Source organism: Ixodes scapularis, unplaced genomic scaffold (assembly GCF_016920785.2).
Source record: "Ixodes scapularis isolate PalLabHiFi unplaced genomic scaffold, ASM1692078v2 PGA_scaffold7__128_contigs__length_106722199, whole genome shotgun sequence".
Lineage (NCBI taxonomy): Eukaryota > Metazoa > Arthropoda > Arachnida > Ixodida > Ixodidae > Ixodes > Ixodes scapularis.
Genome location: NW_024609882.1, coordinates 9400960 through 9473048, shown reverse-complemented (window position 1 = coordinate 9473048; position 72089 = coordinate 9400960). Strand labels below are relative to the sequence as shown.

The 72089-nt window shown below is 45.1% G+C and overlaps 1 protein-coding gene across 1 annotated transcript; it reads left to right on the top strand.

Moving 5' to 3' along the window:
• The first annotated feature begins 33523 nt into the window (after positions 1–33523).
• LOC8040195 (ubiquitin-conjugating enzyme E2-17 kDa-like) lies at positions 33524–49416 on the top strand. Its single transcript, XM_029984863.2, has 2 exons — positions 33524–33689; positions 49112–49416. Exons 1-2 carry the CDS (start codon positions 33524–33526, stop codon positions 49414–49416), a joined length of 471 nt encoding a protein of 156 aa, XP_029840723.1.
• The last annotated feature ends 22673 nt before the right edge of the window (positions 49417–72089 follow it).

Sequence of the window (72089 nt, the reverse complement as noted above, 5' to 3'; positions counted from 1 at the left end):
GTTCAAGCAACTGGCAAGCAAACCACAGGGTGATGCATATCGCTCGGGGCGAAATCTCCAATGAACTCGGCGTTATGAAACAACTCCAGCCATCCGTGTTGTGCGGACACCTGGGACCCGACTGTGACCGCCGGGCAGCCTTCAGGTTTCTACAGGAGTCGGCCAGCATCTTGTGGTCAGATTCCTGGGACCATTATTTTCGTCACCTGAGGAACGGTGGAGACGTGTCAACCAAAGCCCCCGTCAACTTGTCAGGGGTAACGCTGTCTCCGCCCACGGAAAGCCTGTTCGCCCATTGACCTAAATTTGCCCCGCCCGTGAACAGCTCCAGAGTCGACGAACTGGCGTTGGTGTCCGAAATTGCCGCCAAGATCCCGGAGGATAGCCGTCAGGACTTCGTCGGTGCTGGAACAAGGGCTGTGTGCTTCTACGGAGGAGCAGGAGAACCAAAAACGCCCCTACACCAGCCATCAAAAAACTTCAGGCCGGTGAGCTGAGTTTACTTCAAGCTGACAAAACGGGTCAGTTCGTCATCCTCAACAAAGAACAAATGCAAGACAAATCCGACGAGGCCCTAAAAAAGAACTTTATCGGCCTCGAAACGCGGCCATCCGGATCCCTTAGGTCCAGGGTGAAGGCACTCTGCGGCTCATCTAACTTCCCTTCTTTAAAAAGTGCCGTTCTCGCCCCAGCGAAGCAATACCTCTCTATTTTCTTTTCCACTAAAACGCACAAACCAGGCGTGCGTTTCCGCAGCATTGTATCCGAGACGGGTGTTGGCAGAGGCCTTTGGCGAAGTTTCTGCAGAAACGTATCGGCACGTTAGAGCTCCCCAACCTCTCAGACTAAGAAATTCGGAAGATCTCCTTCCCGTGTTGGACGGGTTGCACGCCGGCACTGAAGCTGTAAGAGCGTTCTCGCTCGATGTTGTTGATCTCTACTATAGCCTAAACGTGAAGACCCTCCTGGGCTTCATTTCTGACGCCATCCACGAGACAGGTGCCATAGACTTTCAAAATTCATGTGGCGTCTCGCCGTCCTCATTTCTCGAATTGACTCAACTGTATCTCCAACCAACGCTAGTTGAATATGAGGGTAAAGTGTACTTACAAAAAGCCGGCGTTTGTATCACGTCTTGCTTGGCTCCCGCCCTCACAGAAATTTACCTGTTCTATGTTGACGCCAAAGTTCAGTCGGACCTTTAACGAGATTTTCCTGATCCGAAGGTTTTTCGTTATGTTGACGATTATCTCATTCTACAATCCACCATCTCCGAACCTGCAGCCATAGAGAGTGTGTTCCAGAGGAAATCACATGGGCTCACGTTCACCAAAGAGACCCCCTCCCCTGAGGGCTTGCAGTTCCTGGATCTCAGGTTCATCCCGACTAGCAAAGGTATCTGCTGGGCTCACCAGCAAAGGTCCTCTAAGCCCGTTCTTCCTTTCAACAGCTCACACTCGAGGAATGTAAAAAATGGGATTGCTGGAAACCTAATTTTTTCGGCAAAGGTTAAATCCTCTCAGCACATTTCCGCCCCCAGCCTATCCAAGCAGATTAGTAGCCTCATAAAGGCAGGATATCCGAGAGACCTGATTGAAACAACAATCAAAAGACTTGTCGCGGGGTAGAAGTCCAAACCCCTCCCTCCTAAATCACGCCTAGCATGCATCCCCTACATACATAACACCTCACATCACCTGAAATCTATTGCGCTCGGCTTCAACACCAACGTTGTATTTTCCTGCAAGTTCAAATTAGTTTCTATTTGTAGAAAGGTCAACAACTCCGGTCCGCCGCCCCCGTGCCAGAAAAAGCACCAGACCAATTATGTAACCTACTGCAAAGAGTGCGTGTATTCGATTCCCACGTCCTGCGGTGCTAAATACATCGGGCAGACGGGCCGATGCCTAAACGATCGGGTGAGGGAACATGCAAACGAGATCAAGAAAGCAGCGTCCGATACTACGGAGATAAGTTACCACCCGATCGCCAAACACACCTCTGAGTGCAGCGAACCCTGTTCGGCCGACCTTCCCTCGACCACCAGGATTGGAGGTCACGCCTAGCGATACGGACGAGAGATCATGGAGGCCTTCGCCATGCACCACAGTCGCAACAACGTCGGGTCCCCGTCCATAGGCTTTCCAGGAGGGAGATAAACTCCCTGGGGCCAGAGCTGACGTCCCTCGTTTCCGCGGCTCCAAGAGATTAGATGTCAACCCCACGGGATCGTCCTTCCCTCTCTTGCCTCTACACCCTCTCTCATCGCTTTCTCCCTTTCCAGTTTGCCGTCGTTCATCCTCCCCTCCTTCACCTATATATGCAAACTTCGGGTCGATAAATGTTGTTGTTAGTTGGAAGTCTTCGTTGTCAGTCCCCCCTTCCTATGTATCTTCCTCAAGTTTAATTAAGGAAGTAACAACTCCAGCTTGGCTCTCGGAAGCGTTTGGGCCGCAAAAAGTCGCCCTCTTCGACACCCGATGTTTATTTACAAAAAAGCTGGTGCCCTGTCAATATTGATATTGCCACGGGCGCAGCTGGCCAATTAGGCAGCGCGCCCGTGGCCTGGTGGTTATCGTGCTGGGCTTCCACGCGAAGAGCCGAGGTTTGATTCCTGGCTGCGGATGCACCTATTTGTTGTGTCGGCAAATGTCGCGTTCTGCCAAATTCGAGATCCCTGTTGCTTATTCGAGGTTAGGATGTTCTGCGCGCCGAACCTTCTACGGCGATTGTTCCAGAAGCCCACACGTGGATACACCCGCGAGCGATTTGTAGGTGAACAGCCCTCTTCTTGTTTTTGAGGCTCCTGCAAGTTTTGGAACAAGCTCTGTTCAGAAGAGGGCTAGAACGCAAAGTTCAGACCCTTGGCCACGTACCATTCGAGACATTGAGAGTTAATATAGACTTAGGGAGCCGTAAAATAGGCAAGAAACCAGGTGAGGTGTTCACCTTCATATTGCCGGCGGGAGTTCATAAGGGGCTCCGCGTGGCGAGCCGAAAACAGCCTCGCCTCTGCGCTCGATCCTGCTGTTTCGCCGACATCAACGGCTGCGCCGCTAACCTACTTCGATTTTGTTCTGGCCAAAATTTAGTCCCATTAAACGTTTAGTTTTTTTCAGTTATTCGCGCCTCATCATTTATCATTCGTTACATCGTAATCATTTGTGACCTGAAAAAAAAAAAAGATTTATTAATGTAAATAAAAACGATTGGTTAATGCATAAATACTGCAATTTTCTGGTTTTCTTTTTTCATAAGTTTTTCGTATTTGCGAGTTTGACGGTTTGAATCCTGTCTGTGCGTGATGTATACAGTTGCCCCATAGGAGTCACGCGGCCACATCTTTTACGCATCGTAAATGTCAGGAACTAAAAAGGACAGTCGGGAACCACTTTTTCGTTCTGAATATTCTCTCAGGCTCTGACCCATTGCACTGAATTCGTTTTCTTCAACTCCTTTCTTTAGGTGTATATTTACATTTCTTTTTTAGCTTGGAGCTTTGCGTAGAAAGCAAGAGGGGGAAATGCACCTACGTTTTTCTATTAATATCCGCTCCTCTTGACACTTTGGCGGTTTCGGATGTAACTCATATAGCGCTACCAGCTTAAATAGTTATAAAATAGAACAACAATGGAGCTAAATATAAAGTTCGAATACAACTTAGTAACATTTTTTGAACTTAAAATAACATTTTTTTTTTCTGTGTGTGTGTGTGAAAAGAAATGACGCTTCGCATATCAAGTGCTTAGAAACGGGTAATTTTTAAGATGCCCTCGCATCTCGTTTTAGATCAGCCGCCGCCATGTGAATTCTACACCATATAATCCGATGAAACCATCAGTGAACCGCAAAATAGCTATTTCGCAAATGACAGTAAGTTGTAATCATATTTAGATTTTTTGCTCCAGCTCCCCTTTATCTGAAAAGCAAGCCTTAAAAAATATTAACGTCCCTTTAATCAAAACACAAGGTCCAGAAAGTGGAATCCTCAAATGTATCCCATATAAAATACAAGCGTCTCAAAATTTAAGTTAGTATGACCCCTGAGAAGGAAAAAAAAGTAGTACACGGAACAATCTAGGGAGCGCCGAAAATAATATTGAGGTTATTAATTAGTGCAAAGCAAAACACAAAGCGAAGAAATTAATTGCTACCTTTAGCGCTTTCCCTAAATATCCCGACGAAACTTGCTCCAATTTTTCATACCCTCAAAAACAATAAAAAATTACACGAAGATATAGAGTTACGAGATTTAGGAAAATATGATTTAGGACGAGGAAGGTTTAAGGAGGATATAATGCGCTCGCGTTTTGTGGTCTTATGAGACCAACGATTATGTCACTTAACCCCTGCTTTCGCTGTGTCACTAATTCTCCGCTTGCTTTCAAAAACATGTTGGTGCATGAGTAAGAACGACGAAGTGCGGTCGCCATGGTGAATCAAAACGTACGTTGAGACGAGAGCATGGAACCTATTAATATCGCACAAAGCACACAAACACGCCTAATTGTCCAACAGACGTCGCGCTGATGATATATGGAGATGGATCTCTCCATTCCGCGGTGCCCTCAAACCGAGTACTTTTTTCGTTTAATATACAAATATTCCTCTCTTTTTCTTTCTCTCTCTCTCTCTCTTTTATATATATATATATATATATATATATATATATATATATATATATATATATATATATATATATATATATATATATATTACGAAGTGAAGATTTTGTGGTAGATCGATTTGCTTGCTTTGTGCGAACGGAGTTCTAACCGAGGAGTTTCTTTTGTGTTCCAAGACTCATTGCGGTTTCTGCTTCGCCGCAGCGTGCAACGTAATGAGATCCCCGCAAAAAACGGAACTTGCAGTCTTGTCTTTTCATCTGATGAGTCTCAAATTTTCTTCGCTTTTGTTAAAAAAATGAAGGGAAGAAAATTATTACAAGTTCAGAACGAGATGAGCCTCATCAAATCGCAATAAAAATCTTCTTGTTTTGAAAAGAAACAAAGATAACTTGATATAAAATGAGCTTTCAACACCCCCCCCCCCCCCCATTTTTTTTTCTTTCCCGCAAATAAAAAAAATACAACTCGATAAGATAAGTCACCAACTCAGGCTGTGTATTCGGAAACGCATCAGGGGATGACATACGGGATGTTTCTAGATCTGTAATAAACGCAAATGTTAGCCCCCCCCCCCCTTTTTTTTTTTTATGCAGCGTCTTTATAATCAAATTTATGTGTCCACAGAGGCTTCGATTTTGTTGTTACTAGAAAGCAACGTTTTGAATAAACTTCGGCCGAAACCGCATTTGAGCAGTATTCATAAACTCATAAGCTACAAAACAAAAAGTGAAAACGAATCAATAGTAATAAAAGCGAAGTATTAAAATGGGGCTTCTCTCATTTTCTGCACTGGGGTGTTTTGTACCAGCGGACAAATGGGTTACATTAGACAAATCACATTTCTGACAAAAAAGTGCAGTTCTTATCATTGCTGCCCGTTACAAACGAGTGAGATTGTTTCATGCTTGGCTGATTTTTAAAACTTTTTGACGCTAAATGTACTACGAAATTATGCTTAGACTCGCTTGCAGCAATTGCATCTCTCAAAGTCATATGCATTAATGGGTACATACGATTAACTCTGAAATAACACACAAGTCGTGACCTCCGAGTTTTGAGTTTTTAATCATATATACTGACAATCAAAATTGTTGTTTTGTGAATCGTAAAAAAAATTTCTTTGAGATTAACAATAATGAACACTCAAATAAACAATTGATAGAACACAATACACGCCATTAGCGTTTTTTTAATTCCCTGTTGGTCTGTTTTTGTTTTTTTGTTTTTTATGCAGCAGGTCTTTATTTTGACAAAACGTTAAAGAATTGGGTCTTAACCGCTCTCTAACGACACATTTCTTTATTAACTTAGAATCTCTCTGTTAACCTCTCATCGCTCAAGCTTGCGGACCGCCGGTCCATATAAAGAAGCAAGCATTTTCTAAGAATATGACTCAATCAATACCGTTACAGCGGCATTCATAACAAAGAGAAGTTCTTGTGATTTCTTCTCGAAGCTCGCATCACGAGACGAAAACGTCAGGCATTTGTACGGAAGAAAACGTTAGTCTTTTGCTATGCGACTCTGTGACGTCGACTCCATAACGGAGGAAGAAAGGAATGCTCGGGCGGCAAAAACACTACCGTTTCGATGGTGAATCACTTTGTTTCTAAAAGAATTTTGCTCTTAAACGCTTTGGTGCCAAGTGTAGAGAGTGCTAAATTTGTCCGCGGTTGTGTCAAGAATGAAGACCGCTAAACTCGACTTCACGCATACCCCTCTTCGAATATGTTTCCCCTGGGAATATCGCTTTAGGTGCTTTTCACTATCCATTTTTGTAGTCGTCGCATAAATGACCAGTAGCGGTTAACGGCCGACCGATTTGAACATTTGGTGGTACCTTGTGATTCCATTCAAGGCGTTAAAACTGAAGTAGCATGAGTACCATATATTGTGAGTTTCTTTGTCTAACTGACTAGAAGAGACAAGTGATAATGGAGCCACTTTTTTAACATTAGTTAATTCTAGATGCCACATGCTTGTCTTGGTTCGGATACGCTTGTGAAATCCGCAAACAAGCCATGCCGTATCAGTGGCAGCAGCGATATATAAAACTCAAGAAGGCGAAGACAGCGATGTCCTTCGTCACCGTGCAGGTAGGAAGCAAACGTCACACTGCGCATGCCCACCTAAAAATTACAATAGGCGAGCTCAAAATATGTGGCAGGTTTCACTGCCGCTCTGCGCTTGCTTTCCATCATTAGGGAGTTCTAGTGCGTCGTTGCGATAACTTTGATAACAATACACAATGACGAAGCGATGTACGTGCAAAGGCGTCAGCGGAGTATCAGGTATTGTTTTCGGAGTTAGTGGAACCTTCTACTTAAGCTCCCTGTTTATGGCTGTGGTACAACCCGTAAGCATATCAGAATAATGCATTTAGCAGTATGGCGTGTCTCAATGTTGCGTTTTCAAAATCTTTATTTAAACAATTTCGGGGATCTTGCCACAGAGGGCAATATTAAAAAAAAGAAAAAGTTATTATAATTTAAGTGCAGAAATAGTTTTGTTATTCATCTTTAGTGACAACTTAGATCGTTAGTAAAATACAAGTGAGGTCTCTTTTTTCAAGCTGTAGTTAGTTAAAGCTTAGAAAAGCAGGGCGTGATTTTCGTGTGTATTTCGGGTGTGCCTCAGGGCTCGAAGCTTGATCCTTTGTTGTTTATGATTTTTGTTAACGATTTGATATCCTCCATGAAACAATCCCACATGGGTGTATTTGTAAACGATGTAAACCTATTTGGGCAGGTGAACTTTATCCCAGAAGGTACTTTGCTGCAAGACGATATAAGTGCGGTACAAGTACTGTGCTTAAGAAACAGTGCACTTTCGAATCCCCGCGAAACCCAAGTGACATCTTGTAAAAAAATAAATCGTAGCACGCTATCTTACTGATATTGTCTGGAAAATGAAACTATAAGTCGGACCATGCTAGAACAAGATCCAGAGATTTTCGTGGATGATCACATGTTCTTTCATTTTCACACAAATGGCATTGTTTGCAGGTTCCGGAACACGTTGGGAATAATGTCTCGTTTAGCTAAAACCATTTACCACTTATCAGTGCCTGCTGAGAATCTTCATTACTTATCTTCCTTCTAAATTCAAATTCGCATTTTTCGTTAGGAGCTCTATCTCTGGTACTGCAAGTGCAAGATTTGCACAGATAGAGAAAGCAATTTGTACGAATAATCTCCGACATATATTTGGGTCACAAACAATAATTTGTTTATAATTCGATATTATCTAGACTAAGATTGAGCACCACCAGTAACAGGACGTCGATCCGGGATGTTACGTTTACATAATTTAGTTCATAGATCAAAAAATAGTCCTACTCTTCTCGCTTCTATAGACTTTGGTAAGCTCTACAAATCGTGGAGTATTTTAACCGAATCTTCATTGTATTTTGCTACCGGTATCACAAATTCAACACGTTTTAAACATAAATTTTTGCAGCATTACTTTTTTTTTAGAAATATATTAATTTAAGCATGTGTATGAATGATAAACACGTGTATGGTTTTACACTTGCGTATAACTTTTAAGCGTGTATTTCTGTGGGGAATAAGTATCATGTTTTGTGTTTCACTGCAATGGCCTTCGGACCATTGGCAGACACGTTAAAAATGAACACCGTGTCAAATGTTTACGTCGATACTTGTTGCTTGGTTACTTGGGAGGCGTTCTTGTCGGCTGATGAAACAAACTCATTGACCGGGGGAGCGGTAATCGTGTGCCGAAGCCTCACCACACCCCACGTGTCTTGAGCCGTCGGCGATCTATTAGCCCTCGTATAGTCCGCAGTTACCGGAGCAAACTCCAGCGAGAGCACGAGAATCTCACCTTCGACAGTGCCGCCGTGCAGCGTGAGTCCGTCATCGGTCTCCCAGTACACGATGTGGATGAAGTCCCGCACAGACGCCGGCACCTCGCACCGCAGGGCCGCCGTGTTGCCTCGAATGACGAACACGTCGGAGGTGGTCACTTCGTACGGCGAACGGATGACTGCAAGAAAGAAAAGAAAACATCGAGAAGAGGCATTTAGACCCTGAAGTGTCGTATAAAAAACATCCGATAAATAAAAGAAAAGTTAATATCTTTTTTTTTTTTTTTTTCACCTAAAGTCCGAGGTCAGCCGAAGCTAAGATTCAATGTCGACAATCAAGCATACCCGAAAGTGCATCGTCACGTAGCTCGTCGTCGTTGAGCGCTTAGTTGCATCGGCAAAAAATAATCACACGCAGAGCAGATAAAAGAATCACGGGGCATACACTGCGCGTGACTTGTTCAGCCGGATAAAAGCTGGGAAACGCGAGCGCGGGGACGGTGGGATTTTGCCCCTGGTTGACTGACTCTATCGAATTGTGGCCTCGGCTGGGGACAAACGCTAAAACAAAGTTGGAGTGAACTTTTTTTTTTTTTTTTTTTTTGCAGTGATTAAAATAACTAAAATCGGCGAGATATAAATATTTTAGCATAATACAAACAAAATAATATAAATATACCGTCCGCAAACAACACAAAATTCGTTGACAGGTTAAGAACTGAATAGATGCACCGCCGGCATCGTGAGCTATCTGTCATTTATAATTAACCTTTAGGCGGACGCGCAGCCAGTAAAAACTGCGAGTTCCTTACTGGGTTCTTATCCTACCACCAACTTGAATTCTTTATAAAATGTAAAGTGAAAACTTCCTGAATATTTTTGTCGTGATAAATGAAATGAGAGTATATAAATAGTACTTCTTTAATTAAAATTCGCGCTATAACTCTCACGCCACAACATTCCGCAGAATGTTACGATCTTTTATTTAGTTAAAAATAAATTTAAGGAAAAACAAATGGTCCATAAGAACCAGAAAAAAATTCGTAGAAATAAAATGCGTATATTTTTTTAGATTCAACTTGAAGTTATTTATTATTGTTATATCGCCGTCGATAATAATTGCGGGGAGTATACGAATGCATGTAGGTGCTCGGCTGAAGTAAATTTGTTGAACGTTTTACTCAGGCTTTAGAAAATTGACAAGGGGCATTTCATGCGGTTTTGAGGCCAGCGCTTTGGTATACTTTGAACGCTCAAAGGGCCTCTCCAGCTTAGAAATAGCGATCGTGGGTCCTTATGCCTCGCGCAATTTTAGGCACCTTCAATTACGCTGCTAAATTATAAAACAAAACTAACATTTTATAAATAAATTAATTTACGAAGCAGAGATTATGATACACGCATTTTCGTTTCGTCACACTACGAAACCTGTGACGTACAAAGATTCTACAGCTACTAAACGTGACGTCACGGCTTTTTCGGGTTGAGCCGCTCTCCCGAGGCACCCGAGCTGTATGTCGGACAAACTGGCAGATTTTTGAACGATCGAATGCAAGAAAACCATAACCACACGAACAAGACTGACTCATGCCATCTAGGGATTCCCTGCCGAGACTGTGATCGTGATCCGGAGTTCACAAAGAGCACTTTATTTGCGCGAAGTGGCGGCCTTTTAATTACAGAAGTTATTCAACCAGAGAAGATCTCGCGACTCTACGACAAGTGTATCAGCGCCCCTTTCGTTTATTTATTCACCAAACAAATATACCATTTTTTAAAAGTAGTTAGTGTAATGTGCAGAAATTTCCAAACTGTTTTTTTGGGTGTTTTTCTTTGTCCTTGGTTTTTTTAACAATGGTCCTGTTTTTTACAAAGAAGTAGAAGAAACGTCTGTTGTAAGTCAGCGCTGTGTTTGTCCTTCTATGTGACCTCTCCTTTTGCCGTTGTTTGCAAAGGGGTATTCACACGGTGGATGCATTTCGGGGAGGCATCTGCATGACGTCAGTGATCGGCGGAAGCAGCGGGACTCCCTCCCCGACTCCAGAATTCACACGAAGGACGGGTAGCCGAGAGGGATGTCAGTGTTATAAGATGCCTTTAACGGTCGCAGTCTCGACAACAGAGCTTGGTGCGTCGTGAGGAGGGCAGAAAAATGAAGGCGTACATGAAGCGGCGACACGCGATTATGGCAGAAGCGCTGTTACATACAATAGACGATGAACTGCTTTCTGCTAAAAGAAAGATGCTCCTTGGATGGATGCATGGGTGCAGGACAAAGGACGGGGAATTCAAAACCGGTTCTATGAGGAGCGTCTTGAGGACGGCAGTGATGAATATTGAATACTCCTTCGGGCGCCTCGGACTACACGCGCAAAAAACGTGGAGGAGGGATAAGGAGGGGCGACATACCGGCTCGCACCAGTCAAACGACAAAATCCCAGGTGAAGCGTAAAGTCGAGGTCCCGGTCGGTGTGAATGCCCCTAAGGGGGGTCCAGGTCGTCCAATAGCGTTTAAAACTGCCCAAGTTCGTCCTATAAGCGTATTTTGGTTCTGTTCGTTTTTGTTGGTCGCTGGGGGTGTGTGACTCCAAGCCAGAAGTCTTCCCCGGCTTCCCATGCGGTGGTTTGATGTCGCCTCCAGAAGCTTTCTATCCCCATGGCAACAGTGCAACCCACAAGTTAGGCGATCCCCGTCCCACCGGGGCTGACACCTCGCCGAAAAAAATTTGTAAAGTTGCCAGACACGGGAACAAAATGTCGCCGATTGCAAAGAGGTCCCATGTCAAGGCAAGGAGCGCTTGTGCAGCCCGAGCGATAGCTGCCCCATTCCCCTATAGTTGTCTACGTCTGCGAGGCTTCGCGCAAAAGCTTGACGTTGTTACCACGTGATGCGCATCCCGGGAGGCAAAGGGAGGGATACTTCCCCCGTGCGAAAACCCGTTTACGCGCTGTTGCTGCTAATATGAAAAAAGAAGATGCGTGGAGCGACGCGACGCGACCGACGCGATGACAACAGGCGGGACGGCTAAGGAGGACGCAATGTATAAGAGGCCGAAGAGGGTGAAAAAAAGAGCGCCCTAAGGAAAAGGCTTTTTGATCCTCTTGCGTCGCAGCTCGTTTACCGAGTGATTTGCAATACGGGAATTCGAAGATGCGTTTTATATGTGTTATGCCTCGAATCGCGAGCTGTCATGGTACCTGCAACAAAATTTTATATGAAGTTCACGACCCCTACTATAGGCTGGAGAAGCCCTCTAAGAAATAATTAAACAGTAAAGGACAGATCACAGACCTTACATCGAAATATTTGCTGTCATTATTCTATCCTCCTATATCCAATTCCTTTTTAGGTAATTTTAATTCCTTCGACTTTCTGAAGAGCTCGTATACTTGATTGTTAAAATAAATAGAGAGAGTAAATATCTTTACGCACAGTACGCGGGTGTGTATACGTTTTCTGCACTCTTCTGACACAAGTCAATAAAGAGGATTGCCTAGAATTTGTTGTCACTCCCCCTCCCCCTTTCCCCCAAAACAAAAAAAGGATGCATTCATGAGTAGACGCATGAGTGAGTGCTGAGCGCTACCCCTCTAAAAAAAAGTTTTATTAAAGTTAAATAGTACAGCCTTGATAAAACATTTTTATGATCGCTTGTTAAACTCACCACAGAAGCATTAAACAAAAGTACCAGTGTAATTTTGTTCTGCTTTTATTGGGATCTTATAGATATACTCCGCTATTTTCATACATTTCAGACTGCAATATCTTATATTTTGCACATATTCAATACGCTTAAACTAGGGGAAACTACTCAAAGGCAATAACTGAGTTCAGGCTTAAAGTTCTAGGTAAAGATACTGAATGGCTCGAGAAGGTTGTTCCAATAGGTTGTATTCACTGGCGGCCATAGCTGTGTGCGCGACTGCTGAGCGCGTGCTGACGGCAATCTTCTACTACGCTTCCAACACGTGCATTCCGCGCCATCAACATTGAAAGTCCTAGCAGCTTATTAATGTAAGTTCGTACTGAGCGTGCGTTCTAAGCATCGCCCTCTAATATGGCGTCCAGTGAATACCTTTTATACAAACGCATGCCCTATTGCAACATACACGCACCACCCATGCGCGTTTTCTTTTTCTTTTTTTCTTAACGCTTGCGCGGCGCCACCGCCATAATCAATAAAGAGCTTTACTCATAGAGAAAAGTTTGTTCATCCATCACTTTCGACAAGCCACTGACCTCTTTTTGAGGCAGGATTGCTAGGGAACAAACAGAAAAGAATACATGCACTGAACACGCAGACACAAAAATTCAATATTGTTGCTACGATATATTAAGGAATACAGTTGTGCGCTGGAGAGGTAATTACAACTCGATTGGGAAAAATCTTCGACCGCAGCTTCGAGTCCGATCTGTATTACAGGCCATCTTTCTGAGATAATGCAGTCAGTGATATTCTTTTTATTTGTCTTGCGGATATTTTTCTGCATGGGGGGTGGGGGTGGGGGGGGGGGGGGGGGCAGAGATAAAGGCACAATTGCCTGACGGAGCCTCTACCCCCAAAAAGTTCAGCCGTGGCAGAAAAGATAAGGGTGTCATATGCAACAACAATGCAACAAAGCAGAAAATACATACTCTGGAAGTCGCAATCACGGGATCGCAGAAGCCAGGTAAAGCGCACCATTTATTACAACAATGACAAATGAGCGTCCATGCAAACATGGATACTAAGCGATGATGAAAAAAAATGTGCACGTGTCCTTTACATTTTTTTTTTACAGTGACACGCTGTAATGGGCTCCTCTCGCGACTGGAATTGAGGTACGTGGTTTATGTTGTAGTTGCTGATTATGTAGTTGTTGTTTATGCTCTAGTTGCTGATTATGTAGTTGTTGTTGATGTTGTAGTAGATCCGGTGAAAATGGTCCCGGTCAAAATGGTTTCGGTCAAAATGGTCCCGGACAAAATGGTTCCGGACAAAATGGTCCCGGACAAAATGGTCCCGGACAAAATGGTCCCGGACAAAATGGTCCCAACTGCCAAACTGGACAAAATGGTCCCAGCGTGGCATTATTTATTTTCTGTTTGCCGGTTTTTATATTTTCTACTCTTGATGGATATTAAAGACTTAGAAAATAGTTTGGGAAATAATCGTGAAATACAACGCTAACCCTTTTTTATTTTAACTAAAATGCAGTCAAGTGGTTGGGCCAATGTGCAATAAATCAATACTTATATCCAACAAAAAACGGCACGAAAAAGACGTGGAACAAGCACGAGGGATACAGAGACACATCGTTGGCATAGTCGAATAATAAACAGGGCTCTGTATCCCCCCTTTTAGACCCTTATTTTTCGCGTTTCTTTTTTTCCCTATACGAGGAACTACTGAACGCCGTGGTTGCAGCTGCGGAAGCCACCACCGGAACATAACTAAATCCAGGTCTTGTCATCACCGATTTCGAGACTCCGGCCATGAACTCTGCACGTGATGTGTTCGGAGAAGACGTCACCACAAGAGGATGCTGTTTTCATTTTCGCCAAAGCACATGGCGAAAAATTTAGGAGCTGTCTCTAGTGTCCCTTTATAAGAAGACCGACGCCTTTCGCCTGTTTGCTGGCATGAGGAATGGACCGGCATTCCTCTCTTTGGACAACATCGCACGTGGCATTGAGGTTATGCGGAATACAGCTGCTCCAGAAGCGGGATATTTGCTTGATACGAACTTCGAGAGTACCTATGACACCGGTACGTTTCGCACAGTTCTCACAAGGAATGGAACAGTGAAACTTTAAATATGTGCACCTAAAGTTTCTCCGAGGATTTGGAACATGCACCTTGCAACGATGACCGGCGGCCACAGGACTAACAACCTCGCGGAAGCCTGGAGCAAGAACGTTTCAAGCATGGTTGGGCACTGACGTCCCACCATTTGGAGGGTGATCGACGCTCTTCAGTCTCAACGATCCTCTGTCACTACGGTTATAATGTAGGAAATGGTCAGACATCCACAAAAAAAAAAAAGAAAACAAAAAGAATCTACAAAGAGATCCAGCGGCGGCTTGTAACTCTTTGCACACAGTACGTGCAAGGGCTCCGTCCCTTGAACTACTTCTTGAGGGGTGTGGGTAATATCAATTCATTTTTGTATTAGGCCTCCGCTTCAGCAGCGTCGACTTCTTGTTTCTTAAGTGGTTCATGTAATAAACAAGCTCATACCTGCGAAATCAATTTTTGATTTATTTAATATGCATTGTTCAGACAGAGCGATGTTTTTTCTGAAAAAAGAAACACGGTGGTACGACAGGTTCATTACAGAAAACCACGTCAAGAAGCTGTAGTACGTGTATGATAATAATTTTTATTCCGGATATCGTTTTGAAGCTCGATGGCGATAATTTGAAAACAGGTTCTGGCGATAGAAATATATTTATTACACACATGGAAGGTATCGGTAGAAATCAAGAACCTTTGAGAAATGGGGCTACATGGTATAGATAGAAGGGATTAAAATTTGTTTCAAATTATTGTAATGAAAACTTTAATATTATCCTTGAACGTCTGTCGAAATAAATTTCAAAGTACCTAACCATCTTGTCCTTTTAAGAGCTCTCAAAGTGATGACAAATTCCCCTGGGACCATTTTGTCCGGGTTGGCACTTGGGACCATTTTGTCCGGGACCATTTTGTCCGCGACCTTTTTGTCCGCGACCTTTTTGTCCGGGGCCATTTTGACTGGGACCTTTTTGTCCGGGGCCATTTTGACCGGGACCATTCTGACCGGGACCATTTTGTCCTACACCCATGTTGTAGTTGGCGTAGTAAGGCGTAGGGCATCCGTCGTCGATGTTGCAAATACCTTGAAAATTATCGCACGCCGTCCGTGGCACTGAATGCCGGGTGCACTGCGTGCGTAGCGGAGGTGTTTCCCCAATGCACTGAATTCCCTAAGCCTCCTGTCATGGGTATCTCAATTGCTGCCTATCGTGCTCGTATTGGACGCTTTTTTCCAGGTCGTTTGTTGTCACCTAATCTTCGTTTGTCTCTGCCAAACGTCCGATTGCTATTTGTCACGGTGTGCGTGTGCTTCATGTTGATTCTTGCGGGCGATGTCGTGACGAACCCGTGGTCCAAAGAACGGGTAGACAAACTTCAGTCTACTCTCAACAAGCTTGTGCAGAGTACAAAAAAAAAACAAAAAAAAGTAGGGGAAAGCTAAATACAATCCCAGTCGGAATTTCAAACCTAAGAGGCAGGGCGACTCAGCTAGAAAACAAACAAGACAGACGATAAATCAAAGTGACAGGACGACGTCATCGCACTGAAACCGGGTGTCAGTTCAATCGGTAAGAACCTACGGGCGTTATCTGTGACGTGCGAAAAGCTTGTGGCAGCAGCAGGGCATGGTGGTGCTTTCGATAACCGCCTGCGGCAAAATAATCTTATTTTAAGGCGAAAGCCTTCCTTGTCCCATTTCGCGAAAAGCCGTCGGCGTTGTTCCCGAAAGATGATCATAAAACCACGTCATCAAGCCCAAGCCGACACCTCAGAAATAAAATCCCCCAAAAGGACAGCCACGAAGATGCTTTGTCGCCGTAGCTGGCGGGGCGCTCAAGGTCAAAGCAGACGCGCCTCAGAAATAAAATACAAAGAAAAGCACATCAACGCAGATGCTTTGTCACGGAAGCAGTCGTGAGGCCGGTGGGGTTCGCGCTGCCTGCGCAGTGGGGAGCGTAATGTCACCACCGCAAAGCCGTGTGCGAAAGGAAGACATGGCACCTGCTTCTAAGAATGCGCTGCGCCTTAATAACTGCCTTCGACGAGTAGTTTAAAGGGATCCGCGAAGAACGCAGGAGAACATGGTATCGAAACGAGCAGATTGTGATCCATCTTATGAAATCGTACATGAACGCTGACCCTGGCGAAATTGAACGAGCCCATCATATTGGTAGAAGACAGGATGGGTTCAATCGAATGATTGTTTTGAAGTTCCAAGGCCTTAAGAAACAAACAAAAAGTAGAATAAAGCTTTGTCTTTGAGAAATGTTCAGTCGCTACTGGTATGGATTGACGAGTATTTTTACCCTAACATTCAGGAAGCACAAAGAAAGCTTAGGGAATTCCGCAAACCGCATTGCGAAGCTTAGAAAAGAGTTCCACTGGTTTCGATCAACTGCGCATTGATGATAAAGTCGTTTATTATAACCCCCCCCCCCCCCCTTGAAACAAGTCGTTGAATAGCAAAACGCTACGTTGAGTCCTACGCATCTAGGTGTAAATGAGCGGGATTGAAGGTCTAGACATAAAAGTAGGGTCACCCAGTTAAAGTTCCAAAACGTAGCTTTCTAGTAATATAACTAATGACCAACCTACGATAGGCGACAACTTTAACACTTACAGGAAAGACGAATCCCTGTCCAGGGGAGTTGCGTCCTTGTGGAAATTAAAAAATTTATCCTCGGCAGTTGTTGATTTACAGGTGGACGTTGAGATATGTTTAGTTTGAGTCAAGTTTGCCTTTTCTTATATCTTGATAGGTGTTTGTTATAGGCCTCCCGATGCGGATGCCATGTTAATTAAATAATTCTATAAGGCTCTGAATTGTGCAGCACTGCGATTTTCAGTGTCCCGTATTTCTTTGGTGTGATTTTCATTACCCTGGAATTTATTGGGTCGATTGTGTGCCTGATAGTAACTGCATAAATATCTTACTGTGTAAAGACTTCATCTGCATTTAAAAAGCTTGCTCACTTCATCAAGTTGTGTTAGTTCTAACACGTAAAATGTCTCTTCTTGACATATTTTTTGCATCGATTCCTGACTTACTATCATTTGTTTATATCGTTGATGCAATAAGTGATCATATAATTGTCTCGGTAGATGCAAACATTGCTGTTCCTGAAAAATGTTGAGAAAGCAAGCTGATTTTACAGCAAATCTGTTTATGGCTATGGTTCCGTGGATTTTTCATTAGCATCAACAAAAACTCTACGCTCGCACCGCCGCACGCGCCGCGCGCTGCGTGTGTGGCGGTGCGCACGTGCACGCACGTGCACGATGCCATTTATTTTAGGCTTTTGCTTTAGGACAGTTACTACTGCAGACACCGGCCCGTGCAACACCATTCCCTGCATTCTCCTCGATGCTTAGCAATAGGTCTGTTCTGTTCAGTAGATTAGTTATCAAAAGGCACCATTTTCGAGGCTCAAGTAGATAATAAAGGTTTTTAGTACGATATCCAGATCGAAACGGGCAGGGGTGGGAATAGACCTATTGCTGATTTACCCAACCATCAAGGAGAATGCAGAGAATGGTGTTCCACACGCCACACGCGCACGCCTTCCCCGTATAAAAAATTTTAAGTAAACAACCAAAAAAAAGTTTACGAACGCGAGCGCAAGATGCTATTTGTTTTAGGCATTTGCTTTAGAAACATTTCAGCACGTGCGGTGCGTGGAACACCAATCCCTGCATTCTTCTTCATGCATGGGTAATTTACCAATAAGTCTATTGAGCGCAGGATCCCTGGGTTCCGCTGCACGAGCTTTCGCTCCACGTTCTCCTATCAGGTGTGCGCTAGCCCAAAGCCCCTTGATAAAGGTACACTGTAATAAAGGCGTATTCTACAAGCACCGCCAACCATTGTTGTGAAAAAGCGCAAGACACGTGCCACGAGCGGGTGCTCCGCCGCCATTGGTTTTCGAGGGCCGCTCATTGAAGTGCTGCGAGGCCATTTACTTCTAAGCGCTAGAGCCACTGTATATGGCAGCGTAGCTGCCAGAGTAGCGACACGACGCAAAATTATCTAGATACACGACGTCAGAGGCACCTATAGTGATCTCCATTTTGGGCCTGGTAGGTTTCTATGGTAACCGTACTGCTAGCGACGCCCGGCGGCAAACTTTATCTAGTTGATATCTCCATTCGTTAATTGAAAAGTGGTAAAAGACCTAAAGGACGCTTTGCATGGCGGTACGGCACGGGCCTCTGGAGGAGCGGTGCCTGTTTTTTCTGTGAAATGAGACGATTTGCAGCGTGCACGGACAAGAAGAGTGGTTTTCTGCGCCGCCAGGATGGCGGCGGCTTCGTGGGACGAACGTACCGTCCTTGTACTTTCGGACTTCGCTTCTATAGAACAAAATCCAATTACGCCGGCCACGACAGGATGATTGCCTTGGGACATGACTGCTGCTCGACTGCCCCATAGTAAGAGAATGTATGCTTAGCACCATAATTCTTCAAGACCCAGTCATTCATTCAAGATGAGATTATTTCACCGACTGGCGAGGAACGACGTCGACGGCGGTATCAACCTCGTTTTGGGCGATGAACAGTCGACGGGGATAAACCAAGAAGGACAGCACGGTGGTCTACAGAGGATTGCTAACGCCATCAAAAGAGACGGACGCCGGATATGAGGTGTTCTTGCCGAGAGGCCAAGTGGTCGTCCGGAAGTTTACCGGCATGCAAAATGTCAATATTTTTATCTGGTGTAGCACGCATACCCGTGTTAAAGGGGCCATGAATTGATTCTTTAACTTCTTCCTTAGCTTTAATCCTCAACTCAAAAGAGAACAGTGGAATCACGCGTTCGGGACATGCTAAGGCACCGGTGCGATGACCCCAAGCTTCCACCGTGCTTTTTAAGCACACCATAGAACTTGTCATTTGCAAGTGCACTCATGTGCACTCATTGGCCACGAACGCGAATTCAAATATACATCGACGAATTGATTGCTGACGAGCGCATACGCCCGAGTGACGCAGTTTTTGTTTCAAATGTGTGAGCTGGGGTCGGCTGACGTCATTTTGGCTTTTGTAGGCATTGCTAAGAGGATATTTAGAACCCTACACATATGACGATAGCATCATAGCACACGGACATCAATGAGTACAATAGGGGCACAGCTACACAAAATAAATATTCCACTTGTAAAACATAATTGTCTGGAACTTGTTAATTACAAAGACGAACACACCTCTGAGCAAATAAATTTAATAGTGTGTGTTGATGTATTCTTATAGAGCAGGTCATTTCATATACGTCATTTGAGCAAACGCCAGCTTGTCACTTCAAAAAAAAAAAGAACACTGCGATCAAATGCAAGCTATTGCAACGAAAGGACGTTTATCAAAGTCTTCAGAACTGTCAATTCGTAAAATCGTCGATTAGTACAAAAGGTTAAAGGTCGCAGGCGCTTCCTCGCTTAAAGTTGCTGTGATTATTCGGTGACCCAGGGCTGAAACGACTTCCCCTAGGCCCTACACACGACGTATACCTTTCGTTTCGATTCTCAGAAGTTCCAACATTCAAAGGGAGCTAGAAAATGCGAAAATATTATCCTGAAAGCTATGTCGTAAGATCGTTGATTAGTACAAAACGTACTTCCTCGCTAAAAGTTTGTGATTACGCGGTAATCTGGGGCTGAAACAACTTCCCCAAGGTCCAACATACGATGCATACAATTCGCATTGATTCTCAGACATTCAAAAGTTCAAACAAGTCTAGGTGTATGCGAAAATTGCATGCAAAATGTCTTATCGATCCTCAAACACATCCAGGAATACGAGCACCGCTACGGCGATATGACTGATGCTGTCGCACAGGTGCTAATATCCGGAGTGATCTTGAACAGAAAAGGTATAAAGCCACATTCTTTCAGATCTTCACGTTATACCTGCGTCAGAGAGCACGAAGAAGTCCGAAATCGTCGGCAAGCAGCGGCACATTACGAATACCGCGTACCGAACAAACTCGTATCCACCAGCTCTGGGCGCTGCCATCTTACCGGTGACATCAAGGCTCTCGCGAGGTCACGTGGCGAGTAGTCACTCGGTTGCTAAGGAAACCGAGCCAGCTCAGCTCGTTGCTATGGTACCGCGAGTGACCAATCAGGGTGAGAGGCGGCACAGGGAAAAGCGTGGCGCTACTCTGGCAGCTACGCTGCCATATCGAGTGGCTCTACCAAGGGCCACTCAAGACACGGGTCTCGTGCACCGACGCATTTGACGTTACTTGCAAGACAAACACAAAAACATCGAGGGGCTTTACGCTAGCCCACTCGGCCACTAATCCCTTCCCCCCCAATAATAATATTAATAATGATAATGAGTTTTAAGTATGAAAGAAGACTAGACGAACACACGAGCGGGTCGGCGGGAAAATATGAAGAAGAACAGACGATTCCGAACGCGGAAGAACGATATGTTACGCTCTGCGACTAAATCAATTTTTTTCTACTCTGAATGGTTGAGTAAGTCTAACATGGCGCAGTCGACCCCGGCAAGAACAAAAATTACGTGCTATTACGTGCTAGCTGAGGCACATGACCAAAGCCTGTATTTTTGTTGAACATCTGCCATTTAAGCTTAGACATAGACCGATTCCATATGTGATCTCACACAGCACTGCAAATAACTTTTAAGAACCCACGACAAACTTCAAATGGATATGAGAACAGTTAAATAGCAGCTGTGTTAAACTCTAGAACATTGTCAAGACCAGCGCTCGATTGCGGGTTCGGTGCCGCAAACGCCAGACACAGTCACGAAACTCGGGGATGCAACAGGCAACGTGCCTATGATTTCACTAGGCGACTAACTCGGAGGTTACTATCCCAACCGTTCACGAGCTGCTCGCCATTATCGCAGGGACTCAACAAGGCATCGTGGAGTGCTCAATGACAAACTCAAGTTCCCTCAAAGTGAACTCTAGGACTGATGCGTCATCTACCATACCGACAAACAACGGAGATATTGAGACCAACGTTTCTCATTGGCTTGAAGAGGTCGAACGTGTCGTCGCTCTTGCACGCTGGACATCATCCCTCGCCATGCTGAACGCGTTGGCTAGACCGAAGGGCTTGCTGAAGACTGGCAGGCAGCGTAGGGGAAGTCGATACATGACTGGGAGACGTGGCAGCAAGCTTTTATCGACCGCTCAGGAGAAAAATGACCATGCAAGACTTCGTCGAGTACCAGGCCCAACGACAGCTTTTGCCCAGCGAGACTCTTGTGCAATACATCTACACCAAGAATGGCATGCTGCAGAAGTCACCATATGAGCCAGTGTCTAGGGAAATAACCTAAATGATCTTCCATGGCATTGCCGACGATAACTGGGCAAACCCTCTGGCATCCCCCAAGTGCAAATCGGTGCTCGAACTTATGAACAGAGCAATGTGCATGGGTATACCTAATGGCCGCACAAAAAGGGCAGCAGCGCAAACGAGGATTGTGAGGAGCAGTATCGAAGGCCAACTGCAAGCTTTAAAGATAGTTGACAAAGCAATACCGTTTAAATCTACAACAGTGGCACGCCGAGTCACTTCTCAAGACAATGGCGTATTCCAAAGAAACCCTCGAATATTTGCACGAGAGAAACACGCAGGGCACGCAGTTTCACGACGTCATCTACAAGACGCCTAGAACACGGCGATGACGAACGCCGAAGCCGTACCACAACGTCAACAAACGTTCATTGTTTCTTGCGTCCAAGCGGAGATAACCTTCCTATTGTTGATGGTGCAGTTAGGAATTGACACAAGTGTGAAAGTATGCATCGATACAGGTGAAAATGTCTCAAACGTCCTCTTTGAAGCCATTCCGTCCAACTCAAACGTCACAGTCGAAAAGACCTGAGATAAACATTCTTGGAACACGAGCAAGACCCGGCAAAGTCGTAGCCCTAACTATCATGGCAGGTACGACTTAGGTCTGCTTACCAGGGGAGTTCGTAACGGAGGTACCGACACGTATTGACGTAATACTTGGTTCATATTGGAGACAACTTATCAACGTAGGTGTTACACTTCACCCAAGCAATGACATCACCGCAGTTCAACTGCCTGAAGGAAACACCCGTTAACGTCGCAGTGCAGGGTGTCACAAAAGAAAATTTACACGGTCTTTTTTACCGCAAAAATAAACTAGACATCGCCGAACGCTCATTCTCCGCCCAAAGGTAGAGCTAGAGGTCACAACCAGATGCCAAAGTTTCAGCCCGATCCGATAACTTAATAAAAAGTTATAAGTGATTTTCTGAAAACTTCAGTGGGAAAATGAAGCCCATTTTTGATAGTTTTCGGTTTCTGGTGCCATAGAGCCCCATGTGTTTGAAAACCCCGTCGGCCGCCATCTTCCCATTGAAATTTTCACAAAATCACTTATAACTTTTGATTAAGTTACCGGATCGGGCTGAAACTTTGGCATCTGGTTGTGACCTCTAGCTCTACCTTTGGGCGGAGAATGAGCGTTCGGCGGTGCCTAGTTTATTTTTGCGGCAAAAAAGATCGTGTAAATTTTCTTTTGTGACACCCTGTACATGCATAAGAAGTGAAATAACAGGTGAAACACTAATCGTGTTATTCTTGAATATGGTCAGCTGAACAATTACAAATTAGAAAACAACCGTGAGAGGAAATACATACCGCTGACTATCAACTTGCTGCCTTTAATACTTCGTCTTCCTTTTTTTTTTCTTTACTACAGCTAGTGATGACAGCCATCTGCCATGTCCGCGCGATGCGCCCATCAGGGTGTTATGCGGCTCGTGCCACGTCCCAAGTATAGACGCTTTGCAGCAGCTGTGAATGAACGCCGCCATAACTGACCTTCAGTTTTTGTTTCCTCGAATTTCATTTATTTCACTTCATCATTACCATAGGAGGCCAGGTTATTGCCACATTAGATTCAACTGTGTCCTTTTCTAAAACATCGGCCTTTGTGGAGGATCGTCAACTACCGTTTCAGTTGCTCGGCATCTCGGTAAGACAAGAGAAGGTCAGCCATGGCGGCTGTAATTTGGCGCGTGTGTAAAGCGTCTATTGATTTTCTTTCGGGTGGATTGTGAGAGACTGGGTGCTCACGCACAGTTGAGCACAATCTTCGATGGCAGAGCTTCAATTAGTTCACGTGCATATGCGTTCCGGTGCCGCCCTATAATGGTGATGTTGTTAAAATTAGGAGTGCACTTGCAGGACCGGTAATGTGCAGAAAGATGTCCTGCCGATGTTCCTTTAACAGAAGCAGCGTGCTCCCTAGCTCGATTGTTCACACACCGCCCCGTTTGCCCTATGTAGCACCTGCCACGGGAAAGCGGTATGTTATACACAACGACGCTTTGGCACGGGTGTATTGCGTCCTGTGAGCAATTGTGCATTGCTTCTTCTCTTGATTTGTTTTTCGATTAGTTCTCCGGCACATGGAGTTTGTTTGGTGCCGAAAACACAACCCGAATATCATGCCTCCCGGCAATCTTTTTTAGGTTGTGTGTGAGACCATGGATGTAGGTGTATGACCGCTACGTTTCTTCGATTTGTAGCTTGCGATGAAGCCTCATTCCCTGCATGCTCGCGTTTCAACATCTGGCAAATGGTTTCAGAGACGGTCACCAGGAGAGACTCCGGATAACCAGACTCACGTAGACGCTTCATCTGTGTTTCAAAACTTGGTTTAAGTTGATGGTGACATGATTTCTTTAAGGTGGAAATAAGAGCAGTTGTGGCAGCACTCCTTTTGATGATTTTCGAATGTCCCGAGTTGTATGGAAGAAAATCGCCGGGAGGCATGATATTCGGGTTGTGTGCTCGGCACCAAAAAAGGCCTACTCCATGTGCCGGAGAACTAATCGAAAAACAAATCAAGAGAAGAAGCAATGCACAATTGCTCACAGGACGCAATACACCCGTGCCAAAGCGGCGTTGTGTACAATATACCGCATTCCTGTGGCAGGTACTACATAAGGCAAACAAGGCGGTGTGTGAACGATCGAGCGAGGGAGCACGCGGCTTCTGTTAAAGGAACATCGGCAGGACATCTTTCTGCATATTGCCGGTCCTGCAAGTGCACTCCTAATTTTAACAACATCACCATTATAGAGCGGCACCGGAACCCATATGCACGTGAACTAATTGAAGCTCTGGCCATCGAAGACAGTGCTCAACTGTGCGTGAGCACCCCGTTTCTCACAATCCACCCGAAAAAAAAAACAATACTTGGGACGTGGCACGAGCCGCATAACACCCTGATGGGGGCATCGCGTGGACATGGCGGATGGCTGTCATCACTAGCTGTAGTAAACAGAGAAAAAGGAAGACGAACTATTAAAGGCAGCAAGTTGATAGTCAGCGGTGTGTATGTATTTCGTCTCACGGTTTTTTTCTAATTTGTAATTGTTCAGCTGACCATATTCAAGTATGTACCAACTAGCTCAAGTAAAACCTGTAGTACGTGTTATTCTATCAACGCGAACTTTCTACTGGCGCAGTTCCTGTGTGCGCAGCAACGCACGGGGGTAAGTTCGTGAAACTATAAACGAGAGTGAGTGCCAGACACAAAACTTCTCGAGCCCATTGAAACGGCTGTCAAAGATATGACTGATGACGCGTTGGTAAATTGACGGAACAACCTTCGTGACATTCTACTGAAACATCATTCAGTTTTTTGTGGATAGCTTAAATAAAATAAAGATGCATCCTCACCCTGAACACTCAATTCATCTCAGAGACAATATACCAGTCACATCCAGCCCATATATATCCTCTCCTGCTGATTTACATTTTTTTTCAAAAATGACTTTAAAGATCGATTTCGAAAGGGCATCATAAGAAAAAGTGATAGAAAATATCCATCTCCAACGATTGTGGTAGATCAACCACATGGTGCACGGTAACCACAATCTGTACGCAAAAACGAGCAGCACTCTCTATTTGATGCCAATTATCAAAGATGCTCGTGGTGACGGGATGTCCGAAGAAGCTAAATATCATACACTCATAAACGTAAAATCTGTCTTTCTTATTATTATTCCGTTTACCTTTCTCATGTACCTGGTAAAACAAGGTAAAGTTAACCGTAGATCCACCAGATGGACACTCGACTTAGCGGAATAGGAAATCTAACTCCTAACTTTCTACACAATTTGGGAAGACTGAACGGAACAGCAGATGCCACGTCACGACTCGACATGCCCGACAAAACCCTGGAAGGCATCATGAACAAAAATGTGGCCGGATGCATACTAAAGGGCTTGGCAATTGAACTAAATCAGGATTCTCGCCTCAGAAGCTTCGAGGCGCCTGATCCTGAATACCTAAAACCTATTACTACCAACAAGAAAAAAAACTATCTCCGAAACTGACAACACGATTCTCGTACAAAAACTGATCCGCAACGAAAGACAAATCACACGAATTATGGTCCCTCGTGCACTGCACGAGACCGCAACAGTTACGAATATTTGTTGAAAGAAATATCCAGCCAGTTGAGCTGTCAGACAGTGTATTAGGACGGGCGTTTGCAAAGCAGGTGTCGACAGAATCGCTGCGAGAAACCTTAAACCTTCCAGATGATCTTACTGATGATGATCTTACTGATTAAGCAGATCTTACTGATTAAGCAGATGATCTTACTGAAAGCGTTGAAGAAACAGCTAGCTCAACTCACAACGAAGATGAAGTGGATGATGTAAGTGAACCTCCAACACCAGCAGGTAAACCATCAGTGAAATGACTAAGTGCGCAGGCGAGCTGGTGGTAGCTAATTATGTTGTTCAACACCTAAAACTGTAACGCAGAAAAGAAAAAAAAAACTTTTAATCGAAGGAACAGATACAAAATGAAAATTCTCGAGTTTTTTTTTTCAGTCTTAGGTGTTAAACGACAAGAAGTATACCATAACACTGAGGGCCCCCAGTAAAACGTACTTGTTAAATAAAACGTAGCATTTATGTTGGACGTGGTAGTCCCGCTTCTACAGTTCTATCAGAGAGCGTGCTCCTCGTCGTCGTCTCTATGTGTGTGACTCTCGCGCCCTTTTGTCCAGTACACCACACTCCTCCTTCAATCACACGAAGTCCGAAAGATAACGCGGACGCTTCCTTGCACGCTCGGAACGCCTTAATTTTGTTGAAATCGCCGCCTGTCCATTTTGAGACGCAGCGATTCTATCGCTCGAAGTAGTTTGTTCTTCCGATGCCGGATGCGCTGTAGGACGTAGACCGCACAGGAAAGCCTTTCTTGCTGGACGTAGCGACGGTGCCGTTGGCGTGGATAAAGCTGGTGAACTTAATGTTGCTTCTCCCTGCGCCGCTGAGGAAAAGCTCGCTGTTGGGGCGAGTGCACTTCTTTCCTGGGCGACTCTTGATCTGACATCCACCGTTGGGGTGAGTTCACGTCTTGCCTAGGCGACTGTTGAGCCGAGGTGCGCCGCTGAGGCATGTCTGGCTCTGATGAACTCGGCGGTAAAGGAGGTAGGGCGGGCGCTAGCAACGGCGCTCGTCCGAATTCGACATCGCCTTACTCACCCACAGAAGCTGAAGTACGGGCGCGTAGTTGGTGTATGTGACGACGCCAGAATTGTTCTTGATTTGTCTGCACAGTGTACGATCTCGGACCTGTTCCAGCTGCTATATTGCCAGGTACCCAAGCAGGCCCAGATGCGTAGTTTCAGGCGAGCACCTCCTCACCTGGGTTAAAACTCCTAAATTTTTCGGCCGACGGTTAGTTCCTGTAAGCATCTTCACTTCGTGCGTTGATATTGGCATCCAGGTTTGGATGCAGTCGATTTAGCGCCGTCGTGATCTGTCGTCCCATGAGAAGCTCTGCCGGAGTTTTCCCGGTCGCAGAGTGGGGGTGGAGTGCTGTGCAAACAACATTCTCGCCAGACGGAGCGACCGATCGCTGAAGTCCATACGAAGAAGGTTCTCTTTAGCCGTCTGTACCATTCGTTCGGCCTGTCTATTGGAACTCGGGTGATATGGCGCGACACGAACATGTCGGATTTGATTTTGGGAGCAAAACAGCTCGAATTCTGCTGAAGTAAAAGACGCTCCGTTATCCGACACGATGACGTCGGGAAGCCCATGAGTGGCAAACAAAGCACGAAGGTGGCATACCGTTCATGATGTTGTCATTGAGGTCACTTGAATTACCTCCAGCCACTTGGAGGAGCTGTCTACGACAATGAGGAATGTTTTGTAATGCATAGGGCCAGCAAAATCTATATGAATGCGAGACCACGGTTTGCTGGTGCGTTCCCAAGGAATCGTAGGGCTCCTTGAGGGAGCATGACGCGACTCATGGCAAGCAAGGCATTGCCCGACCGTTTCTTCGATCTCCGAGTCCATTTTGGGCCACCACACATAACTACGAGCCAAGCCCTTCATTCGCACAATAGCTGGGTGGCTGTTGTGGAGCAGCGTTAATGTTTCTTTCCTACTGGAAGGCGGCACAACCACCCGACTACCCCAGAGCAGACAGTTTTTGTGAGCTCATAACTCGTGCCGCCTTCGAACGAAAGGCCGAAAACACTCCTCCGGTGGCAGTGCTGACCATCCGTTCAATACGCATGATAAGACCCTAGATAATACAGGATCACGGCGGGTCCCATCTGCGATTCCTTTTGCGTTGAGTGGAGGGTTTGGTGTCGCCTCTAAGAGTAGGCAGTTCATGGGTGTACCAAAGATCTCGGCAGTCGAGGTCGTCATTGGTACGCGACTAAGTCCATCTGCGTTAGTCAACTTTTTTTCTGGACGATAAACCAGTTCGTAGTCATAGGCCGATAATATAAGGCTCCATCGCAGCATCCGTAGAGACATGACTTGTGGCACAGGTTTGCTGTGATGTATCAGGCCCAGCAAAGGTTTGTGGCCCGTGTATATCAAGAAATGACGGCCATACAGAAACTGGTGAAATTTCTTGACGCCTGTGACAATAGCCAAAGCTTCCTTGTCAATTTGAGCATACTTTTGCTCGATATAAGTTAGTGTTCTTGAGGAGTAGGCCACAGGTGCTTCTCGTCCACCTGGCATGGTGTGGCTAAGGGCGGAGCCTACACCGTAAGGAGAAGCTTCACAGGACAGTGAAAGAGGCAGGCTTTGGTCGTAGTGCACCAGTAAGCTGTCGCTCTGGAGAAGTTGTTTCGCCCGTAAATAGGCTTCGTCATGGGCCTTGTTCCACTGCCATCTTGCCCCGTTGGCGTGCAGTTTCTGCAGCGACTCCAGAACAGTCACCCGATCTCGCAGGAAACATCCGTAGAAGTTTAGGATTCCTAAAAACGCAGGCCACTTTGTGAGATTCCGTTGTGCTCGAGCGTCGCGAATAGCTTCTACCTTTTCTTTGGTTGGCCGAATACCAGTCGAGTCTATATGATAGCCTAGGTAGGTATTGCTGGCTGAGAAGAAAACGCACTTCTCCTTCTGTAAGCGGAGTCCGGCCTCTGACAGTCGTCGCAATACTTCTTTCGGACGTTCATCATGTTCTGTACTTGTTTTTCCCGTAATAAGGATGTCATCAAGGTAAAGAATCACACCTCTGATTCCTGACAGCAGCGTGTCGATAAAGCGTTGAAAAATGGCTACTGCAGGAGTTACCCCAAAAGCTAGCCGCCGCACGCGGTACAGGCCTCTATCCGTGTTTATGGTCATCAGATCCGCAGCTGCATCATCCACCCGGAGTTGTTGACACGCCTGAGTTAAATCAAATGTTGTAAAAAACACGCCTCCAGCTAAAGTGGATCGAATGTCATTGATCGTCGGAAGCGGGTACGTCTCATTTATCACAAACGGGTTGATAGTGCTACGGTAGTCACCGCAGAGGCGAAGCTTGCCGTTTCTTTTTAGGATTGGCACAATGGGTGTGGCCCATTGACAATGTCGAACAGACTCCAGTATCTTCTGATTCACTAAGTTTTCCAACTCCTCTTCGATGGCGGGCCGAAGAGCGAACGGAACGGGCCGACTCTTAAGAAACTTCGGCGTAGCATTTATTGCGATGGGTATTGATATAGGCTCACCGCCGGTGTGCTCCTTAGCCTCCTGCGAAAACGTCGGGGTAAAGCCCAGGCAAATTGAAACTGCGTAAAGAGTTGACTCCTGTGACATCAATGCCCAAACTTTCAAACCAATCACGTCCAAGGAGGCTGGCATGACCGCCATTGGCCACAAAAAGTGAAAGTGTGTGGGTGTGGCCTCGAAATCCTACTTCAACTTCTATTTTTCTCAGTACGGTGAGACACTGCTGTGTGCAGGTTTTAAGCAGATGGTTATCTTTCATCAACGCCGAAGGTGTCCTTACTCCGAGCGTGCTGTAAGTGGATTCACTGATATTAGATACGGCAGATCCATAGACCACTTCCATGGCAAGTGGAACTCCGTTCAGAGTAACCGTCACCATGTACGGCGACACCAGTTTTATTTTCAACTGCATACACGTCAAAGCGGGGTGGGGACATGTCGGCTTGGTCTCCTTGCACCACGTGTGTAGCATGAGATTCGTTCGACCTTGCCTGTAGACGTCGTCGTTGCTCTTTTTCCTTGGCCATGCAGACCTTCTCAATGTAGCCCAGCTTCTTACAGTAACGACAAAGCATGCTTTTGCATCGACATTTCGACGGTGAGTGCTGAACCTCACAGCGAAAACAAGATCTTAATGGCGAAGGTGTCTGAGGAGAGCCGCGCTGAACTGCGTTTACGATGGAGGAGTCAGAACCTGGTGCTTCAGCGTCTATGCAAGGCTGCACTCCGGGCTGCGCTGATCTTGATTGTAGCTCTAGTGTTGCTCGCGAGGCAGCCTCGGCAGCGGTAGCCAGCTCGAGAGCTGTTTGCAGGTCCACGTTTGTAGTAGACAGAAGCTTGTCCTGTAGCTTGGTGTCCCTCACACCACAAACAATCTGGTCGCAGATTATCTCGATGAGCATAGCATCATACTCGCAGGTCTTACCCAAGCGACGGAGTGCACTCACGTAGGCAGCAATGGTCTCGCTCTCATGTTGTTTTCGCTTGTGGAAACGGAAGCGTTGCAAGGTCTTCAGTGGTTTTGGGCAGTAATAATTCTCCATCCGCTCGAGGATGATCTCCTAGTCAGTTGCCGACGGTAGGGCTGGTGAACAGAGGTATCGCATTACCGAGTATGCCGCTGGTCCGCATTTTCCAATCAGCACTGCTCGCCGTAAGTCTGGTTCCTCTACACCGTGAATGACGAAGAGGCTGTTTAGGCGTTCGATGTACTCGATCCAAGCGTTTGGTGCTTTAGACTTGAACTTCTCGATGTTCACTTTGTGAGCCATGCCTGTGCCGTAGGTCCTTCAGTCTCGTCGCCAGTAAAACGTACTTGTTAAATAAAACGTAGCATTTATGTTGGACGTGGTAGTCCCGCTTCTACAGTTCTTTCAAAGAGCGTGCTCCTCGTCGTCGTCTATATGTGTGTGACTCTCGCACCCTTTTGTCCAGCACACCACACCCAGCACACCTCAGAGTCTACTCAATGAACTGAAGTGGTATCCGTGAATGGAAGACCATTCAAACTACAACGGCTAAACCAGCTGAACTACTAAATTTGGGGAGAAAGGAGTAAAGACAGGTGATCGCTGGACTACCAACTATTTAATAAAGATTCTTCGTTTTCCTCTCTTTGTCTACTGGCGTTGTGGCTACCTTCTCTTCTTTCTACTTGATTTTTCTGTTCCATCTCGGATACTGGTTTTCCGGAGGAATCTTTTTTCGCTTTCCTGTAGCGCAATAGATGGTGTACTAACGCAATTTTCTTCTTTATCTTCTATGGCCAAGGCCTCAAGTATTTCACGGGCGAGCTGGTCTTTGTGGTGAGCTAATATGGTACCCAGGTCGAGCTTGGCCTCGCACGTGCATGCTCGACAATGAGCGGCTAAATGCCCCGGCCCTGTTAGGGCTCTTATGTTTGCTGCATGCTCACGTGCTCGATCGTTCACGCACCTTCCCGTTTGTCCAATATACACACGCCCGCATGACAGTGGTATGTTATACACTACTCCCTTTTCGCATTGGACGTACTTATTCTTATGTTTGGTGTTGCAAGTGCTGGTGTTGTTGGCCTCACCTAGATTCACCTTCCGGCACATGGCATATCCCTTGTTTGGTGCCGAGCACACTACTTTGACGCCCTGCCTCGTGGCGATCTTTTTCAATCTATGTGTGACTCCATGAATATACGGAACCACCGCGAAAGGTGATCTAGGAACCTTTTTTTGTGAGTTAGAGTCATTCTTTTGGCTGGATTTCTTGATGTTTTGGCAGAGTTTTTCACAGATGGAGGCTAAGAAGGGTCTCGGATACCCGGCCTCATGGAGTCTGGAGATTTGGGTCTTGAAGCTTCGTCCCATCTGATGTGAACATGTTTTTCTGAGGCTAGCTGTGAGAGCTGTAATGGCGACTCCTTGCTTTACATTTTTCGAATGTTCTGAGTCAAAGGGAAGGAACCCTTTCCCCGATCGCGTTTCGTATCTCCAACAAACGTGTTCCTTTTGGAAGTCTAAGGCCAAATCCAGAAACCTGATAGACTTTTCAACGGGAAGCTCGTATGTAAAGGTGAGGCCCATGCAATTTGTTTGAAAATCCCTAAGAGTGGTGTTAAGGCATCCGTCTGATGTTTCATCAACTGGGGTGGTACATAAAATAAGAAAGTCATCAACATACCGAAAAATAACTGCAACTCGTGGTTCTTTCAAAGCTTGTTGTATAGCAACCCCGCAGGCGCCTAAAAAGACGTCGCACAAATATGGTGCCACTTTTGACCCGATGCACACTCCACTCTTCTGGACAAAGTGCTGATCTTGGTAAGTCACTACCGTTGCGGAGAGGTAAACCCTTAAAACCTCCAAGAAGGTGTCAACGCTAACACCTGCTCCATTTTGGAATTTCGCAAGGCCTTGATTTTCAATGGTATTTCTGAGGACATGCAACAGCCTTGCTTGAGGGATGGAGTAGTACATGTCCTGTACGTCCAAGGAAAACCCCGAGACTATACTATTTCCTTTTTCTTCAAGATAAGTTATTACTTGCTGTGAGTTGGGGATCCGGAATGGATCCTCTACGTGTATTTTTGAGAGGTGTTGTGCCAAAAACCTTGAAACGCATGCTTGCCACGTTGTCCTCTCGGAGACTATGGCCCGAAAAGGAATGCCTTCTTTGTGAGTTTTGGCGGAGAAAAACACCGAAAGCTGGCCATTTGCCGCTCCTTTGATCTTGGTGCAAAGGCTGGCTTGATTTTGGTCGAACAGGTTTATGATGGTTCTTTTTGCTGCTTTTGCCCGTTTATTTTCTACTTTTATGAAATTCTTATTGATCGCTTGTTGGGCCTTTTCTTCATAGATGTTTGAATCCAGAACCACAAAACCTCCTTCTTTATCCGAGACGCACAGTTTCAGGTCTTTGCTTCGCTACAGGAAAGCGAAAAAAGATTCCTCCGGAAAACCAGTATCCGAGATGGAACAGAAAAATCAAGTAGAAAGAAGAGAAGGTAGCCACAACGCCAGTAGACAAAGAGAGGAAAACGAAGAATCTTTATTAAATAGTTGGTAGTCCAGCGATCACCTGTCTTTACTCCTTTCTCCCCAAATTTAGTAGTTCAGCTGGTTTAGCCGTTGTGATATGTACCACCAACTAGCTCAGCTTCTACCCACCATTCAAACGTTTAAACCGAGCTTGTTAGGTTTGAAGGAAGACGAGGCATGCACGCGAGCGAATCGGCGGGATAAAATCATGAAGAAACAGACGATCACGAGCGAGGTCGAACGATATGCCACGCTCTGCTACAGCTCTCCGAGATAAAAAAACACCCGCCCTCAATTTGTGGTGCTGCGGCTCTTCACCACCAGCACGGATAGATCTAAGACCATAATATTAATATTATTAATATGCAATTAGTTCGCCTGAACATGACGACATTGTAACCCACTGTAGACGAGAAATTTAGCCAGTACAGTTTAACCGCTTGCTTGCGGTATTTAACTTGCATCACGCAGTAGTAATCAGGACCCAACGCCAGTACGATGCTCATCCAGGTCGAGACGGGCAGGGGTGGAGATTGAGGTCAGGGTCCCTGGGTTACGCAGCGCGATCTTTCGCACCACGTGTTCCGAGCTGATGTGCGCTAGCCCACTCGGCAACCGATCACACTCCCCCCCCCCCCCTAATAATAATCGTAATCATTAGTGACACTATATGAAGTTGTTGAGGCGAAGAAGAGAAGTCACCGCGGGGTGGCGCTGTTCCTGCCCCCCACCAAGCCCATGGCCCGCGCCAGGGTCCGATGTCATCGCAGCTGGGCAAGCCGGCACTGGCCAAGATCCAGCGAGAACTGCGCGAAATCAGTCGGGATCCGCCGACCAACTGCACCGCGGGACCCGTCGAGCCGGGTAACCTGTTCCTCTGGCAGGCCACCATCGTGGGACCGGACGACTCGCCCTTTGAGAAAGGCGAGCCTCTTTCTTCGCTCGGATTTAAAACGATTTTGAAAGCACTGTACTCCGGGATTCTCTCAATATTTACAAAAATCTCGGCAATGACTTCGGAACAATGGAGCCTAAGGCTTTATATACAGTGCGTTTCATGCACATGTCCGAGCGCAGGCGACGCTACCATTCGATGGAACCAATCGATCGGTGACAAAACGTGCATCGTCAGGGTCCTCGTCGTGTTTGTGTGTTTGCTACTATATCACCTGCTAAACTAACACGCAAATAAAACCGCGCGCAGCCTCGGCGTATTCCCTGCTTGTGATTGATTTAGCCGAGGATAGCGAACGCACAAAGGCGACGAGAAACATGACGCTACAGATTTGGCGCTGTTTTATTGGCTCCATTGTACCTTATCGCGGCTGCGCTCAAAGTCAATGTGAACCGAAGTATACAGGGTGCCCCCTTCCCCCCCCCCCCCCCCCCCCCCACCTCCCCTTTCAGGTAGTTTAGAGAGCTCGTTTTTTGTGTGTGTGTTTCACCGTAAAAATTAACTAAGCATTGGCCGAACACCCACTCTCCGCCCAAATCTGTAGCCCTACTGGTGCGAACTAGATGTCAAAGGTTCAGAACTCACCGTTATTTTGTTCGAAAGTTTTAAGCGATTTTCTAGAATTTTCAACGAGAAAATGGCAGCCTACGGAGCTCTCGAATACCTGGAGATAAATGACGCCATTTACCGCAAATGGGCGAAAGCCGAGCCCCTTTTTTTCCTATTTCAATTTTTAGAAAATTACTTATAATTGTCGGATGAGATACCGAATAGTTGTGATAATTATGTCACCTGACTCGGATCTCTAATGCTACATTTCGGCAGAGAATGGACGTTCGGCGATGCATAGTTTTTCCGTCGAAAAAAACACACACACACACAAAAAGCACTGTAGTATTTTTGGGAGGCACGCTGTAGTACACAGGTGGGCGTTTGTGTGTGATTGATCGACTGCCGCTCAACCGCTTCAGTCTGGTTTTGGGCTAGAGGAAAGAGCCGCGCAACAATATCGGGTAGGAATGTTCCTTACTTTACGCAAGCTTACGGGCACTATATATGCGTATCGCAAGTTAGTCTGCTTCTTTTGCACGATTTGTAGTGACGTCGGAACACCGAGCTCTGATTGGTTCCAATGGGGAGAAGAGTGGGTAGACCTCAAGGCAGCTTGCTCTGAGATCTAAAAACTATACTTCAATCAGAGCCAATCAAAGGTCGGCGTCCTGACGTCGCCACGACCCCTGAAAAAGAAGCAGACGAACGTGAGTTCCGCCTATTCCGTGTCACGATAACTTAGCGAAGAGTAGATGAAGAGGCCCATAAAGAGCGTCGGAGCAGAACACGTAACAACGCTCGATGGTCGACACGAGCGCTCCCGTATTGTGGCGTCACGTGTCTCGCTTCAACGCTCTTATTGATTAGTGGGGGCCTCAGACTCCACAATTTGCCAAGCTCTTATAAAACAGAATATGGACCTCTTCAAAAGTCGCTCTCAGCGCGCTGCCATCTTTGTCTGCTGGGCTGGGGAACTCCTTCTGGGAATTCACCGTTGGTCTTCTTGTACGGTACATCAGATGCCGCGAAATCGTCCAGAGCTTAGTGACTGAGCATTTTTCCCCTTGGTGACAAGCGATGCAAGGGTCTATAGATCTTTGCAAAGATCGCCTTCTGCGCGCTGCCATTTTTGTCTGCTGGGCTGGGGAACGCCTTCTGAGCATACGCTGTATCTCTGCTGTGAGGTATATCGAACCCCGAGCATGCGTCCACAGCTCAGTGATTCAGCATTTTTCATCCAGGTGATTAGCGATGCAAAGGCCTATTGTGGGTCAGTATACTCGCACACGACGTCACTCATCAAAACGCTTTTTGTTTTTTTTTGTGGCCGCATAATTTTAAGGATAAAGCGCACGTTTTCAATCAGTCTCTCGTTCGCAAAACGAAATGACGAAGCAGGAAAGACTGCATTGTTGACGTTTTCAACAATGCAATGCCCAGAATATTGGCAGCGAGCTTTTTGCGATCTCCACGGTAACGATGCTTAAACGCGGATCACACAGTGGTCACGAGCAGAGCATGAGCATTCAATTCGAGCTCGTGACAATCCGTGAGTCGACATGAACTCGCGAAGTGTCTTGTGCCTAATTACTGAGATGACGGGAACAACCTGATAGACCGATTTCACAGGCAGTTGCATTGCGCCACCTCAGCCGCCATGTCTTGTGTAGTCTTGACTATCTTGACTGCCATGCCTTGTGTAATCATTACTGTAGTCTCTCTTTACGCGCCACAATAGACCCTTTCCGGAATTCAGTCTGGCCACTTTGATCACTACCATGATCGTCTGAAAAATGGCATATGTGCTATACTAATGGCGGCCTTCTGCTTACTGATGTAGGAAGAAGTTGAAGATGATCCTAAGCAGATGATTCGAGGCCTATATGTTCTATGCATTAGCGCAAAGTGAAGCAGGAATTGGATTCAAGATCTGCGCACGCGTTCATTTCTAACTCAGGCCCAGTCAATCTGTTAGTGCACACACACGGCTTCAAAGCCTTTGATGTATAGAACTTTATCAAGGCGTCTATGTGGGTTGCCGCTTCGTTCTGACTGGTTGCATCTTTTTCGCCATTGACATTGAAAGAGATTGAAAAAAAGCGCATATTCTCGTTTACCGTTGACTTCCGAAATTGACGGCGTCCCATAATATACTGCAGACCACAGGTTCATTGCCGCCATTAGTACGGTAAAAGTTAAACTGCTGTTTCACTCACTAGATGGCACTGAATTCCGGAAAGGGTCTATAACGCCGAGGGTTTGCACGAGCAGAACACGAGACGGCATGAGCTGTCTCATGAAATGGCGCCTGCCTTCTATTAATTACAGTAACGGCGGCGTCACAAATGCTTGAAACGCTTATACTCGTTTTCACTTCAAGAACCGTAGTAAAAAAAGTCCGGCTCCACGCGGAACATTAGTGATTTCCCCTTTTATATAAATAATTAAGATATATGTAGGTGCATTTTTGTTATGTTATCTTATCGAGATGTACACGTTTCAAACACCAAAACCATCGCTTCTTCCTCCAACAACCACTCCTGTAAGAACTACTTCGCACGCCGTACGAACAATGCGCAGAACTTCCTTTTTATTTTCTTCAGGTGAAAGCATATAGTGAGATCGGTCTATTTTAACAATGCATGAAACTCAAAGCATCCCTTGTGTTTTGCGAAGCCCAGAGCGTGACTAGGATAATCACTGGCGGCAAATGATTTTCTCCAGATCACGTGTCACGTGGTGACTTGTTCTGGCTGCGAGTTGAGGGGGTGAACGCTTCTTGTTTCTCTAATTGTTTTTCTGCGACTGCCGTTGCTTGGAAGAAGAAAACTAACGCGTGCTTCATAGGTCATGAATCTTAAGGAATCATTCTAATTACGGTGTTCTAGAGAGTTGTAGTGGCAAGAGCGGCGGCCGCCTCGTGAAGATTTTGCGCGTAGACGACACCGTGGCACTGCTGTTCTGAGCCCTAGGAACGCGCCTCCGTCAGCCTCGTCGACGGCGCCACTCGGCGTGTACAACTGCGGTTTGACTGGAGCTTTTCGCGACGCAGAACAATTGCTAATGTAAAAAGTGTAGGTCTTCCTTTAGACTAACGCCTCTAGAGTGTGTGCTCTCGTTCACTTGGAATGTTCGCGTGTTTTCAGGGAGATTATTTGATTTGTGCTACGGCCTAGTAGCGCGCTTCCGTCAGCGCTGTCGTCGGCGCTGTTCAGCGCGTACTACTGAGGTTCGACTGGACCTTTTCGCGAAGCGGTACAATTGCTTATGTGAAGAATTGTAGGTCTGCCTTTGGACGAATGCCTTTAGAGATTGTGTTATCCTTTACTTTCAATTTTAGCGTGTTTTTGAGGGAGATTATTTTATTATTATCGACTCTCTCTGTCCACCCTCCAGCCCCTTCCCAGTACTTACAGGTCGTTCAGCAACGCTATCCCTTGGGCTCCAAGCTTAATAACTGTGAAAGAAACCTCGCGATACTGATAGAATAAGAGAAAATAGACTAATAAATCTCAATGAATCTGGCACTTTTTCAATGGTGAGGAAAACAATAAACTGTTTTTTTTTTTTGTTGTTATCGTGTTGCTGATGCGGGAACCAGCGTTGTGGAAGGTGCAAGGTCGAGCGCGTTTGGGAACAGCCAAGGTGCACTGCAACTGACGAACATATAGCAAATTTTCTTTTGTAGAAGGCAGTCTATGAAAAAGAAATACCTCGAATAGGAGTACATGAAGCATTAAAATGCAATAACATAATTTTCAACAGCCCCTAATATGAACAAAATATATATATATATTCTCAACACACTGGTTTATGAGCTCTCAAAAGTGGTAATACACTTCATCGACATACTCAGCAAGCACATGACAGATACCCAGCAACATACTACGCAAAAAGACTATAAAATAGCAAAAAGATATGGCGGCATAAAATCCTAACCTTTACGCCATTGACGATGTGCACATAGTCCCGAAGGTTAAGGCGCGGCTCAAAATGGCTCTCGCACACCGCTGATGTCTTGGCGAGGCGTTTACTTTCTCGTTTAAACTTTTGTTCGCACTGTAATCTTCGCAACTGCTCCTGTGGCGCACGAAACAGCGACGGCTTAATATCGCTGGTGCTCCGACTGCCCTTGTTGTCCGGGTAGCCCGACTTCCACCCCGCGCGAAGCAGTGTGTGTACGTCTTTTTCCTTAGATTCATGACCGAGACGGCAACAGAACAGTGAAGACTCCCTACCAGTCCACCACAAAGAAAAGTGCTACGGTGCTCCGTTCGGGAGAAGCGCACCGCCTAAAGCCTGATTCACATGGTGCGATTTTCTTCTGCGAAATCGGTGAAGCGATGAACCGCACATGCGAAATTTCGCGTTTCCTTTCACATTGATTGAGAACATATGCGATTTTTCGCACTTGCGATGTCCATGGTTGGAACCCTTGAATTCGTTTGACGATACTAATTTCGATATTTAACAAAATTATAAAATTTTCGGATTTATTTATTAGCTTCTGGTAAAAAGTACGCCGTATACTTATATTTAGGGCCGATTCAGACGTTTGCATCGACTGCATTCGCATAAACGAAAACGACGAAAACAACGAGTACGACGAACGCGACAAGGACACCGGGAGAGTCACAGCTCATAACTGCTTGAGCAATCTAGTTGTTGCGTTGCTTGGCATGTCGCGCAAGGCGAACAGTTGTCCCGGCGGCTTCGTCATGTGGACGATGTTCCATATTGAAAGATGGCAAGTAGCAGCGCGTCTTGACTTTCATAGAGCATGATGGCCGCTGATGACGACGAGTTCAGACTGCTCTGTTAAAAGGAATACCTACTTCTGCGGAAAAAAAAAACTCCTGCTCCTAGACGGCAGCCCGCGGTGATGGCGGGTCAGGCCGTGCTGGCAAAACAGAGCCAAAGAATCGGAGTTTTACTCATTGGTAAGTCGACTTGTGCTTTTCTGCGAGCAGGTTTCTGGAATACTTTTTCTCTGCAGACCATTTTTATGCTGCACAGCGACCCGGAGCAGTTTCGAAGATATTACCGGATAATGCGGAACGCCTTTGAAAGACTCCACACTCGCCTGAAAACAAAGCTTACGAAGCAATATGTCGTCAGAGAGCCGATTTCGTCGCCGCTGCGGCTTGCTATCACTTTGAGGTAAAATGGTATTCTCTTTAAACTTCACTGTTTGGAGTGAATACGAGGTGCAATTAAACTGGTTTATATGGCGAACTCATTACTAGTTTCTCGGCTTCCAGACATTGATGTACACAGTAATGTTTTGTTTTTATTCAGGTACCTGTCATCGGCAACGTCAATGCAGGATCTTGCACTGCAATTCAAGGTTGGAGTGTCAACAGGGGCATCCATCGTGCATGAGAGATGTCCGCATATATGAAAGGTGCTTCGCCCAAAACACATGAAGGTAAGCAAAGAAATCTGATTTCGTTTTTGGTAACTTGTGGAAAAGGGGACGGTTTCACATGGAGCGATTTTAGTTGCGATTTCGCAGTTGCGACGGCGCTGTTGCGGCAAACAGGCAGGCTCAATGCGATTATGAAATAATCGGAGCTGCGTCAATTGTCAAACATCTTTCAAGACGTCACCAACGCCGCTGCGACGGTACGAAAAGACAGCCAATAAAAACGCGCCTCATCCAAAACCAACCGTATCCTTAGTGTCGCATGCATGCCGTGAAAGAGTCGCTGGCGTCTCGTAATGAAAAAAAACACTTGAAAATGGAGGTGGTATTCCGGTCGTGTGGTATTCACTGAGGGCCATAGCTTGCGCCGGTTGCTGTTGAGAGCACGTGCTGTTAGTGAATTTGCACAACGCTTCTGCAACGTATATTTCACACCGTCAAGATTGTTTATCTTTGCCAGCAGTACGTAGCAGTTCTTTTTGAGCTCTAGCTGCGAACAATGCTCGCCAATACGGCGTCCACTAAATACCGCCTTTAAAGATGTAGATCATGACGAACAACAAGACTCACAGTGGTGGTCTTGGGAAATTGATGAATTCAAGTTCCCCCCCCCCCCCCCTGCCCCGGTGTACTCTTTCTACACACTACCAAACCACGGAATCATCCAGAATTCTAAATCAGGGGGTGTTGCAATTATTTGGGGGGGGGGGGGGGGGGCTGTTGGGAGGGGGTGGCCTTAGGTCTAGATGCATTGGTCAAGAAATTCTGAGGGGTGTCGCCCCCAACCTGGAGATAAATAAGGGGGTGTTAGAAGGGGCTGGCTTTAGGTTTATATACATTGCTTAAGACATCCTGGGGGGGGGGGGGTGTCACACCCCACCTGGAGATAATTATGGGAGTCGGGTGTACAAATCACTGCAGCTAACTCGTCCTTTGCAGCTGCTCCTAACTATTCGCAGCCGAAATATCTAAATGAATCATGTTGAAAGCTGTACTGTCAAAAATGGTTTCTCAAAAAGTTTACACAACAGAGAGCCATTGATTTATGATTCTAGGGACGAACTTGGGAAGAGAGGGCTGCAGACCTGAGGATGTTGAGGGCCCCAATGCTATTACTGCGCCACCTTCGAAAGACGGGGTCACACATTACGCATCCTACGAATACAGTTTGCAGACAAATAGTAATTTGAGGCACCGCAGCATCCCTGCTTTTTTATGTCGCACGGCAACCAATGAAAGGAGCAGCCTGGCACGCGGCTTATGAAACACAGATGCGTCATTGAGTTGCGTTCGATCGATGTCTGCAGACTGTTTTTTTGTCTTTGGTATAAGCAATCTGACACCGGCCTGACTTGGGCATAATATGATAGCTTACAAAAGTAGGTGGTGTGTGCCTGGAGCTGGGCTAGTTGGCTAAACATGCTTCTGAAAGTTTCCAGCTGAACGTAGAAAAAAAGGAGCGAGGGAGAAAAAAAAACAGACACACAGCTTTTCAGATTCAGTTACAAAAGTATTCACAATTGTTAAGCGTCAACAAGTATTTCTCATATTTGAGGATGCATTTATTACCAGTATTACTATAGGTAAAGATTACATGAACGGCTTTTAAATAACAACGTAAAACCATGTGTGAACTTTGTGCTGTACTTCTAGCTCCCATCAAGAATCACAGACCAAGGGAAATTGCCAAGGGCTTTGAGACAGGGCGGCATTTTTCTCATTGTGTGGGGAACGTTGACGAAAAACACGGACATATCGAAGCCCTTGCCGATTCTTGAAGCCTGTACTATAACTACAAGGTGCTGTTTATGGGTCTACAAATTTACTTTAACACATATCATGTTTTGGAAGAGTGCATGAAGTGACATAACATTCGGCTTTTCAGGGTAACCTACTCTATAGTGCTGATGGCCGTCGTGGACAGCAAGTCGAGGTTTATGGCCACAGACGCTGGAGCGTATGGCCACCAAAGTGATGGTGGCGCCTTCAAGGCATCAAGGATAGGACAGTGCCTCAGTCAAGCTGCCTTGAATTGTCCACCACCAAATCTGCTGCCATCTTCCCATGTTATCGCCGCGTCCGTCTTCGTTAGAGACGAGGCATTTCAACTGAGGTCGGACTTTCTGAGGCCCTGTCCTGGTTGATACCTCAGCGATTATCTAAAAATATTCAACTATCGACTGTGTAGAGCAAGGTAACCTTTAGAATTGTTGCACTTGCATTATAATAACAAAAATCACAGTGTTGTCTTTGTCCCATTTCCAGAAGGTGCGTCCAGAACGCATTCGAAATTTGGCTACTAGATTTTGCATCTTCCGCAGGCCAATCGACCTCCTCCCAGACCACGCCACTGGAGTCGTCCGCGCAGCTTGTGTACTGCACAACTACCTACAAGACGACAAGTTGCACATGCTAAATGCCAATGCTGATTGAAGTCGACCACTTCGGCAACATCGTTGATGGCCAGTGGCGCAAGGAGGTCTCTCAACAGACAAACGCGTTGCTCCACCTACCGAGGCTGAGATCGCGGCACGTCGACCAATCTGTCCGAAAATGCAACATAGTGGCCACCGCAATGAGAGACCTGTACCGCAGGTACTTGGTAAAGGAAGCTGCAGTGTCATGGCAAAGGAACCGCGCTGGACTGAAATCCTAAGTAGTGTCAGCGGTATGGTAACAAATCACGAAGTTGTGTGTGAGGATCGTCTGACCTATTTCCGGTGGAACAGGGAGCTGAGGCCACCATTACAACAATATTCTGCCGCTGCGAGTTCGCTACTTTTGAACGGGTGCTCTGGTGAGAGACGGCTTCCGTGTGAGGCCCACTAGGACTTTGAACAGAGAAAGTGAAACATTTGTATTGTACCAAGACCGGTGCTACTGGAGGGGGATGAAATTAGGGACTCTCCCTGTTTATGTACGCTATTAATGTGCTTAACTAGGGGTGGACGTAATTTATACTCTGCCGCCCGCGGAGGAGTGACACAGTCCTCTGAGATCCTTGGTTGGATAAGTGGGACGAGTGTTTTCAGTGCACGTTCTGCAAGATCCTGAGCTGAGGCGCAGTCTTTAAAGGGAAGCCGGAACACTTCTTTAAAACAAAAATAAAATAGAGCTTGATTCTAGCCTAGTTTTATCCCGCGGATATGAATATCGCGTTCGTTTTCCCCGAAGATGTAACTTAACGCGAGAAAACATGAAAAACACCCGACTCGTCGTGGCGTCATAAGAGGGCCTTTCGGCCGCAAAGCTCGTGTCACTCGAGGGCCGCGCATGCAATCCCTAGCTTGCCAGGTGTATTCCCCCGTACTGGCACAAGTGTTAACATCTTTTTCTGCCCTTTTAAAAAAAAAAAAAAAAAAATAGCAAGAGTACGCGTGCATAGCTGTGGTGGACGCTGCTGGAAGGAAGATTCCGAGAACTTCTTTTATGGCGACACGCTCCTGGAGGAGGGCCTTCGGTGGTACTCTGAAAATGATTTTCTGCAACCTACATGCCCCAGATTATAAAAGAAATAATTTCGATATTCGAGATCCTGGAGGTGAAATGAAGACGACTTAAGTGTGTTTCCTCAAATACAAAACCGCTTCAGCTTCCTTTTAACTTGGTGTGTGAGAGTTATTTGAGTAGTCTCTGGAAGTATGTGCATTTAGGTGGTTCAGGTAAATCTGCAACGTGCTGGAGGTAGTGTAGTGTTGAGAGGGAGTGTGTTTGTACACGCCGAAGAAGCGTAGCATCTACCCTCTCTGCAGTGCGAGGTGGGCTGTAGGAGGTTATGTGGTTACGACGAAACTATAACAGAAAGCACGGCGAGTTTCCTTCTCGTCGTGCCTTGCGTTGTAGCTTCCGGGTCACGTAGGGGCCGATTTCGTCTGGCCATTGACAAGGGGTACTCGGATCGTCGGTGGCGTGCGTAGATGAGTGGGCGGCCTTGCAACACCGGCGCACAATGCAAATATTTGCCTTTTGGCGCCGGTGCACCCCATGACTCCAGCAACGAGTTATGTTCCTCTTTATTCATATTTGATGTCTGCCAAAAAGGTGAGCCTGTACTTGATTTTTTTTTCTTTTGTAATTGCATCTTTTTTGTCTTTTGTTAGTTGTTATCTTCAACATTTAAAGCCAGCAATAAAAAATTGATTTCTGAATCACCCCTGCATCATGTCATCTCTCTAGTTCATTTCCACCCCGAACCTGTTGCCTGCAAATCAGTCAATCTTTTTGTAGAAAATGGGTTGTGGTCTTTGCCCCTTTTACGGACAAACTGGCGGACACTTTTTGTGGCAGGTATAGCCCAAAGTAGATCGACAGAGTACTGGCTGATTCTCCACAGGGTAAGGTGGTATTTCACTGTTTTCGTTGGACCTACGCTGCCCAATCGGGTCTTTACTTAACACAGAATGCGTTTTATCGACCGATTTTCATGAAATGAACGACACGCTGGACGTGCAAAACACATTCTGTACTTCCTCAGTGTAGGTCAGCATGAACAAGCTAACGTAAATGTTAAGCTTTTTTTTTAATGCAAAACAATATTAGCGATTGCGAACATGACAAAAACACAGAAGATAAAGGAAACGACATAAATAAAAAAAACAGGTTTTCAAATGCAAAACGAAAGCCAAAACAATCATGTTGGTGAAATAATCGCAAACTATGCACAAAACCAAATTGTCACAGGATTTCTATGACAAATGTCACGCGTGGCACGTGTGACATTTGCGTAGGGGACTCATTGAATAGTAGAAAGACCCTTTCTTGAAATCTGTTTGGGGATCTGATACGAAGGTCTGTTCAGAAACCGAGAATCGCTGATCGGCACTTTGTAATTAAAGCCATTTTACACGCGTGTCGCTCGCGTAGCACGCGTCCAGCGCGTTTACATATCAATTAGTTATTCTCACTATACGTAAAAATGTGAAGCTCGATTTTTATCAAATGGCTTTAATAACAAAGTGCTGTTCAGCGTTTCTCGGTTTCTAGACAGACCTTCGCGTCAACTGCAATCAGATTTGAAGAATCTTTCTACTATGCAACGAGTCCCTTACGCAGAGTGATCGAACAGAAGTGTCAATTATTATCGCCGGCAATTTTACAAAGAAAGCAACCACAACCCTCGCGTGGTACGTAAACGCCAGTTCGTTTTAATGCCGAACTCAAGCCTACATCCCCGGCGAGAAACATTCACTTGGAAGAAGCACATCCGCCGCCCCACCCCCGCAGCGAAGTTTGAAGACGACGACGTAGGTGACGCATTTTTCGTATTTTGGATTCCCACGTTGCTATGACCACCGTGACGTCTTTCACGAGCCGCGTTTGATTGGCTGTCCGTCCCCTTCGCAAGAGCGGCCGTTCGCAAGGAAAGTTTGGCAAAATACGCACTCGCGAATTAGTCGAATTCGCACCGCAACTGCGTTGTGCCGCAAGAACGGCGTCGCAATTGCGAAATCGCAAGCAAATTCGCACCATGTGAATCAGGCATCAGCCGAGCCTTCTTCTACGCTCATCGCACATATGTCCCCAATTTTCCTAAGGCACAAAACTCCAGCGCCGCGCTATCCATTCGCAGCCATCTACGTCGACCGTCTTCACACGGCCCATTGTTAGCGGGCGCCACTCTTGCCACTACAACTTCTAGAACACTGTAATTCTAAGCGATATTTACTAAAAGTACCAAACTATTCGCACCGCCCTTTCAAAGCTTCTTGACATTGAACGAGGGTCATCTGCCTCGTGCGGTCCTTGGAAGCAAATGGCGGCATAGCGCTCGCTCTGGGGTGGCGCGTGCCTCTCGCACTCGCACTACAACGGTTGTCAGTACTTCTAAAAAAAGCGCGATGCGTTAAGTTCACTTTGGGGATTTATACGTGTTCTAATGACATTTGCGCTATTTATCATGTGGCTTTGGAACAAGTCCAATCTCATATATATTACGCATAAGCTTACATCCTAGGCTTGCAAGTGTTCCGACAACATTATAAGGGACTCTTTTTTGTATATAATGCGTAAATTTGGTCTCCAAAAATACTGGAAAAAACAAAATCCGCGTTCTACCCGATAGACGGCGCCAGCGTACGAATTTTGTTCTCTCGTCCTGAGCCAACGTTACTAAAACACTCTGTTGGGAAACTCAACCTTGAAACCTGGGACGCTGGCGTTCAGCGAGTTTAAGCTAAAGACGATAGCAGCGCCACCCTTTAGCGGCAAGCTGAAACATGAAATTTGCTTTATATGACTACTGCTAGAGCCACGGAATGTTCCTAGTATACCGAAACTACCAAGCTCGAGGTGCCAAGATGGCGGCTGAATCTTTTTTTTTTTCTTCACTGTGGTCACCATGAGCTTTTGGAAAGCATGTTTTTGCGTAAAAACAAACAAAAATTGCTCGTTTTGTAGGATATTTTATTAGACATTAGTACAAAATGGCAGGAGCGTAATGCTTTCATACAATTTTAGTTTACAGGATTTTGCGGCACACTTAATATTATTTTTATACCGCGATGTCTAACCGCTGAATTCAGGCAGGGCGTCCCGACCTAGGTGCGTCCTAAACGTTAAAAAAATGCGTCGCGTGCGCTTGGGCGGAAACGGGAGTAAAGCCCCTTCATGTTTTAAAAGTAGCGCAAGGTGCGTCGATGCACGAGGCATGTGCAATGTGCAGCCCTTGCAAAGATCATGGCGGTGCAGCGCAGCACTGAGCTAGATCTCAGACGCCATGTTCTTCCCAGGAGTGGCGCGCGGCACGTGTCTCGAGCGTTTCCACAACAATGAATGGCGCCACTTTTTCGGGGAAAGAGGGGCCTTATACGGAAGTTGGCAGCCTTCCCTTTTACAGTATACGTTTCGGCACCAAAATGGCCGATTAAAGCCATAAATGGAAATAACACAGTCACAGCGGACGCTCTAAAATACGATACTCCCGAACCAATGGAAGCACCAGTGCAGTTCCCCGAGTAGCTGCTGCGAGAGAAATGGTGGCGTTGCGATCGCCATTAGCTCGGTACTCGAGTTCGAATCGGTGCCACCTCTTCAGAGGGGGCTCTATGGCAGTCTCCCAACTGAGTTGTTCTAGTAAGATTGCCCTAAGGTGTGACGCGTTGTTGCAACGGTTACAATAACACTCAAACTAGCCTTTATAACTTTATATCATATAACTAGCCTTTATTGCTTGGTCATAACATTATGCCTGGTCCACGTTGCCAAAACGCATGAATTGCAGCGAGGTTTCTACCCAGACCTAGCTTTTATGTAACATCGTAGAGCCGTACAGGTTCTAATGTATATATTTTAACCAATGCTCAAGGGTAAAAAAAAAGGGGAACCCGGATCCGCATAGTTAAGAAAACACAATTTTCGGTTAAGTCTCGTCAAAATATTAGAGACAGAATCGGTCAGCTGCGTCAAGTCCTTACTTCAAACTATATATGTCCACGCTTCACCCATTGTAAAGCACGACGAAAGAGCTGAAGCACGCACCCGATGTCGCTACATGGCCGCCTCTTTCCGCACATTTAAGTCATTTCTGTTGGCGAGGAGATCGAACAGTCACGCCTCTAGCGGTACGCTTTAGCTTAAAGAAAAAAAAATTCGATTTTTTTGTTGGTTTGTTTTAGCAAAGAAATCAAATATGACGATTCGATGGCCACTCCTCGTGCGAAAAAAAGCACGGATGAGAGCGAAGCGCACGCGCAGAGATCGTGCTAGGCGAGGTTATATATTTTTGTTATGATGTGTCAGTAAACATCGGGCTGTGGGGAACAGAAGTTTAATAAAGCTCCCCCCCCCCCCCTTCTCCCCTTAGTTCAATCTCCTAGCAAATAAAGAATAGACCCTTTCCGAAATTCAGTCTCACCCCTTTTATCACAATCATCATCTTAAAAATGCCATATCTGCCGTACTAATGGCGGCTTCTGTTGTACTGACCAAGGAAGAAGTTAAAGATGCTCCTAAGTTAATGATTTGGGGCCTATATACTCGAGATGTTAGAACGATGCGAAGTAGGAATTGAATGCAAGAGCTGCGTAAGTGTTCATTTCTAACCCGGGCCCGGTTAATTTATGAGTAGCACACAACGGCTTCAAAGCCTATTGATGCATAGAACTTTATTAAGACGTCTGCTTAGATTGTCACTTCGTTTTGACTGGCTGTATCTTTGTGGCCATCGACATTAAATAATATCGAGAAAGAACTGTACAGCGAAATGCAGATTCTCATTCGACATTGACTTGCGAAAGTGATGATGCCGAATAAAATACTGCAGACTACAAGTTTATTGTCTCCATTATTATGGTAAAAGTAAAACTGCCATTTAAGTCTCCAGATGGCACTGAATTCTGGAAAGGATTTATTGCAAATATTGCGACTCAACTGGTGACCCATGCGTTCAAGCACGTGCAGCATGCATGTGAATGTGACTTTGGCAGGTTTGCAATTTCAAGTGCTTCGTCACAGGAACAGAAACATGGCAGCGGCCAGCTAGATGCCCTGTTTGCAATCGTCTAGAGGCATGCGCAAAAAAAAAAACGCTTATTCAGTATCCCAGGGTGACAAATGTGTTTATACTGTAGTGTATGGAGAGATACAAGCGCAATGAGACAGTAAGTACAGTCTTGCAAGAGCATTACCCTCAGAGTTGCACATGCTCAGTCATGTTCCATCAACAGTTAGTCTATATTATGACATGATTTCGTTTTGATGTTAATATTTCTACGGGCTATGCTCCATAATAATCATCGTTAAACGAACAGAACGACTCGCTTACCTCACACCTTAGTCGTTAATAAGACTAGAATGCGTGAAATTCCAGACCATGCTGAAGATAAGGATACGTCGAGGAATTTGTGAAATGAATTAACTTGAAGCAATGAGCGAAGTAAAAATGCGGGAAGAGATTTGAATGTTTAATAAAGGCAAACGGAGCGTTCACAATAACGTTTTGAGCAGCCGGCCGTCTCCGGCCAAGGACGATTTGGTGAAGATAGTGAATGAAAGCATCTTAGAGAACTGACGTTCTGCAACTTCTGCTCTTGCAATGTCCTTGAAGTTTCAAAGGCATTGCGTCCATGAAATGACTACAAAACACTTCAGTGGTTCAGATTGTTTTTTTTTTTTTTTTTTTGCGATGATTGTCAAAGGCGTTGGCTCAAGACTCGCGCGGCAGATATTTATGCAGCGGGCATTTAAGAAATGAGGTCGCCATATGATGAATGACATAATATATATAGTCTAAAAATACTTCGAAAGATATAGAAAGATATGCAGTATTTATTGAAAATAAAGCCTTTACAGACTAAGTTTTATAAGTTATACTTGTTTAGAAAATGAGCTTACTTTTTCCGCCTTAAACTATGTGGATGTTTTATAAATTTGATGCAATAAGAGTGTTGAAGTCCTGTTGTCATTCTTCCGTCCTAGGTATCTTTAAGCTGAAGATCCGCTTTCCTGAGGACTACCCGTTCAAACCGCCCGACGTCAGGTTCACCACGCGCATCTACCACCCGAACATCAACAGCAACGGTTACATCTGCCTGGACATACTCAAGTCGCACTGGTGCCCTTCGTTGACCATCGCGACTGTGCTCATGTCCATCATGGTTCTCATGTGCGACCCGAATCCGGACGATCCCCTTGTGCCCGAAGTGGCCAACGTGTACAAGACGGACAAAGAGGCTTACAACGTTATCGCCAAGGAATGGACACGGCGGTATGCCATGGAGTGACGCTTGGACCACGGGACGGACGTTGAGGGCAAAATACGCGCGAAAATTGGGTAGGCCTAAGTCGATTGTTACACGCATCTTTTCAAACTAACGGCGCTTTCTGCCGTTTCATTCGTGCAAGCGAATGTCCTTCAAAACTCTTTCCTTAAAACACTTTTTTTTTTTAATTGGTGCTTAACAAAAGAGTTGAGATTTGTAGCGTGCTTTATCTTGGTTACGCCGCCTAAACGAAGGAGCCGGCAGAATGCATTCCCCACGCATGTTACCAAACTTATAGGTACCACTTGGCATACATCTACGTTGTTTGCTCTGAAATAACCGCTACTACTAAAGTGAGAGTATGTTTGCATTTAAGATTTTGCAACGTTGGTTACCATAAACAGGCGAAAATAATTAGACTGGCAGATTTTAATGACAATAATTTCACTCACATAAGGCGCCTCTTTTATCCTCAGAATTTGCATAGTCTTTCGGTTTTATCCGCTCGCCGGCAGTCTTTTGACTCAAGTCGAGAATATTTTGTTTTATGCGAAGGGAAAAACGAGTCTCGATTGAAAAGCAGCAGGTGCAAACAGAAGGTCGAAGAAACTCTAATATTTAGAGTAAAACTTCGTCGCATTTTTTGTTGTGACTTTATAAAATATATACGAAAATCTGGAAAGGCAGAATATTTACGATAAGCAAATGAGTTCCCGGTTCAACAGAAACAAATTTTGAGCGCAGCTTTCCCAAACGCGTTAGCCAATATTCTGCCGCAAAATAAAACGAGTCGGGACGCTCTCGTTAGAATTCCAATATTCGATATCCGTGAAAATGTTTTACTGCACTCGCACCAAGTAACGGCGCTCCTAATTGAACGAAAGGGAATCTGAACTCGAATCAAGCTTTGTTGCTAATAGCGCAGCGAAACACTACGATTTTGCGCCAAAATTCACAGTGAGGACACTTGCGATTTCACAGCTCTCTGCAACTCTATAACAAAGCTATTTGCTGTAGCAAAACGAGTAATTTGTGTACTAGTAATGATTCATGTAAAATATTCCAAATTTATTGAACCCAAATTGCGTATAAATAAAAATGTAAGCTTCGTAAATATCACAGGCCTCTTATTCTTTAGCGCTGACAGCTCCCCTCAAGTAATGTATGTTTTTTAGTTATTATCGAAACTTAAATGTTTAAACCTGATTATGGAGTATATAATGCATTCGCTGTGTAAAAGGCTTACCGTCCCTACTGAAAGAAACCATATGGCGCCTATATGAAAGTAAATGGGTTCATACCGGTAATAGTTTATCCATAGCGGTCACCGGTTTGTCAAAGGGGTCGCTCGTATGGCTCAAAGGGGTTCCCCGTAGGAGCCATAACGGTCACCTATTTGGGCAAACAGGTCACTCCTTTGGCAAACGGGTCACTCGTCTGGGCAAATGGGCCACTCGTTTGGGCAAAATTGTCGCACGTTTGCTCAAACCGATGACCATCTTGCAAAAGCGGGTGGCCGGTGACCGTTCAAACTGTACCGGTTTAATCAAATGGCTCTCCGGACCCCATTTGATATGGAATGTACAGATCGGCGGCATGAGCACGCCTGTTTCAGCCGTGGCAGCCTATGTTTCCGGAAGGCCGGGAGCGCCGGTTCATCGATTTAAAATCGTCCGCGTAATGCAAGTAATTATATTTATATTTTAATTGCGCTGATGTTCACTTTAACTTCAACTGCGAAAAAAAAATTTTTTTTTTTTTAAGTATCGCGCTACGTTGGCTAGCCAATATTTTTGACAGTACTTTAAAACTTCAGCGTTTTTGTTGGCTGAGTTCACTTATTCAGCTCGAATCTCTCTCGCAGAAGACGCCACCGCGTGAAAGAATATACTTCTAGACTCCGTTTCACCTCAATTCAAGACGCAGCGAAGGTAGCGCCCGAACACGTGGCTGCAAGAACATAGAACATTGCGAGAGCACGCCCGGCCGCCATTGCAGCAGTGAAACTACGAGCTCGCGCTGAGTGCTTTCTTCGCTCAGGCGCAACCGGAGCGGCCGGCGGCATTTCCTGCTTTTGAGCGTGCTCCAATGCGCGCGATTCGCCAGCTTTCCGAGGCTGTGCAAACTACGGTGCCTACATGTTTCCGCCGCTCCGCTGTTCAGGGTGGCGACAACGTTTGTGATACCTGTTGCCGACAAACCAGTGTTGCCTACCTCGTTACCATGGCAACCTCCGCTGTTTTTGTCGACCATTTTGTCACACTCGCCGGTCGTGCGCTCAGACTACGCCGCTCATCCTCGTTAGGGCCAGGGAGCGCTCACCGCTCTCGTTCCGACGGCGAGGTTTCGGCGTTCAATGCCTGTCTGTTGCGTTCCATTTTGTCGCGGGAACTCGCGTTTCGATAAAAGCAACACACACTTCCTGCTCGCAACTTCAAAATTTGAAACATCCGAATAAAGAGAGCGACAGCCACGACCACCGCCATCCCGCTGAGCCTCCGACTCCTCTTATGAACGGAAACGGAAGTGGCCTCACAGTGTTGCCGGTGTGTCGAAACTACGAAAACTCAACGTTGTGTACGTTTAGCCAAATAAGAAGTGGGTCAAAATGGTGGTGGGAGAGGAACTGGGAAAGGGTAACAAGAAGTTGGCGCCACCCTAAAGCCGAGCGGAAACATGTAGGCACCCTAGTGCAAACACGTTGTGCTGCAAGGCCTGAGGAGAGGGCGCGGAGGTGTCCCGGAGTCCTGCGCTGCGCCTTGACCTCCTTGACTGCGCCCCCTCCCTCCTCTCTAGTCACCTGCCACGTGACCCGATGGGGAAGAGGGCGCCAGTCTCGCGAGCTACAAGCAGATAAGCATCGCCAGTGAGATGCGGTAGCGCGCACGCTGGCAGCCGCTTTTTTCTTTGTCTGCGTGCTGTGCGTCGCAGACTGGTTCGAACTTCGTTCGTCCTACCTGCTTCGATCTGTCTCCTTACCCTGGGGTCTTATTTGGATGTCTCAACAACGTATTGGATATACGCCAAAGCTATCAGTGTTCAAAAAGTCCTACGCGTAAAGCGTGTTTCACATGCAGCGATTTTGGCCCTAAAGCGGCGCGATTTATGCCGTCGCGGCGCTCGTGCCGCTCACCCGCTGCTGCTGGCCAGAGCGCCGCGGCGGTAGAAATCGCGCCGCCCTAGGGCCAAAACCGATGCATGTGAAACACGCTTAAAACGACAACAAGCGATTCTTGAAAAGAAGTCAGGAATTCTTGCGGTCCGGTTGGGTTCGGCAAATGACAGCTTGTGCGCCGCATTGTGTTGAAACATCGAGGAGCCTTCCTTCTCGTTTTTGTATTTTGGTGTTGTCCTGCTTTGACCGTGTCGGCATATATCTCGGATTACTTCTTTCAAGTCCGCTATTATTATGGTAAGTGCACTGCAACCTACTTGTTGGAAACGATTGACCGTTCTTCTACCCTACTGAAAAAAACCATTTGGCGCCGATATGAAAATAAACGGGTCCATACCGGTAACCGTTTAACCATACTGGTCACCAGTTTGTCAAAGGGGTCGCCCGTATGGCTCAAAGGGGTCCCCCGTATGAGCCATAACGGTCACCTATTTGGCAAACGGGTCGCTCGTCTGGGCAAATGGGCGACTCGTTTGGGCAAAGTTGTCGCACGTTTGCTCAAACCGGCGACCATGTTGCAAACTGCACCGGTTTAATCAAACGGCTCTCCGGAGCCCGTTTGATATTGAACGTACAGATCGGCGGCGTGGGCGCGCGCCTAGCGTTTCAGCCGTGGCAGCCAATGTTTTCCGGAAGGCTGGGAGCGCCGGTTCATCGATTTCAGATCGTCCGCGTAATGCAAGTAATTATATTTATATTTCAATTGCGCTGATTTTCGATTATACTGCAACTAAAACTAACACCTTTTTTTTTTTTTTTGTTTTACGTAAACGCGCGACGTTGGTGAGCCGGTATTTTTGACAGACCTTTAATACTTTGTCCATCTTTGTTGCCTCAATTTACTTATTCAGCTCGAATCTCTCTCGCAGAAGACGCGACCGCGTGAAAGAATGTACGTCCAGACTCCGTTTCACTTTAATTCAAGACGCAGCGAAGGTAGCATGCGTACTCGCGGCTGCAAGAACATCGAGCATTGCGAGAGCACGCCCGCCGTTGCAGCGCTCAAACCACGAGCTTGCGCTGAGTTCTTTCTTCGCTCGGGCGCAAGCCGAGCTTCTGGCAGCCCCGCCGCCATTTCCAAAGTTCGAGCGAGCGCGCGCGCGCGCGCGTTTGTTCTTCGGGACTACAAAAACGCATCTCCCTGGAATGCCTGGGGAGAGGGAGAGGGGCTGTCCCGGTGGTCCCAGCGCCTTGACCTCGCCCCCTCCCTCCTCTCTTGTCACCCCTGTTACGCGAGCTACACGCTGATAAGCATCGAGATCCGGAAGGGCGCGCCTTGCAGCCGGTTTTTTCTTTGTCTGCTTGTTGTCAGTTGCTGCTCGAAGTTCGCTCGTCCTACCTGCTTCAATCTGTCGCCTAACCCTGCGGTCTTATTGGGATGTCTCTCGACAACGTATTGGATGTGCACCAAAGCTATCAGTGTTCGAAAAGACCCACGTGTATGTCGGCAACGAGCGATTCTTCAAAGAAGTCGCAAATTCTCGCGGTTTGGTTGGGTTCGGCAAATGACAGCTTGTGCGCCGCATCGTGTTGAAACTTCCAAGGAGCCGTTCCCTCTCGTTTGTGTTTGTGTGGTTGTCCTGCTTTGACCGTGTCGACAAATATCACGGATTACCTCTTTCAAGTCCGCTATTGTTATGGTAAGTGCACTGCAACCTACGTGTTGGCAACGATTGACCGTTCTTCTACGCGTACTCTTCTAAATTATCTAAAGAATTATGCAGCGCCTATTCGCGCGGCAGCCAGGAGAATAATTTCTCCGAAAGTCTACCTGTATAGTGTTCACAGATCGCTTGCACGTTTGTACTTGTCTACAGAAGAAGTAATAAACTTCGAGGAGAATTGAAAACAATCTTTTGTGTCGGTTTTCCTGTCCACTTACAAGCACCTACGCGAGTGCATTTGTTCTACGTGTTTTCTCCATGTTATAAATACGTTTATGAGTTTCGGGACGTCTTAAATATGTTTAAGATAACCAACCTCCCAGACGATACCCATTTAAGTCTAGCGCATAATTTGCCATTTCGAAGGGCACGTTCAAACGTGTGGTCACGTGCCATGTCGAACGGGTACTCGTACCATACGGCACCCGTATCAAACGGGCACCTGTATCAAACGGGTACCGTTTCGAACGGGTACCGTTTCCAAACGGGTACCCGTATCCCATAATCACGTTTGATCCAAACGGATCGACAGGTTTGATTCAAACGGGCGACCAGTTTGCCACCCGTTTGAATTTCAAATGGTTTTTTTCAGTAGGGTACGCGTACTCTTCCAGATTATCTATACAATTATGAAGCGTCAATTCTCGCGGCAGCCGGGAGATCACTTTTGCCGAATGTCTACCATTACGATATTGTTGTTGCTGTAAGTTTCTGCAAGCAAAGATTCTTTTTTTTTTTCTTTTTTTGTATTTGCCGCTGGATTTTGCCGTCCTTACCTGCCGCTGGCACCTCGTCAGGCAACTTGTATGCCTTTTGTGCCAGCGGACCGTTCAAGTCGAATTTGTACTTGACTTAAAAAAATAAAATGATTGATTGATTCATTGATTGATGGTCTAGAATTACCTCAGTTCTTGTTTGCTTTGCAATATTCTCAGTTGTATAAAAGCTTAGAGTGCCTCTTCACATTTCACAGACCGCTTCCACGTTTGTGCTTGTTTACAGAATAGGTTGTAATAAACTTTTAGGAGAATTGAAAACAACATGTTGAGCCCATCGAAAGGCCTAATAACAACCTTGTAGTGATCCCTCGGAAGTGGTGGGAGTCTTTCGGTCACCGGCATACGTTTGGTCTGGGCGCCGTCATTTTTTGCCGTGTTCTTGGGGGAAGCCGACGGAGATTTCCGGCTTTTCCCGCCTTTACCAGTGTCGACCGCCATGTTGCTCATCCTGCCCTCGGGCGGGATGAGCTTCGGAAAAGTTTTTGAGCTTGTGAAGCTTTCGTGCCGATCGATTTCCTTGTTCATCCGTCTTACAATCTCGGTTCATGGGAGGTTGTTCCCCTCGTCCTGGTCAACGGTGGAGCAGTTCTGGAAGTTTCCAGACCCTTCTCCCGCTGTATGGGTTCGGGATCCCTGGAGTTCCGACGTATCTCCTAGGCTTGGGATCTTGGACTGCCTTTTCCCCAGGGTCCTGGTCCATACTCTAGTGGGGTGTTTCGGCCATTTCGCCTACGCACTCTATCTGCTCCTCTCCCGCAGTAGTGATACACTACCGCATCCCGGAGCGATGCTCATCCAGATCAAAATTACAGGAGGACGCTTAAGCTTCGCCTGTAAGAGTGGAACGCGATAGCTAAATAGAAATCCTTGCTCGGTTTTAAGCCGTACAAGCGTGTCTGCTCGGCCTAGTGAGTACCATGCCGGGTTCGCTGCCGAACAGTAGGGGGTACGATCCCGCACCACTTAAAATTCTTCGAATTTTTTCTTTAAGGCAAATTAATTACTGATCGACAAATTAGAATTTTCCTGTTTCACCGATGCCGACACCGACGAGACGTCGGCTTTTCTGCAACACGATTTCTTTAACGCTATCACTTTAAAGCGGGCAAGAGTTGAAATTAAACCCAGGATCCCTGGGTATTCGCCCTTTTTTGTTTTTGGCAACAAACTCAGTGGCGCCATCTATTGGGAAGCCAGCTCCACATCGGGTTCACGTATACTTCCTATTTTTCTACTCGTCATTACGTTATCGTAAAAGTGAATTAGGTCTGTCAGTGGTGTAAGTGGCCCTTTCCAGAAGATAGCGTGTACGTTTGATTTCGCAAATACTGCGAAACACACCGTCTAGTTCAGAACCGAAAGTGGTTGGGGGCAAATCTACACATTGGCGCCACCCCGTTTCAACTCAAGCGAGAAAAAATCGAATGCCTTTGGTTCTGCAGTGCGCGCTCTCACACTGCGTGCTCATAGCTTCGGTGCGCTCAAAATGTAAGGCAAGTTTCATCGACGTTCGTTTGGCATCGTTCGCACCTTAGAAAGTCACGTCTTTACTCTGGATTTTCAGAAATATTAATTGGGGTTTTATGGATATTTAAACAGCTTGTAGTTTGTGAGCCATTTCAAAGCTTCAACGAGTCACTCGCTGTAGATGAGCAATTTAGCCAGTGCAGTACAACCGCTAGCCTGGGATCTTTAACTTCCACCACGCAGTAGTGATACACGGCCGTCCGCCCGTACGATGCTCATCCAGATCAAAACAGGCAGAGGTGAATTGATCGAACCAAGGATGCCTGGGTTCTGCAGCGCGAGCTTTCGCTCCACGTGCTCCGAGCTCGTGTGCGCTAGACCACTCGGCCACCAATCCCGCCGGATTTTCATAAGTTTAAGTTGAGCCTGCTTTCTTTGAATTCGTTAGCAATCGCAATGGCAAACGAGGACATCTACATGTGTAGAGCGTTGATCTAGAAAACCATAGCGACTTTACTCTCATAAACCGAAGGTGCAAACCTTCATCCCTTTTTTCCTCCGTACTGTCATGCCAAAATAAAGCGTACACCAGAGAAGAAAAAAAGAAATAGAGAAGATAGAGAAAGAAATAAGAAAATGAAAGAAAGAAAAGACAATATTAGCTGGCAGAAAAAAAAATTAGTCTGAAACCTTGTCTTCACACAAATGACTCTTCGTCATTTTAAAAGAAACACGGGTTCGGACGCATTGGGAGACAAGGTTTCAAAAGAATCCGCTGAGGTTTCTGAAAGGTCGGAGCAAGAGTGCTAACTCGTTACAGCAAAAAGTAAAAAAAAAAAAAAAAAGAAACAAGAGTGATAAAGGCAGTACTTCTCCGTTCAATATTGCAAACACCAGCACAATGAAAAGCTAGGGTCAAGGCTCCAACCTTTTTGACAGTGGCCATTTCGCAAGCTTCAATTACGGTGCTCGAAGGTGCCGCCATTCTTTAATCAGGGACACAAAGCAGACAAAAAAAAGAGTATTTCTTATTTTGAGCTGCGAGTTTCGTGTGTCGCAATTGTGCAGATTTCGGTGGAAGCATTCTCCCTCCCCCTACTCTCCGGGGTTAATTAAAAAATGTTCACGATATCCGACAACGGCTAAGCATTATTCTCTTGGGGAGACCTGGAATGATTAAGAGATGTGACTGCTTATGTTGAAAGCTATACTAAAATCATGTTCTTAAGCATGTAGCGTAAGCTTAGCTAAGTTTTAGCAATAAGCCAATAGCGTAAGCTTAGCTAAGTTTTAAGAAGCTTTATAGCTTAATTTTTTTAGGCTCTTTCTGTAGAGGAGGAAGATATATCTCTTAACAATATATTTGTCTTCATTTGAAACCTGCTCAAGATAGATTGCTTTCCGATGGCCCCCTGAAAGATTTCGTTTATTCACTGCTTTGTTCAAAGATACGCTAAAAGTAAGATTTCTAACTCTAAAACAGGGTGTCGAACCGGAACCGAACCGAACCGAAAACCGGAACAGAACCGTTATTTTTAGCCGAACCGGAACTGAACCGAACCGAAATCTTCGCCGCCATCTTCGAACTGAACCGGAACCGAACCGAAAAATAATAAAATGGTAACCGGTTCAAAACGGTTCAAGGTAATATTTATTTTTTTATTTTTTGTTAGTATCACGAAATGAACATATGGGAATAAAAAATTGGCGGCTGCAGTGGATCAAATCGTCATATACAGAATTGAAAAGTATGGTAAGTTGTGGGTTTTCGTGACACTATGATTAACCATGTGTCACGCTGTCACGTGACGTCATGGTGTCAATACATGTTGTCACGTGACCTCGTGACGTCACGTGACTCACTGAGTCAACCCGATTTAATTTGAGGAAGTCAGTAGATGTATTAAAATTGTTGACAGCATGACGTAACATGACATCACGATTTCGCACCGAGAGTCACGTCACACCGTGACGTAAGCAATTTTCATAACCCCTAGTCGAGTACTCGGGTTCGTGACAATCAGCACCGCCAAATATTCGGGTAACGGCTCTTGTATATGACATATCATAATAGCCCAACTGTAACAATATCTGAAGCTCAGCCCCAGCTTTTGCTTTCCAAACCCTAGCCGCCTAGAACATGACTGTGATGAACGCTGGCGCTATCAGATCACGTGGCCGCTTGTTTAAATTGCGAGTTGAGGAGATGTCGACAGCTGTCTCTTCCCCTTATTTTTTCTGCATCTGCTATTAGGGGAAAACTAATGGATGTTTCCGCAAGCTATCGATGTTAGGGGTTATTTCTTAATACTATTTATTGAAAGTACAAGAAAAATGTTACAAGACCCATTTTACATTATTGAGACATCCAAATATTTGTTCGTTGTTGCTGAACTGCATCCGAAAGATGTCCCTGAGAATAGAAGTACTGAAATTACCAAAGGCGACTTATTAATATGGCGTTACATAGAACTACACGTGTGTACGGAAGGAATACTAAAAAAAAAATATTTTAGTGACTTCAGAGAGACAGCCGAACGTTGGCAGTCGCTGTAAGTCTCACACGAGCGTCGTTCTCAAGTTATTGCCCAAGTTGTGACTCCCTCTGTACTTTGCTTAAAGGAGCTATAAACATTTTTATAAATCATTAAATACTACTCAGGATCACTCCCTAACATTCATAACTGCTTGAACTTGGCTTTGCTATTTTTTCTAGGCAATGGCAGTCGGCAAAAAATTCGAGAAATATGAGCATCGTTCGTCCCCTCAACTCGGAGCCAGAAGCGGCCATGTGGCCTGGTGCCTATCTTACGCCGCCAACGTTAATCATACCCCCGCGCTGGGGTTTTAAAGGAAGAAAACGCGTGCTGGAGCTCCAGGCATTGTTAGAGTTCGGCTATTCTCATCACCGTAGTGGTTGGACACGAGCCACTACCCAAGTGTCTGTCTAGACATTGATTGTAACGAGCCAATGTACGGTGTTCACGCAGTCCTCCTGTCCAATCCATGAGCCGCGGTCGACTGTCGTCAGGCGGGTGGTTTTGATCAAACATTTGCGACATCAATCTTTGGGAAGGCAAGACTAAAATAAATAGTCTCATTTAATCCTCGCGATTTCACCGCGACAAAGAAGCTTCCGAATTAGTGGCGGCCTGTGCGAGTATACTTGTGCCAGAGGACCAGTACACCTCGGAAAAGTCATGAACATTCCAACCCGATGTTGTTTTATGACCCATCTAAACTTCACGGGGTGCAAAATAAAAGCAATGAAGGGTTGCGGTTAACAAGTGTCAAATAAAATTGTCGAATGAACACACATCAACGGAGGAGGCAATTCCTCAGGAATACTTTCAGCCTTTCCACTCTGGTGAAGAAGGAAGACCAGCGAAGCTGTACTATGATGGGAATGAAGTAGAGGCCGGCCACAAGTCGGCAAGCCAGAGTGGAAAGGCTGGAGAGGTTGCAGCCATCTATGCGCGACGGTAGCAACCAGACAACCGGCAAGCCGGTTGTCTGGTTGCCGTTGTCATTTATAGATGGCGGTAGCTGTCCAGAGTTTAGTGTCATCATTTGTTTGCTGACGGACACGACACTGGGGAAACTAGCCCTTAACAGCTCCGCTGTATAAACAAGTGCGCGTGTGTATGTGTGTGTGTGTGGGGGGGGCGAGGGGGGGAGGGGGGGAGTTTTAAAAGCATACTGTGTTGTAAAGGTTGTGGGCACCCTGGCGGCTTCCCAGCCCAGTTGCCCGACTGCGAGGCAAAGGTGCCGAACTTTTCCCGCGTGGCGGCGACGTCACGCCAGCCACGCGCACATCGCGTGCGCCGCCTTGATAAGGCGCATCAGAGGCGGTGCACAGGGAGTCGCTGTCTGGACTCCGGCACGCCGGTAGCAATGTTAATCGTCTTGTCCATGTCCAATTAAATGTAGTTTCTTGTTGTTGAAATCGTTGGCTCCGTGTTATTCCTCCGGGTCGGGTATGCAGCAAGGCAAACCGACCACAAGGTTCCTCTTCCCTGCGTCTTTGGCGCGGACCAAAAAGCGTGAGTCCGGAAACTACTTTGCTTGTCAAAAAGCTCTTACCGAAAAACACGTTCTTGTCGTGCCAGACGCTCGCGCAGTTCCTAGTGAAAAGCGTCTGACTCGCAACTAAAGTGTCGTGGGTTCGCATCCCGCCTAAAATTCTTAATCTTTTTCTTTAAGGCAAAATAATTGCTTTTAAAAGTGAAATCATTTGAGACATACGGCGACATTTAATTCGCATTACATGTCATGTTTTAATCACTCTCATTCCACGCGTGATGTCATGTTTCACCTGAGCATTGTGGGTTGCTCGAAATTCTTGCGCGAGGGTATGTAGCTCTGACGTCATGAACCTATCAACCAATCAGGATTTTCCAGTCACGCCACCGACATCGGCTCTTCTGCGACATGAGCTCCTTAACGCTATCGAGTTAAAATCATCAGTAAGCAAAGGTGATGCTCATTTGCAAATTAAAATGACCGGCATCTTGTAAAGAACAAACCTCAACAGCCAGGCTATGCCAGCTTATTCTGCATAAGAAAATGTTCACTTGGGCAAGCGCTAGTTTGGTCCATTCGATCTGAGTGCGGAGGTGCGTATAGATTAGAGTGAACAATTGCGATTACTTCTTGCTGCATGATTAGTGGCATGCATGCGGTGCTGAGTGTAAACAATGTTTGGTTAGAAGAACAAGCATTTGGATTGCCGCTCGGTGTTTCTGTAAAAAATAGACTGAAAGGAATTATCCTGAAACTTTTGTTACGTTCTGAAAATTTCATTGCTTTTAGCTCAGTTGTGTTGTCATCATATACATATATATTGTGAAGTGTATTTCGTAAACCTTATTTCATAATTAGCATGAGCACGAGGTGCTCATTTCATAATTTTATGTGATGTAATTAATTCTTAGTTCAAGGACACAATCACGATTTCATTTTTAACACTACGACACAAAGTTGTACCAATCACGGGTATTTTAGGCGACCTACCTCACTGTGCGACAACATTTTATGCCGCGTAAATAGACAGCTTGAACTTTAGAATTTCACTAAAACACGAAGAAAGCACAATAAAATACAGTATAGTTCTAAATTTGAAGCTGATCTATTTACAGCTATGTACCAACCAGCTCAAATCTTTAGTCTTGTACTTAAACATTTTGATTCAGGTGAAATATATATTACTGGTGAACAAAGGGATCTGGAGTCGCATGAACACGACGTTATGTATGTTAATGTAGATTTTTTTCTTCTATTGCGTCGAAATTAAATAACTGAATTTAATATTTTTGGCACCTAAAAACAAAAGTAAATTGCATGGACGATTGAAGAAACTATATAATTAATCGTTTCACGGTGTAAATAGTGTATATTGCCAAAACAACGCGAAAAATATATTCTCAATTTAGCGGTTCAAACCGGTTCGAACCGGTTTGAACCGTTATTTTTTTCTCCCCGGAACTGAACCGGAACCGAACCGAAAGCCGTGAACCCGAACCGGAACCGAACCGATAAAAATTTCGGTTCGACACTCTGCTCTAAAATATATTTTGAATTTATGTCTATGAAAAAAAAAAATATCATTCAAATTCCGTTTGAAAGCTCTCTTAGACACTAAAATCAATATTATTTCAAATATGCTTACGGCGAATGCCTTCATATTCGGAAAGTACAAAACAGCATCGCATAGTTAAGAATATGACAAGAGTATAGCCGCGTTTGCATTTATCACAAGATGCTTTGAAATAAATGTCACATGAAATCTCAGCAATTGGGCTGGCCTTGATTTATTTTTACCTGGGTTGGTCAATGTACGATAAACATAAAAACACAGCGCAAATTGAAGACCTTTATCAGTGCTGCTTTTCCCAACTTCTATTGGTTGTTTTTCAAATAAATATGGACATTTACTTTGGGTATTTAATAAGTATATTGCATGGCTCTGTCTCGCAAAACAACGAATTAATAAAGTTGCCGTGAAAGCTCCTAAGTCTCATTCATTTAGGTAACCTACTATTTCGTCGTATGTGTTCAAAATAAAGTAAAGGAAAGCCAATGAAGGTGACCTTCAGAAACGGTACACACGTGGATTTTATTTCCTTGTCTAATTATAATGCTTACGCAGAAAAGACAGCTTGAGACATATAAACATAAACAATTAGCGTATGTGTCGCACTAAATTTTCGTTTTTTTCTTGATAGTTGTGTGTTTTCTTGAACTTGTTTCAGAATATGATTTCAGTGCCTCTTGAGCCTCTTGACATATTTCTATAGAAAACGGCACCCTCGCTCGTTTACTTATATTAATCCTAAATCAGATGTAGAAGCTAGTACGACACATATTCAAGAATATCTAACTTGAGAGGCACGCGAAGTAAATATTTAACACGTAGATGTTTTTGAGTTTTATTAAATTTTCTTCCGACGACCATATTGACCGTTTTAAAAAGATAACGAAAATAAAAATGCACAGTTTGCTGTGAAGTTTGCATATTATGACTTTTGTGCAAAACAATATGGAACTAACATCGTGTTTCATATAACATACGCTTGTGAAGGGCGCGGCCCCACAATCTAGAAAAAAAAACCTCTTTGAACGATTAAGATTTTAAAGTAAAAACCAAACCGTATTTAACAACTTTTATCGATCAAGATTTTTAAATTAAAGACCAAATTGCATTAAACAAATTACACTGAACCACTTAACGATGCGTACTTTTCAAGGAAAGACCAAATTGTTTTGAACAAATGACACTGAACATCTTAACGATGAAAAGTTTTAAAGATCAAGTGTTATTGAACATCTAGAGGCGCCGCAATCACTTTTTTAGATACAAAACAGCTTTCCCGTTGGAAAACATATAGCCACTGCGTAAAAGTACATTTCATTGCCAATAAATAGTGCAACCTAATTTGTGACTGTGGTTAAATTTTATTCATTTGTTTACACTACCTCAAAGGATTTTCAAAATTACGAGAGGGGAAACTATGAAAATCTGGAAAATGAACATCAACACAGTCGAAACAAATGAACATTCAAAATAAAATTTATGAGCATATACCAGCTCCTCGCACTTTTAGCAAAAAGGCAAAGCAAATATCTAGAAGTAGACTTGGCGCCGTAGGCACGTTTCCTTAGCATCATTTGCGACACCTTTCTTCCGGCCTGAAACAATAATATTTCAATCTTACAAATCTTCTTAAGGACATAACATTTCCGCTTATATTTTTTTTTAATTAGGCGAATATTGTGATATTAGAAGCCTTAAAATATGTTGCGCTTTTCGGGTTCTTTCGCAGGTTGAAAAGCGCTTGATGTCACTGAGCGTTGCTAACAATGTCTGGGAAAGGCTCACTTCTCGCATGCTTTATGCTCCATTTCAAGATCTTGAACTGATTGTTCGCTTAGGTCGCCGACAGCCGTAGAAAGGTAGGGCGTGGAAAGTCCCATGCATCTCATTAACGCACCGGAGCCAATGAGATTGCAGAATTGGCCGATAAGAACGCAGAAGGACCAATTACTGAAAGAGGAGCGCAAACGAAAACAAGCCACACCCTGAGTTTCTTAAGATGTCAGTGACTACCGGAACACCGCGGCCTCTATAAGACCCACTTATCAAATATAACAACAACAAAAAAACATTATTTTGGATGGCATGCCATTTAACTGAAAAAGCGCTGTAAAGAAAACAAAATTGTTAAAAGTTTTGAAATGCAAAATGTTTAATAAAAAAGCTTTTTCTTTTTGCGTGCACGAGTTTTTGTCAAATATACGCTTACAATGGCGCATCCGGCGCCTGCATCTCTCGAATAATGCCTCGAAGATGGGCGCAATACTATGCTAAACGGGTTTGAAGTTCCTGCCTCAAACTTATCCGTCGGAGATAATTTGATCTTGCCTAAAGTCTTCTTTGTGCTACTTTTCATTCTCGCAGCGACTCTTAATATATTGATCGCATTCCTTTTTTTGCTTCTTGTTTACCTTAGAGTATTCGTCTGGCTGATGAAAACGATTTTACGAAAAAAAAAAATCACTTTCCAAATTTATTGCGCAAGGCGAAAAGGACGTACAAAATATATGCTTTTTCACCTCTGTTTGCAGCTGCTGCGAGTAAGGAGAACTTTGACTGTTGCAGTCTGCAAATAGTAGCTACTTAAAGATTTCGAAACGTGGCTGCGCAAAACTCGCCGACTACAGACTCTCAAGTGCAACACGCCATCGCGGTCAACGGTTACAGTCGTTCTAAAAACAGCATTCGGCTTGCTTTTCCGAAGTGATAATAAATCATCGGGATAACTAGTATCAGCGCGCAACGTGGTGGTTATATTAGAACTATTTATTTTTTAAACCTTTTTCTTTTTACGCTAGAGATTCCAAAAGATCTTTTTGTTTGTTACCCAGCCAGTTCCACCTCATGTTTAATTCTACAATAAAGAAAACAAAAGTTTATTTTCCAAAATACGCCATTAAGCCAGTGTGCCTCTCGTTGTCTGTGATAACGCGATAATATAAAAAGTGAAAGTAAATTATATATTCTGGTTCGCCAGATGGCCTGCCAAGCGGTCGACGCCAAGGGTTTAAAGCAAACATGAATAACGAATGATGAGCTGTCAAAATGCGGCCCGATGGATTACGGGCACATCGGCCAATTTGTAAGAATTAGGTTGTCCTCTTCTTTTTTTTTTTACATCTGAATAGTTGTTTTTGAATGTTGCCCTGCTTTGATAGAAATAAAAAAAAAAACATGAATAAGGTGCTGAGAGCTAAGCAAACATAACGGGGAAAAAAATGAAGCGATGAAGGGATTTCAGTAAGGCCGTTAAAATGTAAAAGAGATAACCCTGCCGCGCCGTTTAGTTTCTTACATTTCTTCTAAATTTATGTTCTTCCTTCAAGCAAAGACGTCGGATGAAACATTTACAAGTCAGAAGACGACGTATTCACCTAACCTTAAAATAATGTTTAACAGCATAAAAATGCAGGTCATTCCGCTTTGTTTTCAGGATAAGCCTATGAGGTGGCTGCCGGATCGTTTTTATTGCCTCCGCCATTGTATCAAAGGCTTCTTCGAAAGTTCTTCAACCGCGTTGAGGAAAAAAAATTGAATTGTACACACTAAAATTATTAAGATTACAATTGCACGACTACTTAACATGTTACGAATGTTGTGTGAACCGGTCTTTGTTTTAGCGAGGCTTTGCTGTAGACTACGTCGAAATCTAATGGCGCGGTTTGCAATCTTCCGAGGCTTAAGCTTTTTTTAGTTTTAGCGTGATATATACACGTTACAGGAAGAAACTAAGTAAATTCGGTTAATCGTTACTCAAAAGAAACGTGTTGACTCGGCTTGAAATTAACGCGGTATTTTCTCGTTACCCTGACTGCGTCGATTTTATACAGCAGTTGCCGCTTCCAATATTTGTCACCGTTAAGAATTTCTTGTTTTTTTAACGCGTTCATTGAGGAATAACTCTCGCTATACTGAAACACTGTTGTGGGCATCAGTTTATGGTCGATCTAGCCTTTGCTCGTCGTGCAAAGCAGATGTGCAAGCTGGGGTGAAAACTATGTCTGGTATTTGTGTAGTACACATTTTTCTCTAAAAGGAACTTAAAACCCCTTGCTACTTTAAAAGAGAACGCAGATAGGTTTATCTTTCCTTATATTTTGAGGTAACTATACATTGTTTTACCTTAAACGTCTACTAACACCCACAAAATCAATACATTTTACAGTCTGAAACGCTTTCAAAGCACGTGGTAAAACAGACACAAAAAACTCCTGGCGCAAAAAACATTTGGCGCTCGAAACAGAAACTCAATGTTTGTGTCCTCCTCCCCAAAAGGGAATGAAACTTTATTAAAATCAAACATTCAAAGTGGATATTTCAGCAGCTGCAGGACCAGCGCCGACTACCCCGATCATGGATTGAAATTATGAACAGCATATAATTTTGACAAAAGCTATTTATGTATATACAATAAAATAATCCTTAACTTATGTACAGTGGCCAAACCCCGACGTCAGGATACGTCCAGCCATCCCTGTTGGGGAGCACCATCCCCGTCTTTGGTATGAGGGGGCATTCATGCTCTCTGGTGGTCGGACCGAAAGCCTGTAAAACGGTGTCCACTCCTGCCCCAAATTTGAGCTCCTGATTTCCTGGAGGCTTCTCGTCCAGACAAAACAACCTCTAAGTTGACCATTGGCGCCCCCCCCCCCCCCCCCCTCCCCCTTTAGGCTCATCAACCTGAACGCTCGCGTCGTGTTATACAAGGTGACTGAAATTTAAATCGTTTTTTCTGACATACGAGCCTGACGTGGTTGTCGTCACTCCAACACGTCTCAATGATCAGTTGTCTAATAACGGAGTGTTTCCAACTGGCTATAAGGTCTTCAGTAAAGGCAGAAGCTCTAGGGGTTGGCGGTGTTGCAATTGCGCTCAGAGATATCATTCCGTGCTCTCTTGTAGATTGTGGTAGCGACGACGAAATTATCTGGACAAATATTTGTTTTTCAAGCGTCTCAGTCTTGGTGGGGGCTCTTTACCGTGCGCCCAACGGCGATGTTTTCTCCTTGGGGGCCTTACAGGATTTTATTTCCGAATCCTCTAAGAGTTACACTCACATGGTGCTTGCGGGTGATTTTAACTTGCCACACATCGACTGGAACCACATGCAACGTCTTCTGGATTGTTTACAATCTCACTTATTACTCGATATTGCCGTTTCGTGCAATTGTACTCAAGTCGTCCGTAGTCTTACACGGTCTACTAACGCCTGTGAGAGTCTACTCGACTTGGTCTTCGTTTCCTCTATGATCCCTCGGCGGGGCGCCTTCTACAAAACACTTGAAGGCGTTGCTGACCATTGCTTTGTTTCGTGCGCTCTCACCTTAGCCTGTAAGCCGTCTGCTAGCATCGACGTTAGGCAATTTCGTGATTTCAATCGTGCGAATGATGTTAACATTCTGGATACTTCCGAGGACAGCTTTTCTTAATACTATACTATATTATACTATGTTTAACACTGTAAACTGTTCAACGAATGATTTATGGTCGCGGTTTAGATATACGGTACAATATTGCATCCACAGACATGTACCGTTGCGCGTGAAGTGGGTGAAAATTCACAATCCATGGGTTACACGTTTTATTCTTCATTTGAAACGCAGATTACGTCGAGCTCAAAACTTTGGTAATGCACATATCCAGGCAGCTAACGGCGTCAATCGGGAACGCTATATTTATTTTTTTTTTTTTAAATCTCACGCTACATGGTTATTTGTATAATAGTCCCGCAAACTTTTTGAGATTTTCAAAAATAAACAAACGTCTACTTTTAGGGACATGAAATTGTCCAGCGGCACTTCTAATTAAAAGCAATTATTTTAAATGCCTTTAACGACTATTTTATTTTTATATTTACTGTCGATCAAAGGATTTTCCTGAATTTTACTAACCTTGTACTTGGAGTACTATACCTGAATTTACCATTTCCGAGGAAGGCGTTTTTGCGGTCATCCTTCCCCTTGATTTCAGAAAGACCTGTGGCCCTGATAATATCCCGAACCTTTTTCTTTTTATGTACGCCGAATGGTCACCTAAGTTCCGGCACTTGATTTACTGTCATAGCCTCACCACAAGCACAGTACCCGACGAAGGGAAAATTGCCCGTGTATTACCTGTACCATTTAAGTCAAGCGATTGTCAGTGTATCGTCAATTATAGACCTGTCTCTCTTTTCTCTGCGTATAGTAAAATACTTGAACATCTAATTTTTAAGCATCGGATTATATTCTTTGAAAATTATTATTTTTTTAAGGATGAACTGCAAGGGTTTTGACACGGGATGTCCACAGTAACTCAATTATTAGTTCGCACTACACACGAATTTTCGGCTACCATTGATGCAGGTGGTCAAACTGGCGTAATATCTCTAGATTTCGCGAAAGCGTTTGATCGCGTTTCCCCATAAAAAAACTGCTACACAAGTTGCGTTGTATTATCATTAACGAGGACATATTAGGTTGGCTCGAAACTTATCTAACAAATAGGCTGCGGTATGTACCTGTTGATGATTTTTTTCTTGCCTGAATCATCTTTTTTATCGGGGTGCCCCATGCATCGGTCCATGGGCCACTCTTGTTTTTAATCTTTATCAATGACCTAAAAATATACAATCCGCCCGTTTAATGTCGTATTTTTCCGATGATTGTGTATTATTTTCTAGTGTATAGGGCCAGTCAGAACAGTAATTACCTAATCTCCCCTCTTTTCGATTCACTCGTGGTGCACAAAGCGGAACATGGTTTTGAACTCCAATAAGCGTTCAAATGACTGCAACGCATAAAAGTAGAACTTTGTCTTTCTAGTAATGCATAAAGGTCTAACCACTGGCTGTTGTTGATCAATTTTGAAATCTCGGTGTCTTAATCACTTCAGATCTAAACTGGAACGCCCATGTAAACTACATAACGAAAAGAGCTATGCACAAACTGTGGTGTTTGAAACGCAATATTTGTCACTGCACTTATCAGATTAAGTTGACCACCTATAGAACCATTATCAGACTCATGTTAGAATGCACCTCCCCCCCCCCCCCACACACACACACTAAGTCTTTAATTGATATGCTTGACGAAGTTAAAAAAAGCACTCCGTTTTATGTACAATCGGTATTGTTTCTCGTCTTCAATTTCCGACTTCTATATTTTGTCCAGCTTGTGTGATTTAGTAACACGACAAAATCTAGACCACTTAAATTTGTTTAATGTGCTCCAAGGCAATTCGCGTTTGTGTCTTAGCCATTGCTGGACAATTAATGACACTAGGCCCACACGAAACAAACACCATCTACCATCTCTCACTGAAACATTCTGTAGAACCACATTGTTTAAAGCCTCCTTCTTACCTAATAATGCGAAGAAATTAAACAAGCTTCCAAAGGGTGTTGTTTGTTCGGCGTTACTTGCTACTTTTATTGGTGCTTTATATAAGCACTTTGTCCGGTAGCTAATTCACTGTTTCGTTGTTTATCCGTTGTTACCTTGGTATGGTGCACGGTTACACTTGTGCGACTCCCTCCTTTCGCGTGCAAAGTGAACGCTCGCAGTATAGAAAAATAAAATAAAATAAATCTGAAATATGCGAGGTCAGTTGCGTTTCACTGTCGTTAACAGCTGAATCACAGCTGGCACCACCTTGTTAACTCCAGCCAATCACAATTAAGTTGACCTTTGTTGGCTCAACGACAACTGAAAGCGCTCGTCTAGCAAGGGGTGAGACGAGCGCTTCCAGTTCGGCGATCGAAAGCAATAAAATTTGGCTCACATAAATAAGAGCCAATACTCGACCAAATGTTAAACTGTCTTCAAGTGGACAGTCCTCCCCTTTAATCGTGGGAATGCCTGGCCTTTCGTTCCCGACTCTCCATCGTCCTCAATTCATCCCCAATCCAGGAATCCCGATTCATCCACAACGTCTTTTATCTCCTGTCCGATCCGTCCTCATCGCACCTAACGCCTTTCCGCACGTCCAACTCTTTTCCGCGGGGGTTCCAACTCCCGAGCGGCAGGGCACACACAGTCCTCCTCTTCTTCCTCGACACAACTTCCCCAAAAGGGCGAGTAGGCACACACATTGTTTGCTGCTGTTTATAGAGCGAAGACGCGGCAATCCATCACTGTCACTTGGCGCCTCTCGTAGAATAGCCGAGGCCGCGTGGTCCTCACGCCGGACTGGCCGGACACACAAACATACAGCAGAAGCCGCTAGAAGGAGGGGAGTCACGTCAAACGTAATCGGGCACAGAAACCGTTGGCGCTCTCCCTATTCCCCTTTTTGTGTTTTTTCTCCGCTCCTTGCTTCGGCGGATTCGGGTCCTTGTTGTATTTTGGGCCGCTTTGGGCCGGGCAATCGCTTGCGAGTTATCGGCTCAGCGCCGTCCCGAGCTGATGTGTCCCGGCAGATCGTCGAGTGTATTAACGCCGCGGACGGAAATGAAAAGGCAGGGCGGGGTGTCCCTTCTCGGCTTGAGCTTTAGCAGAGTTATTGGGGAAGTCTCGTTGAATACCACTGGCCCCCTTTGTTTTTTAGTGTATTGCCGACTGATTCCTATTTTTTTCGTGTTTTTTTGTTCTACATATAGGATAAAAAAGAGACGACACTGGTGCATAGTCAGACGTAGTTATGGAAGGACACGAATGCATTAAAATGCAGTACGGGTACACACTGGCTTTGTATGTTCGGGCTCTCAGAGAAATGAAGATGACTTGTCTAGGGCTGAATTAATTATTTCCTCTCGTATTATTATTCTGTTCTTTTTTTTTCTTTTTTACGCTCAGTAAAAGTAGGGCAGAACTCAGGATTGATTATGTTTCATTTTTACGTATATAAGACCGGAAACAATCCCGGGTTGCCTTTTGCGAGAGAGGCCTGTATATTATTAATGATTGCCGGGGAAAAATGACACGGCGAACAAATACAGATACGACGCAGGAAGGACACATTGAATATTGAAGGCGAATCGATACGAATTATAGACTATTTGCGAGGCCAAACTGAACGTAAACTGACAAGTCAAAACGAACGTCATCATCTAGCTTGTTCCGAATTTAAATAGGCATTCCCTGTGTGATCGTAAAAATTGAAGAGGAGAGGAAACGTGGTGAACGCGGGTGCAGGGTAACACCGCCTAGGTAACAAAGCCCTAACGCTGAATGAGATGGCGTCATCGGAGAAGGCCAACGCTGGACAAAGACTGGAGACAAGGGCTGCGTCGGCGCTAGGCTTTGAGTCGAGTTTGAGCCGAACGTTGACGTAATCGTCTTGTCCGATCTGTGACCAGCGTTGGCCTTCGTTGATGACGACATCTCATTCACCACAACGGCTTTATTATCTAGAAGGTATTGACCGTATTGTGCAGGGTCGGCCGGTGGGTGGTGACCACTATAGTTCACTTCAACGCTTGAAATAGAAATCACGTGTATTGCAGTTAATGTTGACAAAGTTTTAACCCAATGTTGCGCACGCGCACCACAAAGAAAAAAGAGATTTAGCAAACGTTACACCGGGGCCGATTAAGGTTCCTTGATACAATTCATGCAAATACATCGAGAGGCTCGAGGACCGATGACAGCAACGCTCGAGACTGCCAAAACAAAATGCAGCTTTTGAGCCACGGGGACCGTGACATCAATGTAGACTTGTCAGGCGATTGGTCCAAGTGAGCTGAGTCCGCTCGTCTTCATTTTTGATGGTGAGTTGCAACAAAACGTTAATACTTTAGAGCGCAGCTCTTGGCCTCCAGTTTCCGGGTTGAGCGGCGTCGGCGCACCCGCGATAAATTTAGCGGGAAAATTGAGGTCACGTGACCTCAACCCCAATTTGATTCCCCGCTACGTAACCTCAACACCTATTCAATTTCCCGCTAAATTTAGCGGGAAATTCAGTTTCTCCGCTAGATTTAGCGGGCAGATTTACTTTCCCGCTAGATTTTGCGGGAAAACTAACGTCACGTGACCTCAACAGCAATTCAATTCCCCGCCCAGTTTAGCGGAGAATTGAGTTGGTGTTGAGGTCATGTG

Bases quoted from the DNA above. Each gene is read 5' to 3' on its own strand.
- LOC8040195 (XM_029984863.2), top strand. From the start codon at position 33,524: ATGTCATCGCAGCTGGGCAAGCCGGCACTGGCCAAGATCCAGCGAGAA. The intron at 33,690-49,111 runs GCGAGCCTCTTT...CTTCCGTCCTAG, and splicing joins CGACTCGCCCTTTGAGAAAG to GTATCTTTAAGCTGAAGATC.